Genomic DNA, 72,089 nt, shown 5'->3' on the forward strand with positions numbered 1-72,089 from the left:
ATTAACAAGGTAATGACAAAAAAATAAAACAATAGTAATGACAGTGATGATGGTAGTTGTAATTATATTTTAACTTAATATTTACTATGTGTCAGACTCTATTATCACAGACTATTATTACCTTGATACTAAAGCTAGATTAAGACACTACAAAAAAAGTAAAATTATAGGACAATATCACTGATGTACACAGATGTAAAAATCCTCAGCAAAATGTTAGTCAACTGAATCCAACAATACAGGGATCATAGACAATGATCAAGTAGGATTTATTCTAGGAATACAAGAATTATTCAATATCTGCAAAGCAATCCATGTGATACATCAACAAAATGAAGACTATAAACTTTATAATCATTTCAGTAGATGGAGAAAAAGCATCTGATCAAATACAACATCTCATGATAATAAGTTTTCTTTTCTTTTCTTTTTTTTTTTTTTAAGAGAGAGGGAGAGAGAGAAGAGAGAACACTGCGGGGTGGGAGGGGGGTCGGGTGGCAAGCAGAGAGAGAGGGAGAGGAAGTTTCCGGGAGGAGCAGGGAGCCCAATGTGAGGCTTGATCCCAGGACCCTGGGATCATGACCTGAGCTGAAGGCAGATGCCTAAGCGACTGAGTCATGATAAAAATTTTCAACAAAGAAGAAAATGAGAGCATGTACCTCAACACAAAAAGACCATATATGACAAGCCCACAGCTAACATACTCAATAGTAAAAAACTGACAGCTTTTACTCTAAGATCTGGAACAAGGCAAAGATGTCCATTTTGGACACTTTTATTCAACATATTCCTGGAAGCCCTAGCCACAGTAATTAGTCAAGGATAAGAAATAAAATGTGTTCCAATCAAAAAGGAAGAAGTGAAATTGGCTCTGTTTACAGATGACATGATCTTATACGTAAAAAATAAAAGCCCTAAAAACTACACACACAGAAACACAACTATTAGAACTAATACACTTAGCAAAGTTTAATAAAATTCAGCAAAGTTGCATGATACAAATTAAAATAGAAAAAAGTTACATTTGTACATTTGTATTGTACACTTATAGCAAACTATCTGAAAAGAAAATTAAGAAAATAACCCCACTTAACAGAGTTAAAAGAATGAAACATCCAGTAATAAACTAAAAACTGTACAGTAATCAAAATATGCCACTGACATAAAGCATACATATATTCCAATGAAATAGAACCAGAGCCCAGAAATTGAGCCACAGTATATGATAACTAAGTAGCAAAATTATACAATGAGAAAATGACAGTGTCTTCAATAAATGATGTTGTGAAGCTGGATATCTCAAAGCAAAAGAATGAAATTAGACTCATATCACACCACACACAAAAATAAATTCAAAATGGATTAAAGACTTCAAAATTATACCTGAAACCATAAAGCTCCAAGAAGAAAACAGAAAAAAAGCTTTTTGACATCAGCTTTGGTGTTATTTCATAAATATGAAAGCACAGGCAATAAAAGCAAAGAATAGACAGGCTTACCTCAAACTAAAAAGCAGAGCAAAACTAAACTTCAACAAGATAAAAGAGTAATCTATGCAATGGGAGAAAATATATGCATATATCTGAGAAAGGGGTGATTTCCAAAACATACAAGAAACTCTTATGACTTAATGCAGAAAATTTATATAAATAAATAAATAACCTTATCTTAAAATGGGTAAAGAAAATGAATAGGCATTACTTCAAGGAAAGCGTATAAATGGCCAATAGGTGTATGAAAAGGTACTCAATATCACTAATTACTAGGGGAACGCAAATCAAAATCACAATGATCCTAAAAGGTTAAAAGTATATGTATTTATAGATGCAAGGAAAGAAAAGTCTGGAAGAAAAAAGGTCAGAATGTTAATAATAGTTATTTCTGAGTTGTAGAGTTTGGATATGTTCTTTCTTTTTGTATAATTGTATGTTCTCTACAATAAATATGCAATGGTTTATAATTTTTCTTAAGATTTTATTTATTTATTCATGAGAGACAGAGAGAGAGAGAGAGGCAGAGACACAGGCAGAGGGAAAAGCAGACTCCATGCAGAGAGCCCGACGTGGGACTCGATCCCTGGTCTCCAGGATCAGGCCCTGGGCTGAAGGCAGCGCTAAACCACTGAGCCACCCGGGCTGCCCAGTGGTTTATAATTTTAAAAAGTCACAATGAGATATCACCTCATACCAGTTAGGATGCATATTATACACACACACATGCAAAGATAACAAGCATTGGCAATGATGTGGAGAAAAGGGAACGCTCCTACATAACTGCTGAGATTGTAAATTGGTGCAGCCACTGTGGGACAACAGTGTGGAGATTCCTCAAAAACTTAAAAATAGAGCTACTCTGTAATCCAACAATGCCGCTTCAGGGTATATACTGTATCCAAAGGAATTCAAATCAGCATCTCAAAGAGATATCTACATTCTCGTATTTACCACAGCAGTAATCCCAATAGCCATGATATAAAAGAAACTCAAATTCCATCAATGGAGGAATAAAGTGTGAGATCATACATGTATAAAATGAAATATTATTCAGCCTTAAAAAGACGAGATGAGGGGGACATTCTACCATTTGGAACAACACGAATGAACTTGGAGGGCATTATACTAAAGGATATAAACCAGGGACACAGGAGGATAAATACCACATGATACCACTTATATGAGAAATTTAAAATTCTCAAAGTCATAGAAGCAGCGAGTGGAAGGGTAGTTGCCGTGACCTAAGGGGAAAGGAACATTGGGAAACATTAGCCAAACGATGCAAAATTTCAGTTGTGCAAGATGAATACAACCTGGAGACATAGCAGTGCCTCTAGTTAACAGTACTGTATTGTTAACTTAAAACTTTGCTAAGATAAAAAAAAATGTGTTAAGATAATAGATATTAGATTGTATTCTTCATCATAACTAACTAACTAACTAAATAAATAAATAAATAAATAAATAAGGCAGGAGGAAGCTTTTGGTGGTAATGAATATGTTTATGGCATAGATTATGGGGACAGTTTCATGGCTTATACTTGCCTCCAAACTCATCAATTTGTAAACATTAAAAATGGATGGCTTGTACAATTGTACAATTGTATGTTAATCATACTTGAATAAAATGATTTTAAAATATATAAATTAAAAACAGTATCTAATTCAATGTCATGGGAAGCATAAATGGATAGATAGAGCACCATGGGGGATGCCACTTTAGAGAGAGTGAGTGGTGAGGAAAAGCCTCTCTGAAGGGCTGATTTTGAGCAGAGACCTCAATGAATTTAAGAAGCAAGTTGTGTGTAGATTTGAAGGAAGAACACCGCAGGCCAACTGAAAGGCCCTGACACGGAGACACACTTGTTCAGATATAGCAAAAAAATGTCAGTTGTGAAAAGGTCAGAATAATTGAAGGGGAGAGTGGTAGGAGGTAAGTTTGGAGAGATAGAAATAGTCAAGAGTCATATAATGTGAGCTGTGCAAGCCACTGTGTGGACTTGGAGTTTTATTCATGGTGGTATTAAGCCATATGACATTTTATCTCATCACTTTGCTTCTAAATTGTTTCCAATGTTTATCTATGTTGATACAAATCTAATAAATGCACTGTAATTTTCTACACCAGCCTCTTTTTGATGAACATTTATGTTCCTTTTACTTTCCTCATTGTTGGGTGCTTGTAATTCATTCTCTGCCTTAAATTAAGAATACATATTGGTTTATATATTATGATTGATATTGTGAAAGTTTCTGTGATTTAATTTTGTGGATTTTATTTTTTTTTAATTTTTTTAAATTTTTATTTATTTATGATAGTCACAGAGATACAGAGAGAGAGAGAGGCAGAGACATAGGCAGAGGGAGAAGCAGGCTCCATGCACCGGGAGCCCGATGTGGGATTCGATCCCGAGTCTCCAGGATCACGCCCTGGGCCAAAGGCAGACGCCAAACCGCTGCGCCACCCAGGGATCCCAATTTTGTGGATTTTAATTTGCCATATTTCTGTTTTGCTTTCATATGTCTCTTTTTTCTGCCCACTGTTGGATGGATTGCATTTTCATCATTTTCTTGTTGGCTTCCTATGGTTTGCAATTAAAAGTAGTATAGTTTTGGATTTACCTTTACATACTTAACATCCATTCTTATCTCTTAAAGGCAGAAGTGATCCTGGAATTAAAATAAAAACTTAAAAAAAGTGATTCACTATCTTGGTCAACTTCCCAAACAATGCAATTCCATACCCTTCTCATCCTCTGTATTTGAGATCTAGTATTTAATGATTATTATTTTTTTTTAAATTTCACCAAAATTGTCAATTAGGATTCTTTTCATTCCAATAAATACCTAGATGGATGTAAAAACTTTTTAGCAATTTATTTGTGTACAATTGCTCTGTATCTACTTCATCTGTTTTGTTTTGGTTTTTAATTGCTGAAGTATATATTTTGGGATAATTTTCAGTGAGTCTCTATGAACAGTAAACTCAGTCTTTCATGTTTTTATTTGTGTTACTTGGAGCTTAATATAAACCTTCAATCTAAGCACACATGTTCTTCAGTTCTGCAAATTTCAGCAAATTATCATAAAATTCTGCATCCTCACCAGTTTCTCAATTTCCTGCATCTGCAGGAAATTTTAAAAGACAAAGGCTGGAGTTTGCCTTTAAATTCCTCCAGTTATCAAATCCTCTTTCATTTTTTCTGCTTCTTTTCCTCACTGACCTACATTCAATGATTTCATCACATACATATTCCAATTAATTAAGCCCACTAATGCTTTATTCAGCTCTATATAATCTAATGTTTAAAATATCTGGTGATTTTTAAAGAAAATCTCTTTTTTAATACAATCTCATTTTTATTTAATGATATGTTTCCTGTCTTTTTGATCACTTCAAATGCATTTGATTTAATCTCTCAGAAGTTGAGTTCTTACAGTACCAACCTCCTGTTTTCGTATCAGCTAGGTCTCACCCACAGCAGTTTGCTTGCTGGTAATAGTTACCATTTTTTATTGTTATCTTAGGATGCATGTGGTTCTCCCTTTGAATCAGAAGTTTCCCAGTTTGTAGCGTTTGTTCTTGTTAGGGCTACAAACTTTTCAAAGAATCTGGGCTAATTTTATGTTTCTCAATGAGGAATATGTCGTGGGAAATTAGACTCCATATTATTACTTGGCACCTGCTTACTGTTCTGGTTTTGTGTTGGTGACAATGTCTTTCTGGGCTGATGGGCATTTTTTCTAGTCCTCATTTCACAGAGGAAGCAGTACTTTAGGATTCTTAGCTTTACGTAGGAGGCTTGGTTTTGGTTTCTACTGAAATAGACTTGGAATCTCACTTCCTATCTCCATGCTGGCAATAAAATCCTGTACCTCAAGCCAATATCTGGTTCTAATATTCATATGAACCATTTGGCTTATAGATCCCTCCCAGCAATAGTTACTTGGGTAATTTTCTGTTCTTACTTACAATGCTTGTTTTGTCTGTATTATATGTATTTTCTCATTGAACTAATTTTACGTAAAATCTCTCTCTAAAACTAGAATGCTGCTATAGACTCTTTATGTCTCACCAAAATTTATATGTAGAAATCCTAATCCCCAGTGCAACAGTATTAGGAAGTGGAACCTTTAGAAGGTATTTAGGTCATGAGGGTGGAGCCCTCCTGAATGGAATTAGTGTCCTTATAAATGAACCCCAGGAGACATCCTTGCTTCCTCCACTATGTGATGACACACAAGAAGACAGTTGCCTATGATTCAGGAAGAGAGCCCTCACCAGACAATAAACCTGCTGGCAACTCGATCTTGAATTTCCCCATCTCCAGAATTGGAAGCAAGAAATTTCTACGTTTATAAGCTATCCAGCCTACGGTATTTTGTTATAATAGCCTGAACAGACTATGATGAGTGTCAAAAATCTTTAGGTTACAGAATCCAGTTTCATGCCAATCATGCCAATCAGCCAGCATATTGTGATGAAAAATACCTGGTTCAAAGTTTTGCTCTTTCATTGCTAGCTGGGTGGTGGTTTTGGCAAAATGGCTTAAATTCTCTGAGTCTCATTTTTTTCCCCCTCTGCTTGACCACACCCTCCTTTGTAAATTTCTGTTTTTCTCTTATCTTGGCTTTTTTTTTTTAACCCAATAAGTCACTCAGAAGAGAGTTTGTTCTATTCATCCACATTTCTTTTCTACTCATCATTGCATTAACTCTCTGAAATCTACCTTCTGAATGTATCACTGTAATGAAATTATTCAGTTCTTTTTTTTTTTTATCAAATCTAGCAGCTGTAAGTAAAATAAGAGTTCTTTCATTAAAAATCTCAAAGTCAGGGAAACCACAATTTTGAGACTCATTTTCCCATATCACTCACATTGATATGTTTTCATCCGTCTTTCCTGGCTTCTGTGAACTGATGGGAATGGCATTTGGGACAGCATGGCAGCAAAATGTCTTTATGATTCCTTACTGGCCTCAGTGGATTTTCTATCAAACATCCTAGTAGAAAGTCTGAGTCAGAACAATTGAAGAGCAAACAGTCCAAAAGCCTGTCTTAAGCGAGGAACTGTGTTCTTGAGATGTCCTTAACATCCCCTACTTGGGGGCATTAGTTGGAGGAAGCATTGAAGATGACAGAGTTATTTCAATAGAAATGGAGACAAAATCTAATATGTCTTCTCCCTGGCTTATACCATATGTGGTGTGAAAAACAGATAATTTTAAAATCTAAGAAAAAAATTTTATCAATTTCCCTACCTAATTTCTAGATGTAAATAATAGAAAGTTCTTCATTCTTTAAATAAAATATCTGAATACTGAATGTATTCTATAGATGACTGGATTCACCATATATATTGTTATTTAAAAGTCCCCTACCAGGGGATGTCATAACTCTTAATTTGGCATATAACACCCTAAAATTTTTATATTCTACAAGACTAAAATGATTACCTGCAACAAATTTTCACATAACATTAAAAATCTTTTTTTCATTATTTAAAACTACTCTTTGCATAGAAACACAAAAATGATAAAATTAAATAATACTTCTTAAAAATGACTAAATAAAATCAATCTACGTTTATGTGTTTTTTGGGGTTTTTTTGTTTTTGTTTTTGTTTTTTTTTTAATCTGTGTTAAAATAAAGAAAGCCCATGTGGCTCTATTATTTTTACAAATGTTTTCTTTTAAATGGTCTGAAAAAAGTAAAAAAAAAAAAAGAAAGCATTATAAAACAAAGAAATAAATAACTTGAGTGGGATGTTGATGTTGTTGTATAGCAGGAGTCGGATGTAGGTAAATGGGGATAATTCGCAAACAGCTGTCCTATGTTACTAAGAGCCAGCAAAGCTGAGAGCCCAAAGGATTTCAAATGTCCCTACAAAGCTTCAAAATAACTTCAGGCTGATGAGCTAAATCCCTGTTGATTATTAGATCAAAGTATCAGTAAAGGTTTAATGTGTACATATAACTATGTGTTAAAGAGATCTATGAGAATAGGTGTGTTTTAAATGTATACTTAAATACACAGAGGTTTTTTAAAAATCTGTCCTATTATGTTACAACAGAAACAAAAAATTTTCTCAGGCAGCTAAATGTCAATAATGCGCATGTTCATTCCATGTTCATACTCCTTTCCAGGAATTGTGCAAGGGTGTTGCATATGCCAGACAATGTCATTTGAGGCCTTTTCTGACTTTCTTCTGGATCTACCATACAGTTTTAATTTTCACAGTTTAATATCTGCACTTGTTGGTAATGTACATAGCAAAATGATCTATGGCACTGCAAAGCAGAAAAAGCCAGGCATGATTACTCTGATTACAGGGAAGATGGATCTTTTGTGTGTGTTTGTCAACCTAAATGGAGACGCACTATGAAAAATTCAAGATGAAAGCATTGTCGTATTGGATAAATATGAGCTCAGAAACCTAACTCAGTAACAGAAGAATTCCCCCACAGGACTGAGAGCCTCTAATAATCTAGATTGGACCTTCTGAATTAATACTGTGAACCTTTTGCTCGCTACATAATTGCAGTTAGAGAACTGTTCCTGTAATTGACCAAAGTTATCAAGTTTCATACCTACTTTTACTTACCTTGACAGCTCACAATTGTGATACAAGGCAGCTGCCAGGATTCAGGACAGCCATTAAGTGGCAAGAGAAAATTGCAGAGTTCAGATGAGGCCGCCAACTGAAAATGAGCCTCAGTTTTTGGATTAAAATGCATTTCAGTTGCATTCGGCCTGGTTTGTCTATGAATTTTATTTTCCATTAATGCGAATTCAGACTAAAATTATTGTTGAATTTTTTTCCAAGAAAGTCTTATTGTTTTTCAGAATCCTAATGATATACTTTCTTGAGTTAATTTTATTTTCAAGAAAGGTGCTTTAAGTGCTTAAACTCCTTATAGGTGGCCTAATTTTCTGGTGGGAAAAAATAAGTCACTGAATTAAGATTTGTGTGCTAATGTGAACAGTCGTAATGATGTGATTTGTTTACATTAACCAGACCTAGTGGTTAAGATGGTCTCCACTCTAGTGATTTGAACTGAAAAAGATATCAGCAAAGTTTCTCAGGTGTGATGTGAAGGAAACCATAGGTATAGATGGACTGAGAAACATAAGCTGCCTTATAAATAGCCATACCAACTTTTCAGACACAAAGTAGAATGCTGATAACCCCCCAAAAATAAAAGTCCTACAACCAAAGGTAACTAGTTTCACTTTTTCTCTTTAACTTTAAAATGGATCTTTCTATAATTATTCTTCTCTCAAGGAATATAAAAGTATAATAGTACCATAAGGTACTAATTAATTTGTTCACAAAAACACATTTTATTGATATAATTACCATGGCGGTAGGGGGTTTTGTTATCTATATTGACCTTACTGGTCTCCAGTTAGCCAATTTGGGTCATCTGTTTAAATTTCACCTCATATTTAAAGTTTAAATATAGGGGCACCTGGGTGGCTGAGTTGGTTAAGCATCTGCCTTCGGCTCAGGTCATGATCTCAGGGTCCTGGGATGGAGCCCCACAACATGTTCTCTGCTCAGGGTGAAGTCTCCTTCTCCCACTCCCCCTGCTCCACTGTCTCTGTCTCTCGCTCTCTAAACAAACAAACAAACAAACAAACAAACAAACAAACAAGCAAACAAAGTAAGTAAGTCTAAATATAATGAGAGCAAGGTGGTAGATATGAGGGTTGCTTTGGGGAGTGTTTACACTGTCTACTCTCCACATTTTTCCAGAAATAATAATCCAGAACCTCCTTTTTTATTGTATTCAACAAAAAAGTAAGGGTTATTATGTAAGTTAATATTGGTCATTTATAAAACACACCATTGAAGTTCTATTTCTTTGCTATTAGGAGAGATTTTAGCCAATCCTGAAACTGCTGTCAAATGAATATTTTAAAGATCTAAAATTCATCTCCACAAAGTCCCAAATATGTCAAATTCAAGTATCTACTCAGATTATTTTGCTGTGAAATATAAAGGGAATCCATACATTTAAGAAGGCATGTTTATGAAAAATGTAAAATAATTAAAAACATACATTTTAAGATACTGATGTTGATCGTTAGCCACAGAAGAGAGATGAATTCTAAAAGATCAAACACCTGCCCATTTTCAGGGGATGGGGTAACTGGGTGATGGGCATTGAGGGGGGCACTTGACGGGATGAGCACTGGGTGTTATACTATACGTTGGCAAATCGAACTTCAATAAAACAATATACATACATACATACATACATACATACATAAATGACCCAACACCTAGAATAACTCTTCCAAAATAACATATAGTGAGATATGAAAAAGAGAAAATATATCTTCCATAATCACATTCTCATAAATTTATTATTTGCACATTTGTGAAAAAGAAAGCGACTGTGTAACAAATTTCAGAATATTATCAAACTTTGTGTTCTCTATTTAAAAGCAGTTATTCTGTTTTTAGAGGAATAAAAAACATTCCTTCCTTTTAGGAGGAAACAAGAACAATCTACCTTTTGATACACAAAAGGAAGGAAGGCACAGAGAATTTGGGGATTTTATTCACTAGTGAAAGATTAGTGCCTTTATGGATTAGAGTTCTTGAATTTATATTCTTACCTGCATAGAGCAAATGATTCAAGTTATTATTTGTCTCCTTTCAATACAAGGTGTATTAAATAGTATGTAAATAAACATGTCAAGCAAAACCTATTTATTGTCATAAGAAAGTCATTTGGTAGACAGCTTGTCAGAGACTGGAAAATTAACATCTTTTTCAGATACTTTTTCTTCCAAACAGGTTGATAAGTTTAAGACAAATATATAGCCTAGTGTTATTAAAGGTATAACCAACCATGCTCCCTGTGTCTGAAGCTTAACAGGAAGTAGTAAAACAAATGTTAAATTTTGTTATATCTTTGATACAAAGTAAGTTTAAGTTTTATTGAAGTTTAATCATTTCTTAAAAAAATTAAAAAAAAGAAGTTTAATCATTTCTTAAGGTAGATCTATGCTTGTGTGCTCATTACAATAGAGAAATTTATCATTGATCAAACTTTCCAAACCACAGAAAGAAAGACACTTGGAAGAGTTAATCACATTCACCATTATTTTTCATTAACTTGCTGCCCAAACCTCCTGCTCTGTTAGAAGAAGGTAACAGAAAGTAAGGATCATGTGAACGATTGCAAAACATCTCCTAGACCAGAGTTCTTGGGATTGTCTCCCAAGACTTGAGAAAAGAGCTACCAAGTTTGATGTATCCAATGCCCTCACCCTACAATTAAGTATACTAAAGCAAGCAAGACAGCTATAGTAAATACAGAGATGAATGAGGGATATTGTGGAAATAAACACATGTTTTGGTCATCACAACAGTTTGAAGAAAAAGGCTTTAAAATAACCTAAATATTAAAGCTCCAAACACAAACAAAAACTATTATTCAGTAATTAGTTGCATAATGTGCATGATAGAGTGACAAATGCATCAAAGGTGTAAAGAACCAGTGGTAACATTAAAGATATCTGTTCAGAGATTTATTATTGTTATGATGATTAGAAGTAGCAGTTGCAGTTAGAAGTAGCTATGGATTTGGAATAATCCATCAACAGCAATTTATAGAGTCTAGATTTATATCTTCATATTGAAAAGTTCACTAAGTTTAGCAAGAGTTGAAGCTAATTTTCCATCAGAGATCAATCATTTTTCGTGATTCAAAAGCATCACATACTAACCAATAAGGTAATTGGATAGCTCAAAATCTTCAGTGATTTCCCTTTTCCTAACAAATTAAATACACAGTCCTTAACCTAAGTTTTGGGCTGACCAAAGCCACTTTGGCTTTTCACATTTATTTTTTTTTTTGGGGGGGGGAAGGGGTAGATAGTCAATCTCTAGTAAATAGATACAGGTTGCTTCTCCCATCACTACAAACAAATGGAATGAAATCAAGTCTGCAGAGTAATTCTGCCCCCGACTCCCACACAATTTCCAGCAACCTAGGAATATGGTATCATGTAATCATTTGTTATCTGACCAGCAATATCTCAGGTCTTTCTTCCCTTTTGGCCCTTGCATATGAGATTCACTTGTGGCAAATGGAACAACATTCCAGTGGCAGAATTTGGCCATTTTTGTCATTAGAATCAGGTGACAAAATGGGCAGGGTGGAATGACAACAGAGCCAGGAAGTCACTCAAAGGATGATAGGCTACTGAGGTCTCTAAATTCTCATGCCTTGTCTGTGCAAGTGTGGTGGCACTACACATTTTATCAAGCCCATCTGTGCATTTTGAATGAGATACATTTTACCAATGAAAATATCTTTCTGGGGCAGCCTGGGTGGCTCAGCGGTTTAGCACCTGCCTTCAGCCCGGGGTATGATCCTGGAGACCCTGTGTGGAGCCTGCTTCTCCCTCTGCCTGTGTCTCTGCCTCTGTGTGTGTGTGTCTCATGAGTAAATAAATAAAATCTTTAATATATATATATATATATATATATATATATATATATATTTCTGGCATTCTTTAGGCTACTTAGAAAATGAGTAGCACTGATCAAGGTAACTATTTACAATAGTTTTCTTTGGAAAGTGAAGTACCCATTACGGTCTTTTAAATGTCAGATAACCACCCCTGGACTATGTATTCCTGTTTATCTGCGGATATTTCAAATATTACCTAATGCCTCTAAGGGTAGATTAAAACTAACACTTTTCTATAAACTTTCTTTAATACTGTCTGTGCTAAAGTTTTTTGTTTTCAAATCACAGAAAATATGACATATTCAAGGCTCTCTGTGATGTGGTTCTCTACAATCTTTTCTAAAAATTTCCTTGCATGTTCCTATCAAATAACTCACTAAACTTGAGCCTATCCAGTGCCACTAGCTGTACTATTCTATAGGGAAAAATTTATCTCTACCTATTTCTATTCAAAAAATGTAATCCACCTATAAAAGCTCATTTTTAAAACAAATTCTTATTGCCTTTATTGACTATTCTTTATTAGCACTCATAAACACACTTCTACATAGTTCCTTATGTAAATATAAGTTTTTTTTCTTAAAGATTTTATTTATTTATTCATGAGAGACACACACAGAGAGAGAGAGAGGCAGAGACATAGACAGAGGGAGAAGCAGGCTCCCTGCAAGGAACCTGATGCAGGACTCCATCCTGAACCCTAGGATCATGCCCTAAGCTAAAGGCAGACGCTCAATCACTGAGCCACCCAGGCGTCCCGTAAATATAAGTTTTATATATGTTATCTATATTTCTATACAACTAGGGAGTTAATAACTTACTATACTTTTAATAACAAATTTCATTAATCCCCTTATTTACTATACATTTATTGAATACGGACTATATTCCAAGAAATGGACCAAATGATCTATTTAGTCCCTGAACTCAGGTAGCTTACCAGCAGGCAAGCCAGAGAAAAACAGCATGCTGTGTGTTCTAGTGGACAAATTTATGACAAATTTGCTGCTAAGACAGCCTGAGGGAAGGGCCTTCTAAGTCAGCTTGAGAGAATCTTGAAGGTTTTTCCAAAAAAATACTGTTTGAGGTGAGATTAAAGATAAATAAAAGCTGTTTTATTTTTAAAAGGCAAAGGCAGAGAAGTGCTAGAGAACAAAATTTGATTTCACAAGAACCTATTGACTACTTTTGTACCTGACTGTTACTATGTTTGTGTGCCATGGTAAAAAATTTGAATCACATTATATAGACTGTGGCAGCCATTGAGATAGGAAGCATAGGGACTGATTTCAAATTACCATTTTAGAAAGATCAGATTGTCTCATGGCAGACAGATTGGGGAGGAGGGCAGGATAAAGAGAGTGAATCAGAATTGTTAATAGTTCACGCAAGTAATGAGGAAGGTTTGAAGTAAGCCAGGGACAATGGGGATCAAGATCGTGAAAATAGGACTAAAGTATATTTAATTAAAAAGCATTAACATTGCTGTTTTTTTGTGGTGCCATAGAGGCAGAAGGCTGCTCCAGGATGAAGCTGAACATCTCTTTCCCAGCTACTGGATGCCAGAAACTGACACTGAAGTAGGCAGCGAACATAAACTTCATACCTTTTATGAGAAGCTTATGGCCACAGAAGTTGTTGCTCATGCTCTGGGTGAAGAATCAAAGGGTTTAATGGTCCAAATCAGTAAGTGGCAATTATACAAGGCTTCCCTATGACACAAGGTGTCTTAACCCATGGCTATGTCTGCCTGCTGCTGAGTAAGGGGCATTTCTGCTACAGACCAAAGAGGATTGGAGAAAGAAAGTACAAATTTGTTCAGGGTTGCATTGTGGATGCTAATCTCAGTGTAAACAAAAAGGAAGAAGGATATTTCTGGACTCACTGATACTTCTGTGCCTCTTGCCTGAGGCCCAAAAGTGCCAGCAGAACACATAAAGTCTTTAATCCCTCTGAAGAATATCATGTCCACCAGTATGTTGTGAGAAAGCCCCTAAACAAAAAAATTAAGAAACCTAGAACCAAAGTGTCCCAGACTCAGAGTCTTGTTACTCCACATGTCCTCCAACACAAACGTTGGCATATTGCTTTGAAGAAACAGAGTACTAAGAAAAATAAGGAAGAAGTTGCAGAATATGTTAAATTTTGGGCAAAGAATGAAAGAAGCCAAGGAAAAAAAACTTCAGGGACAGACTGCTAAGAGATGGGGGCTGTCCTCTCTGAGAGCTTCTACCTCTAAATCTGAGTCTAGTTAAAAATAAGATTTTCTAAGAGTAATGAATAAATAGGATTTATTTACTAAATAAATAAATAGTATTAACATTATGGCTTATTCACACACACAAAAAAGTATGAGAGTGAAGAGAGAGTTGACAGCTGCCTGTTGGGTGGGTCCCTTGTGTCAGTGTGTGTGCCATAAATTGAGAGAAGAAACAGAATGAGAAGCACTCAGTGGAGAGAGAGGAAGTCAGCAGTTTCAGTTTTAGAAAAGATGAGTTTGAGGAATGCATAGGATGTCTAAAAGGTCTTTTTATATATGATTCTAGGGCACAGGAAAAAATACTAGATAGAAATATAAATTTGGGCTTATCATTGTAAACTAGTAAATCAAAGAAAATGGATATGGACAAGACTGCCTAAGTAAAGCAATAAAATAGAAGGGAAAAAAGTGTAGGCTTCAACCCTTGGAAATAGGATCATTTAAAATGTAGGTGGAGACAAATAAATTTATTGAGTAGACATAGGAGGGTATGGTCAGAGACTAAGGATGGAACTCAAAGGAATTGAGAGAATGAGAAGCAAGAGAGAAAAGAAGTTCAAGATAAAAGTGTCCACATTGTCAATTTTTCCAAGACAGTAAGTAAAAGAAGAAAAAAAAACTAATTCATTAGATATGATTCCTAGAAACTCAGAGGTAAACATAGTGAAAACAGATTCAGTAAAGCAATGGGGACAGAATATAAATAAAATAACTTATACAATTTTGTCCTTATTCTTCCTTTAAATAATAGTATGAAGTCATTTAGTTCTTTTCTAATCCCCCCTACTATTATGCTATAATGACTTATCTTGGTTTCCATTCTAGCAGCTTGGGCTATATCTCATTTAAAAACTTCTGAATTCTGTCATCCTGTACATGACATTAAACATAGTAAACTTGTACAAAAGCCCAAATTGGAAATTCATCTCTAAAAAGTATTTTCCTATATATGAAACCCATAAAGTTTACTTCCTAGGAAAAAATTAATAAAAGTTCCATATCTGATTCTATTGCTGCTCATGTATTTTTGAATATAAGTATAAGGAGAAGAGGAGCTTATCAAAGCTTGATATTTTGTGACTGAATATGAATCCCAGGTGCTTCCTGTGGAAGTGAATCAAAGGTTTTAAGCTCTTGTGTTGCAGGTTTCATAACCTCAGGGATATGCAGGAAGTCTAAGGAGTGAGCTCAGGTGGGAGAAAAGAAGGATGGCTCTGAGAGCAGCTTGGGCACAGAGAAGGTATCATGGGAGTCCATCCAATAACAGTTGTCTATTATAGACAATAACTGTGTTTGGCTTACCAATGGACTTTGGCTCTTCAAAACCAACAAACAAAATGCTTCTCATTGTCAAAACTGCAAAGTGTTAATTATCCCCTGGCACCCAGAGAGCTTAAAATTTAAGACCAGGCAACAATCAATTGTGTACGGTTTGCAGTGATTCTCCCAAGAGCCATTGTGAGCCTTTCTACCACTTTCTACACTGCGCTTGCTGCTTTTGTGATTTTATTCATCTGGGCCATGAGAATATATGACACAAGGTGACTCTGGGCCTGGACTAGATAAATAATTAATTCTCAACTCAGCCAGAAGCCACCACTGCTGGCTTCAGCAATCCCGACTCCAATGCTGAGTGTATAAACTTGGAAAAAGCCCCGAAGTGTCATGATATTTGCAATATGTGTGAATGACAATCTCTTTTTAATAGTTTCCTACCTCCTGTTTTCCCCAGTGATATTCTAGTAACCAGGAGCAGCCTGAGGGAATCTACAATTCTCTCTTTTTATTTCCCTTACTACACAATAGCATGATTCAGCCTGTTGATGTTATATTCTTTACCATTAAATTCAGTCTGCTTAAAACATTAAATGTTCAAGATTGGCAGAAATTTAGAACTGCCTTCTTCAAAACCAATTTAAATTGCAGATATCTGTACTTAGTTACAGAAATTCCACTCCATTCACTGATAAAACAAGCAAGTCAATGCAAAGGCCTATTCTAAGTGTACTAATGGTAATTTCTTTTTAAAAATTTCAAACCAGGTACCTTGGTTATCCATTTACTTTTTTTCCCCCTATTTCATGATAAACATGGGAATATTTATTAAAAAATAACTTTTAAAAACCCTCTTGGTTTAGATCAACTTATATCTCCTTACTAGATTCCTTTATCTCATATATTCTTTTCTTTCTCTTTATGCCCTAATTTTTCCAAAACAATGATTTTCTGTAGACACAAAAAAATCAGTACAACTGATTAGAATAAACCTAGAGGATTCAAATAATGTCTTGAGAAGAAAAACAAATGCATTTAACATCTGCTTAATATGTCACTGGTGATATCCTCATTGACCAAGGCCGTACTGGTCCCTGAAGCCCATTATCTATCCTTCACTTGACCATAGAGAGCTATAGAAAGCTGTGAATATCATGGCCATGGGTCCAGCGTCCTTAGTTTCACAGATGCTCACCCCCATTGAAGTCTTACTACTATCTCTGAGCACTGCTTTGATGGGGGAAGTAGACCTTAAAAAGTATGAGATTACCTTCATTCCTCACCAGTATTTGGGATTATCCTACTCTTTCATAATACTGAATGATAATCTCTTCTATGTCCCTTCTGTATAACCTATTTCTTACTACTTCTTAAGCTTTTATATACAGAAAAAAAGTCACAAAGAGCTGTTGGCTTCCTGAAATTCTGATTCAGCTATGCAAAGATCCCTGAAACAAGGTAACACTAGGGATCTTTCTATTGGAGATGGAGGGACAGGAAAGGGCCAGAGGTAAAAAACCCAAAGAGCAAAATCAATATCTCAAAAAAGTATCCTGCCACCATGGTGGTTAAAAGCCTAGAAAAGCCTAGGTTCAAATCCTGACCTTGCCATTTATAAAGTTGTATGACCTTGAGCAACACATTTGATCTCTTTTTTCCCTTAATATTTCATTGAAGAATATTGTATAATAATAATATGTATGCTAATATATACAGAGAAAAGTACACTTATCTGAAGTGTATAGCTCAACACATTCTCCCAACATGAACAAACCTACGTAACCAGTACCATATCCAAAAAAGAATGCCATGAGCACCCCAGAAACCCCTCTTCTTAATACTCTTTTTCACTTGCTAAAGTAATCACTGTTCTGACTTCTAATAGCACAAGTAGTTACTGCTGGCTTCCAGGGATACTGCCTATAAGCCTCTTTTTGCTTCACTTGTGAAACAGGGATTATAATTTCTTTACCCTTGGGTAAAATTAAATGAGTTCATATTTATGAAAGGCTTAGAAGAACCTACAGCATAGTAAAATAAAATAAATGCTTAGAAGATTAAATTGATATCTGATTATTTGTTTAGTATAAGTTGTATGAACCTAACCTATGAATTTTAATTAAAAATAGGTGAATTCACACATGAGGAAATAAATGAAGATCTACTCTGGTCGAACTAAAAATCAATTTCACGAATGTATCCTTCACTTTTACAAAGTAATCTCAGAAAAATATTGTAGTTTCCTTAGGAATAAAATTTAATTGTAGATCCATATCTCAATGGTAATTAAACATGGTTTCTTTCTGAAGCCCAACACTTTTTCCTACTGTGAAATAGTTATACATGAGTTCATGTGTCATTTCAAAGAACTTCTAGATATTGTTAAAATTTATTTGTTGTATTGAAAATTTTGCAAGCTGATCATATATACAAGCATTATTAACTTGAAAAAGTAGACAATAGGATTATAAATCTTTGAATCGAATATATGTGGTTCTCAAATTTTAAAAATACACATTTATTAAAGAAATTATATATAAAAAAGATGCACTTGCCATCATATTAAAGAGGTTCATTACACACTGAAAGGGCATGAGATCAACATTAAGAATGCTATTTCATTTGTCACCATTTCATGGTATTGATTTTTTTTGTCCTTAGAAATAAGGAAATTTTATACCTGAGCTATCAGAAAACAACAGGACTTGACTCTAAACACCTTTCTCTTAAAGGAAAAGAAGAAAAAAGGCAGAAAATAATTTTGAGAAAAATGCATAGATTAAAACACAATTTCAAATAAATTTTAATATATTTTTCTTCTTTTTTGGTTTATTAAATAACACTTATGTGATTGTATTAATTTTCTGAAAATCTTTGTACTACTTCATTCACAAATTATGTTTCTAGCTATTCAGTGATATTACACAACCAAACAATTGTATTTGAAGATACAATATCATGTTACATTTGGAAACACATGCTAAAATGATGATAATACTAAACTACAAAAGTGTGAATTTAAGAAAATATTTAATAAAGAAACTTAGAAACACATCAGGTCAAGTTTAGAAGTACTCATTAAAAAGGGTATTCTTTGAAGTTTCATTTCTACAAATGAAGTTCCAATATTTTTTAAGTATCTTGAAAACCCAAAAAAGCAAGAATATAAGTAACCCATATTTGACAGATAACCCTATTGTTTTAGACTTGCTATGTTGCTGCAGAAAATATTCAAATTTTTCCTGAGGATACAATACCTGTGACTTAACATTTAGGATTTAAAACACTTTAAAGTTACTAGGGGTAGTGCGGGTTCATGAATATGCAGCTGCTGCACCCACATTGGTGTCCTGCCCTTGGAAGGGTCTCACCTTATAATCTGATGACGCCATCTTGAAATTCTTAATTTTTGAACAAGGAGTCCCCATTTCCCTTTCGTTTAGACTGGGTACATTTCATAAACTGTTCTGACTAGAAACTTGCTCAATACCCCAGTTATCTGACATGTTCAGTGGACATTCAGCCTATTTATTTCCTCAAAGACCATCTGAAAAGAATGGGAGTAGTGCCACTTGTCTTACCACATCCTTGAATCATGTTATGTCTATGTTAATGGACTACATGCTTTGGTCCCATTTTTCTTGATGTCACCTGGGATTTTTTTTTTCTTTCTTTTTGGTCAGTGATACCCTCTTCTTCTATAACTTTAGACTCACCTTCCTCCAAAATAGTTTACTTTTGGCCAAAATATGCTCAGATAGACTCCATATTTAGAACAACAGCAACAGGAACAACAAATGGGTCTTTCACTAAACGTTTGTTTTCTATAAAGAAGCCTATCATTTTACAGTTAAGAATTCAAAGCATGATATTGTTTTCTTCTTGAAAGTAATATGAACTCATAGTAGAACATTGGAAAAATATATTAAACAAACTTTAAAGGCAAAATGTCACCCATAATTTTACCCCTAAGAGAAAATAATGTTTTAAAATATTATTGTTTCTTCCCTTTTTCTAAGTACTTAACATACTTAAAATCTTAAAATCATATCACTTTTTCTCAAAGTGTGATCCATGAGAGGCCCAGAGAAGTTCTTCAAGGTTCAGAGATCCATGAAGTCAAACTTATTTCCATAATAATGTTAATATTTTATTTTTATTTTTCAGCATGTTCACATTTGCAAATATGCTGTAATAGTAAGGATAAGTAAAACTGCTATCTCCTTGGCCTGAATGCAGACAATGGCCCTAATTCATACTATTATTCACCATATTCTTCACAGTCACACCCTTCACAGTCACACCCTTGTATTCTTCATAGTCACACCCTTCGGTGGGGGGAGAGGGGAAGCCTTCTGTAATTAAGAATGATCTTGATGAGTCAGTCATTTTTATTAATTTTGTTAAATCTCAAACTTTAAGTACTTTTTAAAAAATATTCTGTGATGAAATGAGAAAAATGCAGAAAGCTCTTCTGCTGCACAGCAAAGTAAGATAGCTGACTTAAGGAGAAGTATTTGTGCCATTGTTTGAGATGTGTTTAGAACCAACTACTCTTATTATAGAACACCATGACTGACAGGAAACTACATTTATTCAGACTTGAGTATTTAACAAAGATTTTTTTTTTTTTTTTCCAGAGATGAGCACTGTGAAGCTGACACTTCAGGGGAAACAATAGACATATTGGTTACCAATGATAAAATTCAAAACTCTAATTGAAAATTAAAATTTTGGATAGCATGGAGCTACCTGGGTGGCTCATTCGGTTAAGCAACTGCCTTTAGCTCAGGTCATGATCTGGGTCCTAGGATGGAGCCTCACACTTCAGGTTTCCTGCTCAGCAGGGAGTCTGCTTCTTCTTTTCCCCCTGTGTGTGCTCATACTCTCTCTCTTTCTCTCTCTCTCTCTCTCCCTCTCTCAAATAAATAAATAAAATCCTTTAAAAAATTTTGAATAGCACATAACCACCACTTGGGGATTTATAGCCTCTGAGTAGTTAAACATTTTCCTGAGAAGATTGGTGGTGACATTAACAAATGCAATTTTTGATACAGTATAATTATATTATTTGGAATATGTGCATAACTCAACAAACCAATATTTTCCAAGATCATGCATGGGTAAAAAAGCCATTCAAAGTACAAAATAGAACAATAGATTTTAATGTAAAAGTATAAAAAAAATCATATCAGTGATTTTAGATTCCATATTGCAACAGCATTTAATGAAATTGCTACTTGTCCAGTTAAAATGCATTATCAACAAGAAATAGCAAATTATCTTCAAAAGCTACTCTCTCATTTCTAAATACATATTTTTGTGAGGTCAGCTTTTCATATTTTTTAATTCAAAAAACTATGACAGATTGAATTAGGAAGCAAATAAGAGAATTCATATACATAAAAGATACTTGGGATCTTTAATAATGTTTTATGAGCATTAAGTATTCCTGAGATGAAAAATTTTGAAAACATTTGAAAGTTTGCTGCAATATATAATTTTTTTACCCTGGATTTTACACTTAATATTATTTATTACCTGCCTAACACTTACCATAACTTTTTTTTATTGAATTCTTTTCTAACTAGACTAGCAACTATGAGTCTGAATCTTATTCATAGTCATATTTCTAATTTCTAGCAGAGTACTTAGCATAGTACTTAGCATATGTTCTATAAATGTTTATAGAATGACTGAATTGCAATGGAACAAATCATACATGTCAACAGTATTGAGTTCCATTAAATCTTATTACCTGATTCACTGCTTGCTTTGGATTAGTCGCCCTGTTCAGAAATGGTTACTGAATCTTTCCAATACTTAACATGTGAATTATTCCCTGGAAACATCCAAGCAAATCACTTAACAATTAAGTTGTTTTATTGAGTGGGACACCTGGGTGGCTCAGCAGTTGAGCATCTGCCTTTGGCTCAGGATGTGATCCCGGAGTTGCAGAATCAAGTCCCGCATGGGGATCCCTGCATGGAGCCTGCTTCTCTCTCTGCCTATGTCTCTGCCTCTCTCTCTCTCTCTCTGTGTGTGTGTGTGCCTCTCATGAATAAATAAATAAAATCTTTAAAAACGAAGTTCTTTTATTGAGTGGAAAGAGCTCTGATCTAAGTACCTGATTTCTAATCACAATTCTAACAATATTGGTAAAAAGTATAATCTTGGTAAAATGAATTATCATATGCTTTCTGGAGTTATAAATTTTACTCATTGCATACCAAATGTAAGTATTTTAATTAAAACAAAACAATACTTAGAAATTTTAATGTATCCCTACTTTACTATAATATCATAAGAGAAAGAGCCACCTGTGAAAGATAGTGTACAATCTTTGTGCCATGCAAAGGCATAGGTGCTAAATTTGCCCATTGTGTAGAAGTTATAAGATCAGAACATTAAAGACAAAAATCTGGAAAAATACCAGAGAGGAATAAATAATCACTTGCTTAGTAATTATTTACAGTAATTTAGTAATTCAGCAATTACTTAAAGTAACAAAAAGCAGACTCTAAATAATGTTCTTGTCAACAACAGTAGGTACGCACTTGTTTTCAAAGTGCCAGAATCCAAAAAAAAAAAAAAGTGCCAGAATCCAATTTAAAACTCTTTTTCAGACATTCAAAGATCAAAATTTTTATTATCTATAGATCCTTATTAGAAATAATAAAATAAAGAGCTCTTGATTGGAATGGATAGAGTATAAATGTAAAAAGAAATTATGAAGAAAAAAAGAAATTGGAAAAAACAAGCTGATACACCTAAATCAGCACTGAGTATGAAAAAAACTAGAAAAATAAATTGATGAAATAAAATTGAAGTCAAAATAAAATATTGGACTATAAAAACACAGAGGTAAGGGGAAGGAATTATCATACTCTGAATCCCCTAAAGTGTGTGGAAAATTGATAGTGGATATTCACATTAAGAAAATTTAATGTTAAGTTTGTATTTTTTAAGATATAAGGGCAATAATAAAAATATAAATAGAATGCACACATTTTATGATAGTAGGGCGCAAAATGAGGTAAAGAACATTAGGTGATTGCAATGTAAGGAATTAAACGGAAAGAAGAAGCAAAGAAAAGTAGGGTTAGGTAACACAAAAATAAAAGTTCAAATAAACTAAAACCTTCCAATAATCATTGTATTAGCTTGGGTTTTCTACAGAAACAGAACCAACAGGAGATGGATATATAGTAGATAAGTTCTTAAAATTGCTGAAAACAATGTAAAAACAAATTGATACATAACAAGTATAAGAGAAAGCAGAAAGTGGAAGTTCCTCCTCAGTTCAGAAGATTTGCTTTAGAAAAACAGCTGTTAGACAACAGAATGCACCACGGAAACTACACAAATCTTGAGACTGGCAGCTTAGTATCTGAGAAAAAGGATGCTGAGACTAATCAGGGAGAGTATTGGAAAACGAGGAGAATCTATTCACCCTCTCAGTCAGCAAACATTTGGTGTCTGCAGACTTTTCCTTGTTCAAGGGAAAATAATCAGACAAAATAAATACCAACCTAAGGACTGGGTAAGAAGCATCTTCTAAATAACATTTCCCAAAGTCTGTGCCTCAGAATTTATAGGTAAGATAAGAGACATAACCCTATAATAAAATATATTTTTAATGTATTCTCAAATTCTGACTTAAATGTGAAAGTGGTTTCTGTATTTTAGGATCTTGTGGTACTTTGAATATGCTGCTATTCACTGTGTATCCCTAACTGATGAATAACTGCTGAGACTTCTTCATGAAACTGATACATGAAACTGATATTTTCAGACACGTTTTGAGAAATTACTATGGCAATATGTACAACATTCATTGTAAAGTTACAGGATCAAGCTACAAAATTGGCTATATAATAAATCTCCACACGTATTTCCATTGATAAGAGAACACGACGATATTATGTATATTCAATCTATATGGGAAACATATAGGCAAATGAACAGAGTATAGTATTATGAATGGTAAGGTAAGTGAATGCATACGACATATTGTAACTGTAAGGGGATATCTAATCCTACCTTGTAAAGAAAAAGCTTTTCAGAAAGAGTAGGGGTGTGAGCTAAGACATGATTATTTAATTAGAGATGTTTGCAAGATGAAATATGGAGGGGAGGTGGCTGGTAGTCTGAGGATGACTGAATTTTGCATTCCTACCTGAAAAAAGATATGACCATCACCCATAGCCATAAAAGAGGCATTTTAAAACTGAGAATATTTGAGTGTGGTTGAAGTTGAGAGTATGAGGTGGGAAGTGAGGAGATTGCCTGCTGGAAAGGTAAGAGGTTGTACTATCATGAAAGCCCATACAAGATATATAAAGCATATGAGCTTCATCCCAAGGGCAATAAGGAACAAAATACAAGTTTTACAAAGGTTAGGGGGAAACCCTACTTTTGTTTAAAAAGTTACACTACACTCTGGAAATGTGGTATAACAAGAATAGAAGAAAAAAGACCAGTTGAAATGCTGAATGAGATGATGATGGCCTAAAAGTAAGAGATAAAAGATTATACAGGACTGATAGATCTGAAAGATAGCTGAAGAGCAGACAGGGCATGATTTCCTAAGTTAAAAAGAGGAGTCAGCATGATACCCAGGTTTCTGTAAAGCTTGATGAAAACCTGATGAATTCATTCAATGGCATGAAAAACAGAGAGTGAGTGTTTGGGGGTAAAACACAGCATGGCTCAGGGATGTGCTGGATCTGGCTCTGATTATGTTAGATTTGAGAAGTTTTTGGAACTTCAAAATGGAGTGGGTCATGAATGCCTGGGTGGCTCAGTTGGTAGAGTAAGCTGACTATTGATCATGGGGCTGTGAGTTTGAGCCCTGTGTTGGGTGTAGGGTATACTTTAAAAAATAAATAAAACAAAGGGGTATATCAATAGTTAGTTAAGGGATCTGGGTTGAGATGAAAATTTGGTTATTCCATGAGTGTACTTAACATTCTTTCAAGCATTTAAGAAATAGATAATTTTCCTTCTACAGAATCATTCTAAGGTATACCAAAAGGTGGAATTTTAACCTAAATTTACTTTATGAAGCTAGCATAATGCTGATACTAACATCTTAGAAATATAACAAAATAAAATGTCTCAAATCAGTCTAGTTTATAAATATAGAAGCAAATATTTGAATTTAAATACCAGCTCTGACAACATAAAACTTTAAGAACTCTATGTTAGAAATATCCTAAATAAAATAAATAGTTAAAATAATATTTGGAATTACTTAAAAAGGTGTCAATATACTAAATATTTAAGATGAAAATACTATTTGAGTGATCAGGAAAATAATATCTCTCCAGAGTGTTGTCAATTCTTTGTGACCAGGAAGGAGAGAAAATGGCAAAGCTGTAATGACTCTAACAGCTTCTATCTGGATATGATACATGTCACTTCCACTCACATTTGTTGAGTCAGGTAGGTCATTCGATGATGCATAACTTCAAAGGGGAGGGGTGGTGGGACATGCAATCTGTCAGTGTGCCTGGAAGGAGAGAAGGAAGAGTATTTGAGGCCCTCCCTGACGCCAGAGTCACAGAGATAAAGCCAATTGTCCTCTTCCTGCTGTGGGCGGTTTGGGAGGAAGGAGGATTATAACACCAGGGGTCACTCTTTCCGGTCCTCCTGAATGCCCTGTCTAATTTAATCTAGCCAAATCCAGACGGATAATCCATCATCCACCTTCCTAATCAAGGAAGGTAATACTCTGGGTCTCGTTCTCCTTAAAATAGGTTGATAATAGCTCACACCTGGAAGACTTTTTAAAAAAAGATTTTTTTTCCTTTTTTAAAAAAGGAAAATAATAAGCAAAAAAATGTAAAAGAGTAAGAAATGCCACTGGTATAAGAACTAAAGGGTTCCAAAGTTCATCCAAATAGAAGATTTTTTCCCTTAGTATTAGAAAACTCTAGAGCAACCAGATTCTGAAGAATTGTACACAAGAGGAAATTAGGTAAGTTAGAATATTACTAAATGTGTTGTGGGACCTCAGAAGATTTCAGAAGTCTTCTTCACAGAGGACAATATTATATCAGTTCTAAGCAGGGAAGAAAGAGGGCAAAAAAATTTTTTTGACACCCCACTCTTGTCTAAAGCAAATAATGAAAATGTGGGAAATGTAATCACTAGTTCAAGAACTAAAATCTTGGAAGGAAAAAAAAAAAAAAGAGAAGAAAAAAATTTAAAAATCAACAAAACATAAAATGAACATGAGTGTAATTTTTTTCAGACAATCAAACAAAACCCTGAAATCATTATAAGTTTAAATCATAGGAACTGTAGCTCATCTTGAGAAGAAAAAAAAAATAAAAAGATGCAAAAGGAAATTCTTTCACATGTACAGAGAAGTCATGATATCCTGAAATCTGTGTATTACTTAAATGAATTTCAGTGCTAGAATCCAGAAACACACTCTCCTCACAAAACCCAGACAGCCAAAGGGCTGAACAAAACAAAAACATCAGTACCCAAGCTGCTATTTGCTATCTTACTCTCTACAAGAGTCAAGAACTGTATAGCTAAATAGGATGGACAGACATACAGGGAAAACGCTAGAACTCCCTGATGATTTGAGGAGGCAATAGAAAACTTAGAAAACATTTGGTTAAAAAATACATAAGGAAAAAAGATCAAGGCAAAATATCTAAAATAAATTGGATCCAAGTTTGTTTATGTTGGATGTCTGTATATACATAAAAGAGAAAGAAAAAACCCAAATATATCTAAAGGTTAAAAAAAAATATATGAAGAAAAATCCATTTGGGGGCAAAATAAAACAGTTTAAGAAACACAAGATGCTAATGGGAAAAACTTTTGCAATCTCAAAAAGAAACATTAACTCTTATGAGATAAAAAGTAATCAAAAATGTACTGATAAAACAATGAACCACATCAATCTGTACTCTTACAGAAAACATGGAGTTGTACGTAAGATTAAAAAAAAAAAGGAGTTTAGTTTTATTTTCTCTGTGTATTTGCAAAATACTTAGGACCAACACAGAAACAATAATAAAAGCTCCTGTGAAAAAAAATTACACTTAAAAAAAAAAAAAAGGAAAGAAAAAGACCTGAGAGGGATTAGTGCCTTAGCCCTAGGGAGCTACAGCAAATCTGATTAGTCCAAGGAATTGAAAAGATATTAGGAAGATAGAACAGGAGGTGAGAGAATTAGAAATTACTGAGGAAGAAGGCCTCGGAATGGACTATGATGGGAACTGGAGCCGGGGCTGGGCAGGGGGCGGGGGGGGGGGGGGGGGGGGGGGGGGGGGGGGGGTCTGGGTGGAGGCAGGGGTCCCCGCTGGTAGCCAGAGGGTGGGGATCATGGAGGCCCAGTGTATCCACAAGGAGGCACCAGTGGAGGAGGTCCAAGCATCCCATGTGGAGGCATGGGACCTGGGTGACCCATGGGAGATCCATACAGAGGCCCTCAAGGGGGCATGTCCATTGGAGGAGGCCCAGGATGAGGCATTCCAGGTGGTGGTTGGGGTGGCAGATGCCCCCCAGTGCCTGGGGGCCCAGCATGCGGGTGGCCTGGGCCATGAGGGCCATGGTGGGCCAGCTGCATCTGAGACATCTCTGGACGGGGCATCCCACTCGGTGGGAATGGGTGAGGATGCGAGTGTCCATGTCCAGGACGTCTGGCCCCTGGGATTCCTGCTGATGGTGGACTGTGTCCTCCAGCCCTCGGAGGCATAGGTGTCGGGGGGCATGGCTGGGGGTATCCCAGGTGGAAGGGCTCCAGGAGGCAGCACTAGGGGTGCGAAGGACCCAGGAGGAGGCATGCCTGGTGGAGGGAGCCCAGACCCCAAAGATGTAACGACAGGATTGGGGGCTGAAGGCAGAGGGGGTGCGTCTGCAAACAGCTGATGAGGGTGGTCAGCTTGGGAGAGTGGGTTCTGGGCTGCCAGAAGTCGTTCAACTGCTGAGCCGTGGCGCAACCCCTTGAAGTCCTTGAAGGCATAGGACGCAGTGATGGGGCGGTTACCAAGATACTGCCTGCTCATGGCCTCGGTAACTGCATCCGAAGCATCAAATGACGCAAAATTAATAAAGGCATAACCTTTGGAGTTGCCTGTATCAGGGTCCCACATAATCTTGGGGGGTTGTAAGATGACCCCGAAGGCGTTGAAGGAATCATGAAGCAGATTCCCATCAATCCCTGGGTCCAGATTGTCAATGAAAATGTTGGCCCCCACGTCCAGGTTGCTGTTGTGAGCCGATGTCTTGTTCACTCTTATTGGCTTCCCATAGAGTTTGATCATGTTCATGATCTTAATGGCACAGTCAGCATCTTCCCCACTCAGGAATTCCACAAAGCCATAGCCTTGGTGCTGACCTGTGACTCTATCCTTTGGCATGTGGGTGCTGACTACTGGCCCTGCCTGGAGAAAAAGCTCCCACAGCAGTGGTTTGCCAACCTTCTCATCCAGGCCCCCGATGTAGACAGTGGCATCCTGGTTCTGCTTCAGATCCACCCTGCTGCCATGGCGAAAGAGCTCCTGCCCTCTCCAGGCCTGTACATAAGATTCTTAACTAATGTTTTCTGGATGATAATACTACAATTTTTTTTTCATTTTCTTACATTATTTAACACCTCCTGAATTTTCTTCAATTAACCAAGATTTTAATTAAACAAATATTGATTTGTACCTTCCATAGTCTGAGCACTGAGCTAGGTAGATGCAATAGATACAATAGTAAACACTAAATATGGTGCCTGCCCTTCAAGCACTAATTGAATAGAAAGAGAATTAGCAATGCAGTGTAAACAAGTTCTATGACTGATAGATATTTGTAAAACTAAATATGTGTGTGTGTGTGTATATATATATATATATATATATATATATATATATAGGCTCAAAAGGGCTCAGTATATATATATTGAGCCCTTTGAGTTGTCCAGCAGGAAAGAACTCAGCAAAATATAGTTTATATAAAGAAATGGTTTATGATAGAGTGAGTAGGCATTTAAGTAATGTAGAAAACAAACATACATTTCTAAGTCTGCTGTATTAGGAGATGTGGGACTTTGGAACAGGGAAGTAGGATATTATCTGAAAGGCAAGCTAGAATTTCAAGAGAATATTCTATCTCATAGACTGTGTGAGAGCTGTATTGATGACAAGATAGGGGAGGGGGACAGAGACAGAGAGACAGGACAGAAAAAGAGAGAGAGAGAGAGAGAAGAGAGATAGGGGAAGGGGGAAGGAAGGAGAGAGGAAAGAAGATAGAGGTATTCCCACTAGCTTAAGAGCCCAGACATTCCAACTTCTCTGTACTCATCTGAGCTTCCTTACTTTCTGGTGTCTATCTCACTGAAACATACTGTTCCTTGTCCCAATTTCTTGGGTTAATTTTTAGAGTCATTTTAATTCTTCAGCAAGCCCTCCTCAGTGATTTGTCATTTGGATCATGGACCGTCTCTACAGTCTTTACTTTGTTAAATTTAAATGCTAATGCCCCTCATTATGGGACAACCTTTACCTGTGGCAATTACACCTGAACACAGGGGAACTATTTAGGTTCTAAATGAAATAGCTAATCTCCTGTTTAGTGACACTGTACTTAAAAAAAGGAAAAAAAATATTTTGAATCAGGTGTATGTTCTCAAATTACCTAATGGCAGAAAATAAAAAAGAAGACAGAGAAAAGAGAGGAAATTAACATGTGGATATTTTGCATCTTTTTTTTAAACAAATATGGTCAGGAAAAATGTTATTTGAAAACTAGTTGCAGATACTCCTAGCCTCTTACAAGGATATTAGTTTGAGAAGTGAAAGGATTTTCTAATGAATTCCCAAACATGAAATCCAAAACTCCAAAAGGAATTCTTGTCCTTTATGACTGTTATTTTAGAACCAAATTCTATGAGCGTGTTCATTGTCTGGTGACTCCTGATGATAGGGCTTTTAGCTTGATTCTTGACAATCTCAATAAACACATCTTCTATCAATCACACACTTCTCACTCCCCTGGAAAGTAGGATATAAACACAAATTGGTTAAACCCAGTCTCCTTATTCTCTGATAATGCCGAACTTATACCACAATTATGTGCACAATTGCAACACTATCCCATGGGAGTAGAGTTGTGGCATTGTGTCCAAACTCATTCTATGAAGCCAGCATCACCTTAATTCCAAAACCAGACAAAGACCCCACCAAAACAGAGAATTATAGACCAATATCCCTGATGAACACAGCTGCAAAAATTCTCAACAAGATATTAGCCAATAGGATCCAATAGTACATTCAGAAGATTATTCACCATGACCAAGTGGGATTTATCCCCAGGATGCAAGGCTGGTTCAACACTCGTAAAGCAATCAATGTGATAGATCATATCAACAAGAGAAAAAACAAGAACCATATGATCCTCTCAATAGATGCAGAGAAAGCATTTGACAAAATACAGCATCCATTCCTGATCAAAACTCTTCAGAGTGTAGGGATGGAGAGAACATTCCTCAGCATCTTAAGAGCCATCTATGAAAAGCTCATAGCATATATCAATCTCAATGGGGAAACACTGGGAGCCTTTCCCCTAAGATTAGAAACATGACACGGATGTCCACTTTCACCACTGCTATTCAACATAGTACTAGAAGTCCTAGCCTCAGCAATCAGGCAACAAATAGAAATAAAAGGCATTCAAATTGGCAAATTGGCATCCTCTTTGTGGATGACATAATACTGTACAAAGAAGACCCCAAAGACTCTACCCCAAGATTGCTGGAACTCATACAGCAATTCGGCAGTGTGGCAGGATATAAAATCAATGCCTAGAAATCAGTGGCATTTCTATACACTAACAATGAGACTGAAGAGAAATTAGGGAGTCAATCCCATTTAAAATTGCACACAAAAGCATAAGATATCTAGGAATAAACCTAACCAAAGAGGTAAAGGATCTATACCCTAAAAACTATAGAACACTTCTGAAAGAAATTGAGGAAGACACAAAGAGATGGAAAAATATTCCATGCTCATGGGTTGGAAGAATTAATATTGTGAAAACATATATGCTATCCAAGTCAATTTACACATTCAATGCAATCACATGTCGTTCAATGCAATCCCTATCAAAATACCATGGACTTTCTTCAGAGAGTTGGAACAAATTATCTTAAGATTTGTGCGGAATCAGAAAAGATCCCAAATAGCCAGGGGAATATTGAAAAAGAAAACCAGAGCCGGGGGCATCACAATGCTAGATTTCAAGTTGTACTGCAAGCTGTGATCATCAAGACAGGTGGTACTGGCACAAAAACAGATACATAGATCAATGGAACAGAATAGAGAATCCAGAAATGGGCCCTCAACTCTATGGTCAACTAATATTCAACAAAGCAGGAAAGACTATCCATTGGGAAAAGGACAGTCTCTTCAATAAATGGTGCTGGGAAAATTGGACAGCCACGTGCAGAAGAATGAAACTAGACCATTCTCTTACACCATACACAAAGATAAATTCAAAATGGAAGAAAGATCTAAATGTGAGACAAGAATCCATCAAAATCCTAGAGGAGAACACAGGCAACACCCTTTTTGAACTTGGCCACAGCAACTTCTTGCAAGATACATCTATGAAGGCAAGGGAAACAAAAGCAAAAATGAATTATTGGGACTTAATCAAGATAAAAAGCTGCTGCACAGCAAAAGAAACAGTAAAAAAAAACTAAAATACAACCTACAGAGTGGGAGAAGATATTTGCAAATGACCTATCAGATAAAGGGCTAGTATCCAAGACCTATAAAGAACTTATTAAACTCAACACCCAAGAAACAAACAATCCAGTCATGAAATGAGCAAAAGACATGAAGAGAAATCTCACAGAGGAAGACACAGACATGGCCAACATGCACATGAGAAAATGCTCCGCATCACTTGCCATCAGGGAAATACAAATCAAAACCATAATGAGATACCACCTCACACCAGTGAGAATGGCGAAAATTAACAAGACAGGCAACAACAAATGTTGGAGAGGATGTGGAGAAAGGGGAACCCTCTTGCACTGTTGGTGGGAATGTGAACTGGTGCAGCCACTCTGGAAAACTGTGTGGAGGTTCCTCAAAGAGTTAGAAATAGATCTGCCCTACGACCCAGCAATTGCACTGCTGGGGATTTGCCCTAAAGATACAGATGCAGTGAAAGACCGAGACACCTGCACCCCGATGTTTCTAGCAGCAATGTCCACAATAGCCAAACTGTGGAGGGAGCCTCGGTGTTCAATGAAAGATGAATGGATAAAGAAGATGTGGTCTATTTATACAATGGAATATTACTCAGCCATTAGAAACGACGAATACCCACCATTTGCTTCGACGTTGGATGGAACTGGAGGGTATTATGCTGAGTGAAGTAAGTCAATCGGAGAAGGACAAACATATGGCTTCACTCATATGAGGAATATAAGAAATAGTGAAAGGGAATAAAGGGGAAAGGAGGGAAAATGAGTGGGAAATACCGGTGAGGGTGACAGAACATGAGAGACACCTAACTCTTGGAAACGCACAAGGGGTGGTGGAAAGGGAGGTGAGCGGGGGGATGGGGTGACTGGGTGACAGGCACTGAGGGGGGCACTTGATGAGATGAGCACTGGGTGTTATACTATCTGTTGGCAAATCGAACTCCAATAAAAAATATACAAAAAAATTTGTGTTCAAACTGTTCATTATTTTTTTCTCTAAGTATAACCCTTAAAAAATCACAATTAAAAAACTCTAGAATAATCTGCATTTTTGTGGTTAAAGAAATCAGTGTGGATTCTTTAAATAATCCATGAGGGTCTTAAAGCTGAGATTCAAATGTATTCAAATGTCCAGGTTGTGCTTGATGATTAAACAGGGTTTCACCTGTGGTTTGCGGGCTATTGTAAACCAAACCTCATGGAAACAACCCATGTTTAAAACCTGTGATCCTTGGGGACAGAATGCATTGAATTGGCTTTACTCCTGCATGAAAACACTTTTCTTGCTTCTTCATTCATCTATGCCATACATTCATCCCATGTATGGTGAACATAAAGGCATTCAATACTTCTAATTCTCTGGGAGCTGCTTCTGCAGTCATAAACTCAGAGAAATGAGTGAAAATAGTTCATGGAAACTCTTGGCCTGAAATGCCTGGTCATTGAACTCTTCTACCTTTCATTCTGACCTTGGCCTCATTTCTGTTTACCTTCCTCTGCATGTAGCATCTCACATCACACCTGCCTTCAGTTCCCATCCCGTTGTATCGGCAAAACCTCTGAGCTTCCTGCTCCCTCTGCTTGAAGGGTGCCACCTGCGTAGCTCCTGTTCATCCATTGGATCTCAGCCTACATGTCAGCACAGTAAAGAGGCTGTCGTTACTGACCACGCAATAGAAATTAGTCCTCTATTTTATTTGCCTCAAATAACTCATAACAGGCAGACACAACTCTATTTACTTCCTTTTACCCTGCTTCCTTGTTTATTGTATATCTAAAATGTAACCTTGACCAATATCACTGTGGTTATATTAACTATCTTATTTAACATTTTATTTCCATCCTATAGCACCATGTTTGGAGGAGAAGGGTGCCTAATAAATATTTTGGATGAATGCTCCCATATAAACCCAACTAGACAAAGTGAGGATTTTCTGATAGGCTTACTAAACATTGATTATATCATTCTAGTATCATTCTGTTAAGAGACAATTAATGGTCTGTAAAGTCAGAAAAGAGGTAACTACTGAATTTATAGTATTTATTTGGTAAATTTGCTTGGATACTTATGAAAATATGTTAAAACTTGCTCTGGATTTCTCCACCATTGAAGGATAAATGAAGAAAAAGTACGAATGTTTCTTTTGCATATGGTAATCTCTCTCTCTCTCTCTCTATATATATATATATAGTGTATATATATATATTCTATATATATATAGAATCTTGTATACTACATATACTACATATACTATATGTAATTTTCTCATATACTACAGAATCTTGGTTCACTGGTCTTTTTAAAGATGAACTGGAGAAAATTAGGATGATTGAAGTTTTTGTTATAATTTTTTGGATATATATTTTGAATATATGGACAATTACAATGTGACCCAAAGAAATAAATATTTCTGAAACATTCAATTCCATCATACTTCTTTATTACATATTTTATGTCAATTTTAGTGCTTTTGTATGTTTCAGAAGTACTAAGATTTTCTCACTTAGTGATAAATTAGTTCCAATTAAGATTATTTACTTATGAAATCTGTTTAACTGTAACTATGACAGTCATAATGGAGAGGAAGTCTGCAAATTGGTAGGATAGAAAAAGTTTTCCCTGAAAGAATGAAAGTGAGACATTGTTTGCTAGAAAAAGAATAAATGAGAGACAGCTAATAAGAAAGAAAAAAATTACAACTGTAAAAGAAAGTGAATAGGGCATCCTCTTCCAAGGAACATCAATGGTCTTCAAAAAAAATAAAGGCTGACAGATTATAGATTATAGATAGATGATAGATAGATAGATAGATAGATAGATGATAGATAGATGATAGATAGATGACTTTGTAACATGAGAGGAATGTATTTACTTAAATTTTAATATTCTAACTATAAAAATTGAAAATCATTTAATTGTATTGGTATCCCAACTTTTGCTTTGAAATTTTACCGAACTGTGACATCCAAAAGTTTAAGAACTAGTTGATGCTAAAATAGATAGAACTAACACAAAAATGATAATGGAAGCAGAACTATCAGGGATTTATATCATGAGAATATATGACATAACATAGCATCAGAAGATTGGCCATCTACTTATTCACCTAAAGTTCTGTGACAGACTATGAAGGCTGAGTTTGTTGCTTGAGAGAGAGGAGCAATGTAGCCAAATTTGTTTGCCAACCATTAATTAATGTTGGGCTACAGTTACCCAGATTAATTTTCTCCAGCAAGAGAATAAGTTCTGTTTTCTATATATTCCAGGAATTTGGGGAACGGAAGAATGCCAAACCAGAAATACTATGTAAACTAATAGCTAACAGATTTCAGATAAAATTGAAATAACATGGACAGAACACTGCTTAGAAGGTGATGTTTCAAAGTTACTCAAACATTTTCGCGAGGTTGATTTGTAGGCTTGTGACTTTTATGGTAAAAATCATTAAATATTATTTATAATTCTGCTAATTGATACACACAGATCAGCCAAAAGAGAAAATAGAAAAATAGATTTATAATGTGGTCTTGAAAACTTAGAGTTTCATGTTCTTAAAGGACACATAGTTGTCAGAAGGGCGGAGGGTGGAAAGATGGGTAAAATGGGTGAAGAAGAGTGGAAACACAAGCTTTCAGTTGTGGATTGAATAATTAACAGGGATAAAAGGTAGAGTATAGGGAATATAGTCGATGATAATGTAATAGTGTGATATGGTGACACTTGTGGTGAGTATAGCATAACATAGAGACAACTCAAATCATTGTGTTATACACCTGAAATTAATGGAACATTGTGTCAAATACAGTCAATTTTAAAAACTGGATAGGTAAGCATACAGAGATCTAAGCAAACTTCTTAGACATATAAACCAAAGAAAGAAAAAGGGAAAGAAAGGCAGAAAGGAAAAAAATAAGAAAGGGAGGAAGGGACAAAGGAAGGAAAAGAGGAACTCCATCAGAACACTCAATCAGAAACTCATTTAGCAACACTAAATGAATTTTGGGAATAAAGTATTGTTTGCTTAGATGGGTATAGGTGTGTGTCTGCATCTATTTGCGTGAATAATACATGCTTAATAAAACTTGAAAATGTTTGACATCATGCTTAAAAATGAACATTTATCATTTTTGTTTAGTGAATTTAAATTTCATTAAAAATAATAATGGCAAAAAAAATAAATAAAAATGGCATTTAATCATAAAACTATTTATAGTTCACACACTAATAGAAACATGTTGTCTTTTTACTTGGTGCCGGCCGTTATGGAGCCATTGTTAATTCCTGAGCTACGAAGTAGTAATGTAAGTAAATGATAGTAGTAGTGATGTAAGTAAATGGGTACTTTTACCCATTAATGAATAGGTAAATAATGAATTTGCAAAGAAGTCCTACCATGGTATTCGGAATAGGAGGTGATGGCTCAAACTATTCTCCCCATGCATGTAGGACCCCAAATTTAGAGTTGATATCACATAACAGTGAGTTTGCTGTACCTGTGGCTATAAAAATAAAATAGTAGGAGCAGACAGATGATTTTCAGAATGAATGGCAAGTCCCAAATGTGGCAAAATATATAGAAGACAAGACTGGAATTTAGAAGAGAGATCAGGAAAGAAGATTTACAGGTAAGTTACACCTAAAGAAGTGACTGGAAACCAGGTAAGTTGACAGGGCTCTGAGATGAAGAGCAGAAAAAAACTCTTCATCTCAGGGCAACAATGGAATCCCAATGGGTGCATATGCTTAGCCCACAAAAAGAGATAAAACTGGGTTGTGAAATAAGAAAATTAATAGAGCAATACTTCACAGAAGCCAAGACCATACTATACTGTAAATACAATCACTTGCCTTTGGCTAGTAGAAAACAAACACTAGCCAGCTCAGTTCCATCTTGCAATTTTTTTACTAACTTCAGTTATTCTGTTTAGCCATTCAGAACAATAATCAAAATGAAATGGGTTATCACTGATTTATTCTCCAGTTTTTTATGAGAACCATTAATTGTTTCAGGTATTGGGGTCATCTTTCTGACTTCTCTGAGGAGAGAGGAGCCCCACACAGTTTAAAATGGTTTATGACTTGTTTTCTATTTTGCATCTAAATTGATATATTGGTATAGATCAAAACTCCAGGAGGAAAGGATAGCAACTGATGATTAGAAACTCAAAATAGAGCAATATGCATTGAAAACAAAGATGAGAAAATACAACTGGCCAGCAGAATGGGCCTCTGTAAGAGAGCTTTTTTTTTTCATTGAGTGCCTTATAACTTACTACTCCTTCCCACCATCTGTCTTGGCACAGACAGCTGTAAGGACAGCTTTCCATCTAACTCTTTTCCTCCATGACCAGAATCTTGAAAGTTAAATTGGTTCCTTTTATTGTCTGCTCCTTGAATGGAAGCCAAACTAGCCATTCACTGCAGGTGGTTATCAGTCAACACTTGCAATTATGGTCCAAACCGGTTTTCCAACAGAAATCCATCACATTATTAAAGGCAATGCATAAAGTGTTTCTTAAAAGATTCAGGGATGCCAGCAAACTCACATCTAAAAGGATCTCTAAAAAGTTTCCCATGATGGTTGAATCTTCATAGTCCTAATTTTCAAAAGTTAGCTAGAATCACTTTAATGATTTCCTTTTTTTTTTTCTTCTCAAGAAAAGCATTTACAAGAAGTAGGGTAGGGGTGTTTTGTTTTGTTTTGCACTTTCGTAATAAAATTTCTGGGTACTTACTCTGGGGACAGATCCTGTTTTTGACATTGGAGATGCAGCAATGCATATGATAGGCGTAGTCTCTGTTCTCAATTAACTTACATTCTGGTGCTTAAGAAAGATAGAAATTAGACACATACCTACAGATTAGTATGCATAATGTTAAATACTATGAAGAAACTAAGGCTAAAGAGATATAGAGTAACTAAAGGGGTGATTTAGGGGGCTATTTTGATGACTGAAGACCTATTTAAAGAGCGAGCTTTGAAATGAAACTTAAACAATGGCAATAAGTCAGCTATCTAAATATCTGGGAGCACAATTATGATCATGGAAAAGCAACTAAAAGCCCTAATACAGACATAGAACAACAAAAGCAGAGTCTGTCTAGGTAAGTAGGCAATAGGGGAATGGTAAAGGTGATGTTAGGGAAGAGGGGAAGGATAGAATTATTTACAGCCTTATGGTCCATTTAAAGAAATTTGGATTTTACCCTGCAGATAAAGGAAAATCCTTGAAGTATCCTCAACAAAGAAAGGACACAAATTGACTGCCATATTGAACCTTCCCAGTATCTACGTGGTGGATTCATTGCTGGAGAACAGAGCCCCTACTTTCCTTCCCCACATAACTGCAAGGTATAGTGGTGCTGCTCTCCATGAAAAAAAAAAAAAAAGCAGAGTGACAAATACCTCCACATTCGATAGGCCAAGTAGCTCCACCTAGGGAAAAGCTTTCACTAAAAAAGCAATCTGTGATTTCCAGTGGACTCCTGATGAGGTCTTTGTTAAGTGAAACATATTTTCTCAGTTCTTACACCTGAACACATCTCCTCTCCCTATTATTTTAGCTAGAAGCAATAACAGTGTCCAAAGATGTGCGATTTTAGCAGGAGTAATAGCGCACATGTTCTCAGGTAGAGGACCTTTTGGAATGATTCAGAAATTACAGCCACACTTCTGCAGCGAAGAGGAATGGATATGGCAGTCCTCTGTAAACAATAATGCATCATGAGAGTAAACATTATTACAGAAGTTGAACACCAAATATGCTTAAACTAGAACAAGCACTTGCACTAAACTTCTGCTTCTTATCACTTGGCCCATTGAGTCTCGATTTGTAAGCAAGTATTAGAAAAAGATATTTGGTGCTGCAGTGACAACAAATCTATCAGAGTTAGGGGCTTTGAACTCTCTGAATTATTTCCCAAAGTAAAAACCTTGAGCCAGAGAGAGTCATGCTCACTTAGGGCATTTCTGGCAGAATAAATATTATATAAAAGAACAATGGACATAATCAATACTGAGTTTGATGCACTCTTTTCTGGTGACTTTCAGAAGACACTTAATACGCACAAAATGAATTTTCTCCTTGTTTATATTCTTCACAATGATATTTATGGAACAAACTCTTTGATGCAGATACTGAATCGGCCATTTGCTCTTTAGCATAGTAGTACAAGCTCATTTCGCCAAAGGGGGGAAATTAAAACTACATGAAAGAGTAGCTCTGGAATGCCACGCTGATGTTAAGGTTACTATTAAGATTAAAATATCAGTTTCAATGACTATGGAAAAAGTGGAAAAGCATTTTTTCCATTTAAACTTATCAGACTGATAATGCCAATGGGGAGACACAATTTCCCCCCCTCAGCTGTGATTAGTCTGGTATGTAAAAAATGTATGGATGATTTTTCAAGGTCATAGGGACCCATAGACATACTGACTCCATTGTGTTGCAGAAAAAACAGATCCTGTTGGCTTGAAGAGATACTGTGGAGGCCTCTCAGGTAGATGAATGTACTGCTTCTGGTTTTGTTTGTTAGCTGAACACATAGATCAAAAAGCCAACATGTCTTTATGAAGCCAAGATTAGGCCCTATTTTTCATCCTGAGGGTCAGTCAGACTCTACGATGACAAGTATTTAATAATTTCTAATTTATAGCCTAATAATATTCATGGTACACCAGATCAAAAAGTTTTCATTCTTCCAGGTTTTGTCAAAGCTGGATATATCTTTGTTGTCACTCAAAACCAGAGCAGATCAAGCTTTGGAAAAGTATAGAAATTACTTGTTCTATATGATACTCAGGAATTCTAGCTTTTTGCATTCACACTATGAAATCTAAATGGGATATGGATTAAAAACTCATTGTGAGGTTGTTTTCCATACTGAAGTATACAAAATTATTAATTTACCTTGAAAGAAGAAGGTTAACAGGGAATCTAGTTAAAGTATCTATGTCCCAAATGTTAATAAAATGACAGGAATATCATTTACTAACTTATGAAATAGAAACGATTTCAAGGCATTCCTGAAAACTTGAATAAAATAGTTTTAAAGCAAAAGGCGAGGTTTATTTTTATTTCCTTAACCTATTTGGGAGAAATATTTATAATCATTTAACTATAAGCACTAGGTATTGAATTTTTAAATATGCATGTATATACAAGAATAAGAAAATTTTCATTCTGGTTCTCTTATTTTCTGGAATATCCATCAGTATAGGACATAGTGGGGCTTCCCCTCTCCAGATATTTCTTTCTGAGACATTTATCAACTTTGAGTTACAAGTAACCCATTTAAATGCTGAGTGAATTTGATGTTGCTAACCTTTAGTACAGCTTAATAGCCAAGATTAGGACTTCATAGTTGCATTGTCTGGAGAAAATCCAGGCTCTGCCTCTTAGTTACTGTCTGATCTTGAGCAAGTTTTTAAAAATTTGTTTTTATTTTCTCCACTTTAAAATGTGAATATTAATATTACTCACCTTGGAGGTTAGATAGTGAGAATTAAGGGATATCGTATGTGTAAAATGCTAGAAAGTGGCTGGTACACAACACTGCCAGAACTTGTTTGGTGGTGTTGGTAGTAGTCTTGTTTGGTGGTGGTGGTGGTAGTAGTAGTCAAGTCTTGCTTAACTCCACAACTTCCTTTCCTCCTTCAGTCATTTTATGTTAGAAGTGTTTCCTCCTAAGCAAGGATAATTTTTCCTCCTTTGCTCTGGACCCTGCCTCCTTCTGCCTTCTCAGATATATCACCTATATTCCCTCTATAACCTCTACTACATTTTCACACTCTCTCCATAAGACCCTTTCCCATTATCACTGACATTTTTTCAGATCTCCCTCAATTTAACAAAAAATAAAAAAATAATAATAATCTCTTTGATTAGCTCTTCCTTTGTAGTGATTACTCTGGCTGTATCCTTGCTTTTGAGCACAGATTTATTAATCCAAATTCTCTTCTTGGGCTGACTACAAGTTCTCACCTTTCATTATGAAGTTCTTACCTCATTGCAATTGAACTTTTGCCCCAATTGTTCTCTTCAGCTGACTTTGCAAAGGACAAATGACCTTTGCTTTGCTAAAGCCTCTTAACCTATTTGATACTGTACGGTGCTGGATTTTTCAGGGCCATTTTTGCTATTCACTAACCTTATCATACTGCGAATGCTCTCTTCTCATGATTCCACTTCTGTGGTTTTCCTCCTCTACTTCCTGCCAATACTTCTATATTTTGAGGTTTACTTCTCATCCATCAATCCATTAGGTGTTATTTTTTTCCTAAGCCAGCTCCTCTTCTTTCAATTTCTCTCTCTCTCTCTCTCTCTCTCTCTCGGTCTCTCTCTCACACCATATGTATTTCCTAAGGTTTGAATCTGTATATTCAGTAGCTTTCTAGACATCCTCACTTGGCAGTCTCACAGCACTTTGACCTCAGCATAGTCCAAACTGAACTGCTCATTCTCTCCCATCAGATTGAACCTCAACAAATCTTCCTTCTCTGAGTGCTCCCTACCTTAGTCAAAGGCATCACCATCTCCCCTATCCCCTAAACTCAGATCATGGGAAACATCAACACCTCTTAACACCAAAACAATGATCTCATCTTGAAAGTTTCAATTGAATCCCAATTTTTTCCTGTTTCTGGTGCTAAATTAATCCAGGCCTCCACTGTTTTTCTTCTGAAGCATGAACAAAATACTTCCTTTCTCCATCATATTCTGTACCCTTGCAATAGATTTCTCACAATGCATACAAAGTGACCTTCCTTAACCACAACCCTAAAACTTTAATGACTTTTTTAAAAGATTTTATTTATTTATTTATTCACAAGAGACACAGAGAGAGAAAGAGACAGAGACATAGGCAGAGGGAGAAGCAGGCTCCACACAGGTAGCCCGATGTGGGACTTGATCTCCAGGATCACGTCCTGGGCCGAAGGCAAGTGCTAAACTGCTGAGCCACCCAGGCATCCTGAAACGTAGTGACTTTCATGGCTTCTGACTTAAATATTGCTAAGTGCCTTGAAATGGTTTACACAGACCTCTGCAACCCAAATTCACCTTCTTCTTCACTCATCGTTTGTTAATGTCTTCCTTGTGCTATATTCTTCAATAATATTAGGTTTCTTTACATCCTTCAAATCCTGCGTGCCTCCAGGCCATTTCACCAGTACCTGTATACTGTCATTCAGTCCTTCCCTCTCTGACTAGAGAAGGGACTCTCATGTTGGTGAGATTAAGTGTGACTTCCTCAGAAGACCTTCTCTGAGCCTTCTGAAATTTTTTCCCCTTTTTTGTCTTCTGCAGTGCCCATATTATTATATTTGGTTGTTAGATTGAGGGTCTTCCCTGCAGTACTATAAATTCCAATGCTACTTATTTCGTAGGGACTGTGCCATTCTTATATGTTCAGCATACATGGAGAATTTAATCAATATCTGGAAAACCAGCAAGTTAATGAAATAATTATTAATTATAATTTTTTATTATTTATAATTATTAATTATAATTTATTAAAGAAGATTTCAATGACTATTTGGTCACTGGACAGGCCTTTAATAAATGCTTCTCTCTTGCTAAAAAAAATAAAAATAAAAAAATAAAAAAATAAATAATAAATAAATAAATGCTTCTCTCTGACTATAGATTCACCTGCAACTACAGTTAACTTTTAGAAGTTGTTTATATAAACAGAGGAATTGTTTCTTATGGTGAGTCAGAGATATTGAAGATTAAATACTTTCTAGTAACTTTATAGCTCTTGATAAATGATTTAAAATATATGCACCTCAATTTACTCATCTTGAGAAGAGGATTATTTATAGATTGTAATTGGGAATGCAAAGGAAGAAGCATGGAAACTGGTCCTCAATGGATCCTATCCACACATCTCACTCCTGAAACTGATGCTGAAATACAGCTTCCCAATCTACCATCAATTCTACCCCTATGCCTACCATGGATATGCCTCTGGTTATGTCCTTTATTCATTTATTTTTTATTTTAAAACATATTTATTAACGACCAGGCACTGAACTCATTCTTGTGGATACAGCAGTGAACAAAGTGGAAATGATATCTTCTCTTTCAGAATATTTGGTCTGGTGTGTCACTCATCGGTAAATAATTTCTTTACATTCTGATCACTCTGCTAGAGTGAGAGTTTCTGTAGGACAGGTACTATTAATACCTTCTGGCTTGTCACTTCATGGGTGCTCAGTGAAATGGTCTATCTAGGACACTGGATCAATCTACATAATTAGATTAAGAATATAAATTTGATTTTTCCCTTAAAATTCAATTATAATTTTATTCCTACTACAAGTCTTTTCCATAATCCCATCTTCCTAGCCCTGTGAAAATTAGTGTCTCTCCTCCCTTTTGTGCTCTTAAGGCATCTCTGACTATGCTTCATTAGGGTATATTCACATTGCTTTCTAATTAGGTCTTCATATATCTTTCCTTTCTGGTTGACTTAGTCTTTTCAAAGTAAAATTTGTGTCTTCTTCAGAGCCTTTTGAATATTAAATTGATGATAAAGGAATGCATAATAAGTGACAAAGTGGCTACCCTAGGAAGAAGTTTATGCATTCAAAGGTGACAAAGAAAAATCTCATCAGGAAAATATTCTAAAAGGTGTGGATTCACACTAAATATCATTTCATGTTTTCAAGGAATTAAAAGACAAGGGTAAAATTAGCTATTTTTATAGATAAGCATTACATGTATACCACAAAATGTTCTGATGCTTATTAGTCTAAGAAATATAAGAATATAGTATTGTGGAATTATGGAATTATGTAAACCAGTAATAGACCTTGCTATCCCTTTGTTTCAACTTTTCTCACACATTTTTAGCTACTAAAATCTGCCACTCCCATCCCACCTTCATATTGCTTAGAAATAAACATTTAGCCTTTAAAATAGTTTATGAATATAAGATGTTACTAGCAAGCCCAAGGAGTATCATTTGTTGAATACTTATCAAAACTCTGAAGTCCAAAGCCAGAGACTGTGAAAGAGGTTAAAAGATCAAGGAGACATTATTAATCTTGTACTCTTTCCAGGGTATAACCAAGATACATATTCAAAGAATTATTAAAGCACATAGAAAGTGATGGCTGCCACTTTAAAATTTAAAGGTAAAAATAAAAGGTAGGACATTGGTAGTGATAAGAAAGTTTCATAAAGCAGTGACATTATTTAAATGCAGCTTAAGTAATCATAAATTAAATTATGTATAGAAAAATCTAATTTGGATATAGCACAGATGTCCGAGGGGAAAATGGAGATCCAAACTTCAAAGTAAAAATACATTTAAAATTTTTCAGTTCAATTCTTGTTCAGTTAAAAGTATCTCAGAATTACTCTTCAGAACACTCACAAAATGATCCATCTCTTCATTTTTCTCTTTAAACAATTAACCTATTCTTATTTTTCAAGTACAATTATATTAGATTTTTAAATTTAGAGTTATTTTATTTTCTATGTCCTAAAACTTTATTAGTAACACAATCTTTGCCAATTAGAATATCTTATTTCATACTCAAATACCATATTGCTTGTGTTTTACACATTTACCAGATAGCGTATTTGGCTATCTTTCTTTTGTTGAAATTCTCTCTGTATACGTGTGTTTCCTCCACTAGTGGCTGGGCTGTTGGTGTCTAAAACTATATTTTTCAACTGGAATTTATATAACGATTGTACATAGTACACACATAATAAATATTTATGAATTGCACTGTTAAAACACACTAGTGAAAATACAAAGGTGAAAAAGATGCATTCAAACTTTTGTAGAAAAAATCACTTGTAAGTTAGAGGTTCCTCGACTACCAGAAGCACAAAACAGAGCTGTTGGTCCAAGCTGTAGGTACTATGAGAACAACAACTCCTTCTGATACTCATTTAAGTAATTTTTACATGGAGAGAATAAAAGCTTTTTAAAAATATTCGCGGGCAGCCCAGGTGGCTCAGTGGTTTAGCACCGCCTTCAGCCCAGGGCCTGATCCTGGAGACCGGGATCGAGTCCCATGTTGAGCTCCCTGCATGGAGCCTGCTTCTCCCTCTGCCTGTGTCTTGCATTTCTCTCTCTTTCTCTCTCTCTGTCTCTCATGAATAAATAAATAAAATCTTTAAAAAATATATTATCTAAACACACCCCAAACTCAAAATGTTGGTACCTCTTTTATAAAAGTTGGTTTCAGATTAATGAACATTTTATTGAGCATTTCACTGTTGCATGCCCCAGGGACAGATCAGTGAGCAGTATGTTGAACCTAACTTCATGATAGGTGAGGAGATCATATTTTGACTGTATTCATGTGTGAGCTGTTATTTCCACAACAGCATTTGGCCCTTGGAGCTGGAGAATGGAAGCAGACTAACTTTTTTTTGCCTTGGAGTAATTTAGTGTCTGAATTTCTATGCCATTCCACTAACACATATCTCTTCCCTTCCCTTGAAATTACTTCGCTAAAATGATTCATGAAGATTTGATAAATACTCTAGCAAGCTTACAAAAATAAATTATATGAGGACATTTGAAGATTGCTATTTGAAAAGTGATTTATCATTTTTACTTACGCTCATGTAATTCATATCTAGTCCTGCAACTATTCAGGCATGATTTTCTTATTCTGGACTTTTGTGGCTATTTAACATAAATAAATAGGTGAGTTCATTTCTTCTAATATTTCTATGTTCTTATTATTTCCATCAGTCATTTTTTTGTACTTTTCCCACCAAAAGAAACAATGGACAATATCTGAAATTCTTATATGGAACAGAATTTAAGAGAGGTATGTGACACTCAATTTCTCTTCTTGGTGAAAGGCATCTTCGGGCCTTTGTCAAAATAGTTATCATAGCTTTATGGCTGCCACACAGTGTATTTTAGATTCCCCTCGCACTCCTGATTCAGCCAAAACCACTATGTGATCTGCCAAACGCTTGAAAACATATAATACAATGTGGGCTCTCATAGCTTCCACCTGGCATCACAGATCAGTTTTCAATCAGATATGCCCAAATATGTTAGATGAGCAAAGTTGACCTGCTTAATATGATCAGTCTGTGGGCTACATTTTAAATAGGGCAGACGCATAAAAGTTTAACGTTGCCTTTTGCCTTCATAATCTGAATAAACATCTTGGCACGCCTGCACTACTTTTTGACTTGGGAATCTAACATTATGGATCCTTTCGTTTTAAATCCTCCTCTGAAGAGGACATTAAATGACACCTCCTGCTCCATCCCTATCATTTCTCCACATCCTTATGACTGTTCTTAGCAGAAGTAAAATGTTTTCCTTTTCAAACACTCCTTGTTTCCTTCCTGGGATGATACTCTACAAGTCTTGGTTATTTCATATTTCTTCAATGCCCTTACTGACTCTTGCCGTTTTCCCATCATGTCTTTCAACCCTTCTACCCCCAGAAAATGGTGACTCCTCTTTTTTTTTCATGCATTTATCTCAACACAATGAGCACTTGCTCTAAGTCAGGAAATGTGCAATTGTCCCTGGGACAGATTGATAAAGGAGACTTACACAGTTCTATCCCATGGAGTTTTCTCTTGAGTTGTATACTTCAGATTAGCCCTTCAAACAGCCACTGGGAAAGGGTTTTAGCAAAAGGGGGTTACCATCTGGGACTAGAGAAATTCAGCAATGTTTCTAACAAAAAGTATTATTTGATCCCAAAGACTTTAGAAGCAGTCTTCACATTTGAGTGTGCTTCAGGTAGGTTTTATCAAAAATACATAATCCTGGGCTGTGTCCTCAGGGATTCTGATTTTGAAAATCTGACAGGAGGCTTATAAATGTGCCATTTTTTCCAGCTGCCCAAATGATTTTGAGGCATAAATTTATGTGTCAGACTGTTAGCACCACTGCCCCATCAGTGACCCCAATATAAAAGGATGTAGAGGAGTAGATAATTCTTAAAACTAGCAAGCTAAGTGTCAGGTGACCAGCAGGAATAAGGATGAGAGAGCAAACAAGGTGGAATTTCTGCACAAAGAAGTATAGCCTGTAGAAAAGAGCCTGATTTTTCTTTCTCCAGTTGGAATTTTTTTTTCCTTTTGCTCCAGTGAAAATATACTTGGAAGAGTTTCAGGAAGTCATCCAATGACTTATTTTGAGAACCTACTCTACACCAGCTTTTTGTTACCTACAGAACAACACAGCATCCCTGCCCTCAAGGAATCAGTCTAGGGAGAAATGCTGGGGAATAAACAAATATCAAAGATCTATGAGAACTGCTATAATGGAGATGGGTGTAGATTTACCATGAAGCCAAAGTATCAAGGCCTCTTATTTTCATGGTCCCTTCTGAAGACCTGCACCTGATTTGTATGCTTTATATTAAAGTGAGGTTGCAACATTTTAGAAGCTTCTGACTTCATGAAACCTGGATCCACCCCTGAACAGTGATGTTTTTGAATAGACGTAAAGGTAATGAGGTGATAGAGATACCTTTCTAGGAAATCAGAAAAGAATCAATATACCAATGGTTGAGCTGGTAACAAACTAGGATTTGTTTGGAGAGAAAATTATCTGGAATGATAGTGAAAATATTGGTGGAGTGATTAACATGTGATAACTTTAGTAGCAAGGAGTGAGTGCCTGTGCGTAGAATATATGTGTAGCCAATAAAATAAAATAAAATAGAGGAGAAGCTGCATATGTAATTGAAGGACACATGGTAAAGAGCCTATGTATCAAGCCAGGGGCTTGGACTTGATTATACATTTAGGAATATTTTAAAAATATCACCTAAGACTCCTTTAATACTACCAAGGGCTAGGCCACATCTTCAGACAATCTGTCTTAATGGGTGTGGGGTAGAGCTTGAGATCTATGTGTGTGTGTGTGTGTGTGTGTATAATGCAAAAAATATATGTATATTTCTATACATATATGTATAACATATATATGTGTGCAAACACACACACACATACATATCTTTGGGGCTTGAACTCACAACTCTGAAATCAAGACCTGAGCTGAGATCAAGTCAGATGCTTAACTGACTAAGCCCCCCAGGTACCCCACGAAGTAGTATATTTTGTATTAAATTCTACTACTGAGAAGAGCATGAGAGCATGAGAAAGAATAATGGGAAGAAGAGTGACATCTTAGAGAAACTCTGTCTAAGGAAACTAATGTAAGACCAGAAGGAAGTGTAAGCAGAAGGTAGGCACAGAGTGACCAGAGAGTGCTTCAGGCAAAAGAAGAGAATTTGTAGTATGAGGAAGGAAGGGGCCAGGAAGTGAAGTAGACACTGTGGTAGAAGGTAACAATCAAAGAGGAAGGTGTGCCAGGCCACTTGGAGGAGGAAGCAGTGGCCTGATTATCAGAGTCTTGCGGACCATGAGTTTACATTTTATTCTAAACATAAGAGGAAGTTATTGAGTGTACTAATTAGGGAAATGGCATGGTCTAATTTTTATTTGCAAAAATGTCACTTTGGCTTTGATGCGAATAATGGATTAGAATGAACAAGGGAAGATTGGGCCATCTTCTTTAGAGACCATTACAGAGAGGGCTCAGATCAGGGTGGTACCAATGGAGACGGGATAGATTTAATCATGTGTACTTTATAGTATTTTCTCCCTCGATAGGTGAGTGATGGCGACGTCTTGTCTACCACAATATGCCTATACTACCTTAGCTTAGAAAATGTTTGATGCCCAGTAATATTCAATGGTTTTTACTGACTGACTTGAATATATTAATCTTGGAGGCAGGGAGAACAAATAAGAAGCTTTTCTAAAGGGGTTTATTGAAAATGGAGGGATTCTACAGATTATAAGGTGAAATCAGTAGGCATTAATGCCTGAATATGGGAGGAGGCAAAGAATAGAGTTCCATAATAGGCAGTTACAGTATAGAATAATGTCAATAAGCAATAGAATTAAGGGAAAAGGAATGTTTTACGAGAAATGAGAAAGAATGAGATCAATCAAAGACGTAATTAGATTGAAGGATTGGCTAGGAGCTGTTGGGGAATAATCAGGAAAATAGTGATCTTTTCAGAACAAAATTGACAAGAGATATGCATTTAATATTTACATGCACAAGTATTGTGAGTGTAGGTAGATGTATGTTATAGTATGTTCTAATAAGCAGATATAAACTTCTTTCTTTTTTAAATATGCATGCCCCCATTTTACAGACAGTTAACCTACTTTTCTCACATTCTAAAAAATCTCACAGGCACTTCACCTACCTGTAACCGTCATGGTCAATAACATGCAAAGAGATACTAAAAACACATTCAAATACAAGTTTAAAAAAAGCTAAAAAAATAAGGTCACAGATTAATTTTTAAAAATATAACCATGATCTACTAATATCCCACATACAGTATACAACAACTTTTTATTTTACATGTTGGTAGAATAATTGTATAAAAAATAGCATACAGTTGGTAGCTCTAACTACTTTTCGTAAACTATCACATCAATCTTTACAAAACCCTTTCTGGCAGATACTATTACTATTCTGGTTTACTGACTTAGTTATAAACTAAAACTAAGATAGTTTAAATAATTTGCCTAAAATTGTGGAGCTACTATATTAATCCAGGTACTCTTACTAGTATTTCTGTTCTTGATTGCTACTTTTAACTCCACTTGCTACCTGTAATTCTAATGTGTTCCAACACTGCATTAAAGACAAAACCAGTGATCTCTAAATATGAAGGTTGAAGAGAAGACAACAGTCCTGAGAAAATAAGGCAAATTGACTAAAAATTAGAAACATTAATCCTAAAAATCAAATAAGGTAGAAAAGATTGAGAACAAATAGATATCCTTTTCATGTCACAACAAACTTGCTCAGGATTCATTATACATTAACCATGAACTCATGTGAGGTTCAAAAAGGGGATGTATTCACATCTTATTTGGGGTATACATATATAGAATTACTTTAAGGGTAAATAATATTTATGTCATCAAGGAGAAAATAAGCAAGTGGACCTCGTTTCATGAAGAGAAATTTAGGATAGATGAAAGAATAACTTTCAAAAAATAAAGAGATGGCTATGATCTCTCTATCTCTCTCTACTAAGAGAGGATTGTTATCTTTATGAAGGACAATTAGATAATTTAAAAGAGATACGCCTCGTTAAGTCATCATGTCCAATTTTGAGGCAGGGAAATAAACTGAAAGACCTAGCTCTCCTAGGTTTCCAGACTCATCTAAACAGCAATAACAGTACTTAAACATTCACTTTAATCATCATGTAAAGTAAAATTAAAAGAAAAAATAAATGCAAGCTAACTTTATTCTTACATCCTTAATTTCAAGCTACCTTAAGTGCGATGCTCTTATCCTTCACTGTCCCTAACTCTTCATTGGTTTCATTCTCATTCAATATGACAGTAAATTCAGAAAACTGACTCACTCATGTATATGAATGACAGAATTTATATTTACATATATATTTATGACTAAATATTGACATATATATATAATGACTATATATACATGTCTATAAGCATATGTTATATATACACATAATGACAGAAAGGAGATGGACTAAAATCAAAGTTCTATTCACTCACCTTATTATATCATCTCCTATAGTACTTACATCTGTCTCTTTCCTTCTATCATCTCTTGGTTGCTGGAAAGCTGTAGCACTGACAATATGGTCTATAATAAAATCTAAAATTGTAATTGGGCACCAAAAATTCTAATTGCCATCTGAACTGACCACACTATGATTATATGCCATTGAATGAATTTATCTGTTAAGGATATTTCCAGTTGAAAGTGAGAAAAACCCCAAATCTGATTCTCTTAAACAGTAGGGAAGTACATTATCTCTCCTAAGAAGAAGTTAAATATGGGGCAAGACCCAGGCCTGAGTGATTCAACAGCTCTTTGTTGTCATCAAAGACACAATTCCTGGCACTATGCTCTGCCATCTTCAGAGGCTTTGCCCTCCACTTGAGCCCCTCATGGCTCCAGGATGACTGTAGAATCTATGTACCACCTGGCATTGTTACCAGGAAGAAGAGAGGAATTGTCTCTTTTTCAAGAAAGAAGAAACTATTTATAGATTTTCTATGATAAAATCCATCATGTTTTATTGGCCAGAATTAGGTCATAATGTCATCCCTTAAAAAGTCATTGGGAAGGAGGATGAGATTGCTTATATAATTTATCATAGAATGACTAGTTGAAAGTCAGTTTTACTAGCTGATTTAATAAATATCTCTCTGTAATGAAGAATAAGTTTCTATTTATTAAAAAGCTATTGAATAATTAAGGAATCAGGACATTAAGGAATAATTAGGAAAATGATCATGAAAAAGCATCCAACACTATCTCAGCTTCCACAGTCACATATAAATTATTTAATAACACAAAGTGACACTGTATTTCATCATCTTTAGCAAACAGAATTTAGAAAGTAACTTCTTATAGCTGATGCTGACAACCAAAATATAGATTAAACTTAATCTGTTCTTATTGTGTACTTTTCTGGAAAAAAAAAAAAGTAAATTAGCTAAAATGAAATGTATTATCATTTTGTATAGACTTAGGTAATTTCAAATGACACCTCATGAGCATATCATTAAATTAAACTAATATTCTATTTAATGTCATTTTTAGCATCTTCTTGTTGGATATCTGAATATTTACTGCTATGGATCATTTGTGTACATTATTTCATTACAGCCACAAAGTAATCATATGTTAATAGGAAGAAAAAGGCTTGCTATTACCTGTCACTGTAGCAAAATCATACTTCTGGTTCCTGTAATAAGTCATATTGTAACTTTTAAAAAACTCTCTAACCAAAGGTTGCCGGAAAAGATTTTCAACATTTATTATTAAAACATGGGATGCTCAATAATGGCTTAGATTTATGGGATGTTGCTTTTTAATAAATTCCTTCAAGTTGCTAGATTTTCATCTTCCAAATATTTCAAAAATTTAAATGTATTTTTAAAGAATAAAACATTAGAACATTTTCATTCCTTTATTTTTCAATACTTCCTTACTGACCTTACTTGACTATGCCTTGATTGTGGAATCTGTCAAGTCTGGATTCAAGAATTTCAACAAAAGTTAGCTGCTTGAAAGTCAGTAAAGATTTGATTCCCATAAGCCATGTTTTTCTTACATGGAAAATGGGGTATAGAATATTTATGATAATTAAAAACAACATATATAATTACCGCATAGTAGCTTAATAAGTCATAGTTATAATTATTGGCATATGTTGTATTTGCATTGCCTTACAGAATGTCTGGCACAGCTGAAACATTCAACAAGTACTTATCAAATGAATAAATACACCACCTCCATTGCTCACCAAACCAAATATATATGAGAGAGGGAACAGAGAGAGAGATCACTATTGAGATGGAGTGCTCACTTACCAATTAACTAACAATTTATAAAGTTTGTCCTCAGTATGACCTCTCCCTTGTCAGGGGCAGGGGGTGAGAGAGATGAACAGGCAAAGCACAGAGGAATTTTAGATCAGCGAAAATACTTGGTATGATATTATAATAATGGGCATTTGTCCTAACCCATGCAATATACAACACTGAGAGTGAACCCTACAGTAAATACAGGTAATTATTACGTGTCAAAGTAGGTTCATCTTTGTAATATGTACCAAACTGGTGTTTGAGGTTGATAATGTGGAGCCTATGCATGTCTGGGTACCAGGAGTATATGGAAAAATCTCTGTACCTTTCTCTCAACTTTGCTATAAACTTAAAAGTTCTCTAAAAAATAAGGTTCTTAAAATGTTAGAAGGGGCAATCAATCTTGTATGAGATATAGTAGCAGTCATACAAAGAAAGATTATAAATGGCCAATATTTACATGAAAATGTATTCTATATCATTAGCCATGAGGGAGATGTGAATTAAACCCACAAGGAGATATACAAGACGAGGGGAAAAAAAGTCAATGACACCTAACACAAGCAAGAATTTGTAGCTACTGACATTCTTATTCATTGTAGGTAAGAGTATAAATTGGTAGTATCACCCTGGAAACAGAGTTTTATTATAAAACTACCTAAAGACCCTGTGATTCCAATTCTAGTTGTTTAACTGAGGGACCTATCTACAAAAACTTACATAAAAATACTCATAATTGAAAGAATTTTCCATAGGTGTTCCACAGCAAATATTATTTTATAAGCCCATATCTATAATTTTTAATGAACAGAAGAAAAAAATCTTTATATCTACTTTTTTTAAGATTTTATTTATTTATTCATGAGAGACAAAGAGAGAGGCAGAGACATAGGCAGAGGGAGAAACAGGCTCCCTGCGGGAAGCCTGATGTGGGACTTGATCCCAGGACCTGGGATCATGCCCTGAGCTGAAGGGAGATACTCAATTACTGAGCCATCCAGGCATCCCCAAAGTCTTTATATGTAAATTAAAGAGTATTTTTTTTTTGTATGTTATTAGGAAGTACATCATAAGTGGGGTGTCGGGTGGCTCAGTCGGTGGAATGTCTGAGTCTTCATTTAGGCTCAGGGCATGATCTCAGGCTGGTGAGATCAAGCCCTTGGTGGTCTCTGTGCTCATCAGGGAGTCTATCTGAAGTTCCCCCTACCCCTTTCACTCTGTCCTTTCCCTCACTCACACACTCTCTCTCAAATAAATAAATAAATAAATAAATAAATAAATAAATAAATCTTTTGAAAAATACATCATAAGTAACTAAAACACAAAATATAAACTATCACCAATTCACATTATTACTAATTCATTTGTATACAAGATATATAAGGTCATTGTCTATCAGTTTTTCCTTGGTTTCATTAAAACTCCACAGAAAGATTTCTGCTTCTTTTTGAAATAAATATTTTATTTATTTGAGAAAGAGTATGAGTGGTGGGGAAAGTTATAAATGGCCAATATTTACATGAAAATGTATTCTATATTTTCATGGGAGAATGAAAATATAGAATATTTTCAGAGGAGGGGAGAGGCAGAATATTTTATAGAAATATAGAATATTTTCAGGGAGGGGCAGAGGGAAAGGAGGAGCAGACTCCCTACTGAGCAGAGAGCCAAATCCTAGGACCTGAGGTCATGACCTGAGCCAAAGGCAGATGCTTAACTGACTGAACCACCCAGGCATCCTTCTACTTTTCTTTTTTAAAATGAATCATGAACTACACTTTAGATTAGGATTTAAAGTTATTTTAAAGACCATTTAATCCAGCTCTTAATTCACAAAACAGAAAAATTATGTTCCAGAGTTAAGAGGCTTACTTGAAACATCTTGGGGGGGGGGGGGGGGCGGGGGGGAAGCAGAATACAGCATATAACAAAGAGTAGAAATCTACAGTATTTTTACCATTGACCTATTATATTTATTTCTAAAGAATATAATAGCACTATGACACGTATTTTCTCTTTTTAAAATATGTCTGTTGATCTTTATCACAAGTCAATTAGCATTCTTCAATGTATATTAACAAAGGCAGCACATATAGTCATAAAACTGTGGCACTAAGTTATTTCTTAACCATCTATCATACAACTTGCTTTTCAAAATTTTACTAGTCTTCCTTATGTTTCCATTGACAGTAAAATACATTATCAGCATCTTTATTTCCTCACATTTTCTCAGCTTTATTGAGGTATAATTGACAAATAAAAATCACATATATTTAAGGTGTACAACTTAGTGTGACATATGTAAACACTGTGAAATGATCATTACAATCATTACAATCAAGCTAATTAACATATCCATCACTTCACAGTTACCATATTCTGTGTGTTGTGCACGCATGAGTGGTAAGAACACTTAAGATCTACTCTATTTGCAAATGCCAAGTATATAATACAGTGTTAAACTATAGTCACCATGCTATCTATACACTATTTCCAGAACCTATTCATCTTGTTTTGCTCAAAGTTTGTAACCTATGACCAACATTCCCCATGATTTTTTTTTCATGAGATGTCAAACTGGTTTCTACTAATTAAATTAGATGTACTCTCATAGTGTCAGGATTGAAAAATTGATTTTTAAGTACAAAGAAGAGAACTGGTAAAACAAAAGGAGTTAGGTGCTTTTTTTTTTTTCCAGGTAGCATGTGTATTGATTATTGTCATCCACGTGTATTTAGCTTTTCCTGACCATGTATTGCTTTGTTGCAAAATATCTAGAGAATGCCACTAGCCACTAAGTGTAGCTGCAGTCAAAGGGCAATTTGGTTTGTAGTGACACAAAACAAGTGCTCAAAAGGCTGAAGTGCAGCCGTTGCAACAAAAGTACTTCAACTATCTTCATTCTACTTGTCAATTCGCAAACATTCTCTCTGCATACTGTGAATGTAGGCGAAACAATTTGTCTGCCATTCCATATCTGTGTACTTAAAAGTCAGCAACAAGGTGCTGCATGGTTTTTATTCTAGTGATCAGAGTAATATTTGAAGCACAGTTCTCTGGGTCTCTTTACTTATACCATATCCTAAAGATATATTTTCTTTATGTCAGACCCTTAGCAAATGTCTTGATCCCTTTGGGCTGCTATAACTAAATATCATAGGGTGGGTGGCTTAGAAACAACTGAGAAATTCATTAGAGTTCTGGAACCTGAGAAGTCCCAGAGTCTAGGTGGTGCCAGAAGATTTGGTGTCTGATGGAAGTCGGATTCTTAGTTCATGAACCTCCAGTTTGTAGCAGGGTCATCACATGGTGGAAAGAGCAAGGAAGCTCTCTGGGATCTCTTTTATAAGGGCACTAATCCTATTCAAGAGGGTTCTATCTTCATGACCTAGTCACCTCTCAAAGACCCACCATCTAATACCATGGTCTTGAGGATTAGGACTTCAAAATAGGAATTTGGGGGTGACACAAACATTATATAGCAACAACAATATGAATAATTTTGAACTTATCTTGGCATATGAGAGTTTTCTACTTTCTGTCCAATTTATCTTGAATGTGTACTTCCTCCTAGCCAATAAAATAATCACATATTCACTCTGACCCAGGAATTCCCTTCAGGGACTGAGCTTATTCACTTTAATTTTTCACTAATAAAGTTTTTCAAGCTCATGAATTGTGATCCCTGAATTGCCATTGCATTTGAACTACGTACGGTATATTCACTATCCAAATTTTAATGGAAAAAGAATTTGTTCAAAAGAATATGCTTCTAGGGCAGCCCCGGTGGCTTAACGGTTTAGCGCTGCCTTCAGCCCGGGGCCTGATCCTCGGGGCCCGGAATCGAGTCCCACGTCGGGCTCCCTGCATGGAGCCTGCTTCTCCTTCTGCCTGTGTCTCTGCCATTCTCTCTCTCTCTCTCTTTGTGTCTCTCATGGATAAATAAATAAAATCTTAAAAAAATATATGCTCCTAAATTTGAGTCTTAAACATCAGTAAGTCTTTCTCACATTAATTCAACAAGGAAATGAGAAAGAACAGGACTTCTTCAAACCTCCAAATTTGCAGTTTATAACAGACAACTTAGTTTACTGAAAGGAAACAAAACATTGCTTCAAATAAAATGAGAAAATTTCTTACAAATATTTAGAAAATATAATCTTAAATTTTTCTGTACTTTTTATTTTATAATTATAATTATTTATGATTTTATAATTTCTCTTGATAGTGGATAGATAGATATCAAAGTTTCCTCCACTTTGGGAAATTATATTTATTAAATGGTCTTTTATGTAATTGTTTCAATTTACTAGGGTTTTAAATCTAATTAATAGAGATATAAATAACATATTATATATTATTATGTTTTACTCTATTCTTGTGGTTCATAGAAGCCAATAACAACTAATTCCCCAAATTGTGGAATCTGCTGGAGAAGAGAAAGAGAGGAATTTGTAGAAGTTTTAGAATCCTTTTAGGAGATAACTTTTAAATGTGAATTACTTAAGGAATCTTCAAGATGTTCTAACATTATAAACCAAAGTGTATACCACAGAGGTTTAGATAATGAGACAAATAAATTGTTAGCAGCTCTTACAATGAAAGCAATAAAATGTAGTCTCATTAAGGTAGTAGAGAAGAAAGACTAGATTTTGAATGATGGGAAACAGAACAGAAGAGCATAGGAGAAACGGTGAGCATGTCGTGTAGGGAACAGAGTGTAGCATACTTGAGAACAGAATCATTTCAATGAGTTGGGGATGCAAGTGGGATAAGAACATCAAGAACCTGGGATGTCAGGGCTGATGGTTTTTGATTTGATGTTAAAGAAGTGTAGGTGTGAGGATGTACAAGAGACATGATGAAAGCATCCATAGGCTAGGGTATGTTCGGTGACCTGACCAATGCAAAGCTGGGAATGAGCCTGCTCAGGCCTGAATGGTAATGGCTAACCTGCCTACACAAGATGGATAAAATGATACTAACCACAGGACTGGGAAATTACAATGAGATTATGGTGTTTATTTGTACACCTGGTTTGGACTGTAATCAGGTTCTATTTATCTTCCCTTCGGTGACCTCTTTGGCAAGTTCTGTGCATTAGGAATAAAGCAATCAGAGCATAAATTTAGTTACTGATGCTCATTGCAGCTTATGCACACATCAGTGGGTACAGTGTAGTATTTTCATGGCCATCTCATAATGAAAACTAAACTGACCAAACTCTTTTCAAAGGACACACTAGAAAGGGTCATGCTGTAACTTGCCAGCTCAGTTCCTGGGAAAAGTACCGAGTGAAACTTTATGTGAAGACAGAGTGTCTATGGAGGGTTTCAATATCACGACGGTAAGGATATGTTCTAAATTATGGATGATGATTAGTAACCCTGCAAGCCCCTCTGTTGATTCTCCAGCTGTCATGCTAATTTAGTCTCTAAAAATAGTCTACTGTTTTGTTGTTAATGTTTTCAATTTTAGCAGTTGTTTTTGTTGCCTTTAATTTAATTTAGTCTAATTTAATTTGTGTATATATGAAATCATTTGCATGACTCAAAAGTCAAAACCATTGTTTATAACCATATTCAGGAGTCTTGAGTCTATTCCAAATCCATCTACCTTGTTCCTACCCATCATTTTCATTAGTTCCTTGTTTATCATATCCAGGTAATCTAGGGTTTGTATGCATTCTTCTCCTTTTTTTTAATGCAATATATACAACATCCTACACCCCCTGCCTTGATCACTTACAAATATGTTCTGGCAGTCATGGTACTATGATAGAAATATTTTCCATTAACAGAGAGAGAGAGTTTATAGCTGATAATTCTCTATTTAGTGGTGTACCCTAGGTAGATGGACATTATTTCTTAATCTTTTGTTTTTACAAAAAATGCCACACTAATGCATTTTTTTCATATTTTTGGAGGTGAGTCTTCTCGCTGTATTTATACAAAAGGGTATTTCTGGATAAGGAGTAATAAGAATGACTAATTTCTTAAATATTACCAAGGGACCCTCCCTGCTTTCTCAATTCACACCCCACCAACACTGTACCAGAGTGCTCGATTCTCTGCACCTTGCCAACAGTGTGTTTTCAAAGGTTTAATTTTTCCCATCCTGATATGTGAGAAGTAATGCTCACTTCTAAAAGTTTTCTAATGATAGTAAATTAACAAGCATTACTAAAGGAATAATAACTTGCTCTAAATTTTATAGTTTGGGAAATGCTCAATTATTTAGGAATTGCTCTTTAGTGTCCTCAATTTGCAGAACAACCTTTAAAATACCAATAACAGGCACCACAGTGTTGGTTCATTTGCCAGCCAGGGAGAGGGCTCAATCTTTCTTTGTGCTCTCCAAAGGGAAAAATGTATAAAACAAACTTTACATGTCATCTGGAGCTGAAGAGCAGTCAGTTGCGTCTCCTCTAACATTGCACAAAATATGGTAGCATATGCTGCTGCATAATAGTCATATTGTTCCAGCCGAAGCATGTAAATGCTTCCTTCATTTTCATAAATAAAGTAACTTTGATTCTCTTCCCAAAGAACTATCAATCTCCTAAGATCTGACATTGAGTACACCATTCATTATAATTAACCAGGAGCAAAAAATAATAATAATTTTTTTTCTTCTCATGGAATGATGGGATTCCATCTAGATTTTCTGATTAATTTGGTATTTTACTCTGTCATTATAATTCAATTTATGTGGCTTTTCAGTACATTCCTTGAAGGCACTTTTATCATCCATGAAAATCCCAAATAAAAAGGAAAAATACTTCGTGTTCATTTTTCCCCACAAGGGATACTTGTGCTACTCCAGTGCAAATAACTATTTAGAACTGATATTTTCAATGCTGTTGAACTGTCAGAAAGCAAGTTTCTACTTTTTATTAACACTATTTTTGTTACTCACAAGATAAATAGAAATTAATTCAAATGACTTATTACTATCACTAATATTATTTATTCAATTATCCAAACAGAATTAAAGTAGTTTTGTTATATTATGCCATGCTAGAAAATAAATCATTATTAATAAAATTCTTGTAAAGGATTATTATATTCTCAACTGTATTTAAAGCCACAGTACTTGGGTGTCAGATCATTTTATTTCTTAGTTGTACAGCTTCATTCACACTATTTTTACACCTTTTCCTAAAGAGAATCAGGACTATGTAAAAATGTACCTCATGTCCATCATTAACTTTTTAATGAAGAAATCACCTAATAGTAATAAATTCTTCATACTAATAGTAATAACTTCACTTATTTGACAAACATCATCTCTAACTTACAAATGAGGTATATTCCAGAGATGCTTTAACTTATAGATATACCCAATCTATTTGGATTATAATGTAACTAAACTCTTGTATTTCAGTCTAGAAGTAAAATATATTTTGAAAAAAAAAGTTAAAATAGGCATGTTGTTATTTAATAGGTTAAGAGTTCTTAATGGGTAATAGGTTCAAATTACTTATATGTTATTATATAGGTAATAGGTACAGACCAATTATTTGTAATTGGTAAAATGGGGAGAGAAAGGTTGTATGAGCCAGGTAAAAATGCTGATTATACATACGTGTGTATTTCCCAAATCTAGAAAGGGTCATAGTAATAATAAAGAAGCCAGGTTTAGCTTGGCACAGTCATGTCCTTTCCACATCTATTCTCCTAGCTAGGTGTTTTGATGCGGCACTTACCCTAGCTCTCAGACAAGGAGAACTAAAAATGCCTCCTGCCTCCTTCTACCACTTAAGAATTTTATGAGAGGTATTGTATGCTGTGTACTAGCTTTCCTTCTGAACCTACTGAGTTCCCTAAGTCATGCCCACATTCATAATTCCAATACTTCGCAGGGCAACAAATTAATAATGTCTTTTAAAATGCAGATCCAACATAAAATGAATGAATGAATGAGTGAATGAATGAATGAATGAATATAAAATGCAGAACCAAAACAATCCCTTCACTTCCTTTTCAAGAACCTCCACACTTTAGGTTCACCTCATCATTCAGCTCCAGAGACTATCCTACACTTTCTATCACATAATACTGAAGACACAGCAGACAACTCTTCTTTCTTTGAATACAGTAGGCACTTTGGTGCCTTGTTGGTTTTATTTCAATTTATTCTGCTTAAAATTCCCCCTCCACTTTTCGTCTCACATGCCATATTATGCATTCCAATCAATACAACTGGAAATTAGGAGTGTCCCTTTCAAACCTAGGCACTTAAAAAAGAGGTTGTGCTTCTCATACTCCCTAATCTACTAGGGAGATGCAGAGATTGATAAGGCCCCCAGGACACAGCAAAGCTACCATAAAGAAGGAACCTAGGTTCCAGAATCACGAGTAGGATAACTGCTCACTTTTAGGAACACCCACATTGGACTACTATGCGTGCAATAAGAAAGCATTTATAAGTAAAATATTGGCATTTTGAAGTTGATTTGTTACAACAATATTAAACCCTAAGTATTATAGATCCTATCCTAAGCAAAAGGGAATATTCTACAATTTAAACTGGGCAATTTCTTTTTTTTTTTTTAAAGAATTTTATTTATTTATTCATGAGAGACACAGAGAGAGAGAGAGAGGCAGAGACAGAGGGAGAAGCAGGCTCCATGCAGGGAGCCCGACGTGGGACTCGATCCCAGGTCTCCAGGATCACACCCCAGGCTTCAGGCTGCGCTAAACCGCTGCGCCACTGGGGCTGCCCTAAACTGGGCAATTTCTAATATTCTTTCTGTTTCTGTTAATTCAGGAAAAATTATTTACTCATTTATTTACTTATTTTTTAACATGAAGTTTTTAAGTGTTTGTATAGTTAGCATACAGTGTTATATTAGTTTCAGATGTACAATATGACTCAACAATTCTATTCATCACTCAGTGTTCATCATGATAAGTGTTCTATTAATCCCCATCCAATACCCACCTCCCCTTTGGTAACCATCAGTTTGTTCTCCATAGCCAAGAGTCTGTTTCTTGGTTTGTCTTTTTTTTTTTTTTTAGGAAAAAATATTCATTAAACGCCAATTCTGATTAGAATACCATGCTAAATTCTCTTGTGAATATGATTATGATAAAAGATCAAAGCATGATCTTTACTTTTAATAAAATTAAAATTATCATAGTTTTCACAAAGTTATAAAGAGATCTTCCTTGTTTTTTTTTTTAATTTTTAAAGATTTTTTAAAAATTTATTCATTTTTAAATGAATGAGAGAGAGAGAGCATGTGCACAAGTGAGGAGAGGGGTGTGGCAGAGGAAGAGGGAAAAGCAGACTCTCCACTGAGCAGGGAACCCAATGTGGGGCTTGATCCCAAGACCCTGAAATTATGACCTGAGCTGAAGGCAGCCACTTAACTGAGCCATTCAGGTGCCCCAAGATCTTCCTTGTTATCATTGTCTTTGAAAATATGCTGTGTGTATAAAGGAACAAGTGTGAGAGAGGTTTCTAACTCTTTATTTTCTGCCAATGAAAAAAATCCTGTCAAATGTTATTTATAAAGTATTTCTACAATTTTTATTAAGACTCTACTATGTAAAATGTACTGCATGTCACCATAGAAACTTTAAAAAGTATAAAGTCCCTGAATTAAATGAGTTTATAAGATATATAACAAACTAGTAAGTCAGAATATTTTCTTCTCCCATTTTGAAGGAAAAGCTTAGTTTTATAAATCTAATAGAGAAATCAAATAGATAAAGGCAAAAAAAGGCAATTGAAACTCCATAACAAGATCTTAACTGAATTTCTTTTTCTTTAATGAGAAAAAGTTTCTTAGCAACTAAAATAATTATTCCATAAAGAGACAAAAATAGGATCTAAAAACAAGAAATTCAATTTGAAAAAAACAAACATTCTCAGAGCCAGTGTTCTCATAGAGTAATATGGCATCAGTATAACATTCTCAAGACTCTACTTGAAATTTTAATTTATGTATAGTATTTGGGGCCAGCTGATTTACTTCATCCTGGCTCTGAAAAATATTACCATTTAAACATAATAGAGTAAAACTGCTTTAAACAAAGGGAGTACCATAATCACTAGATTGGCTCAGGAGAGTACCGTCTCATGCTGTGATAAAATAGCAGAGTCCCTTCTGATTCTCAAAGTAATTTTATGAAGCAAATCATGTATGTGGTGTTAATGGCAAGAACCTCTGGTTTTCATTTAGGAATACTATACCTTAACATAAAAATCCTGCTATAGTTGGAGTGCCTGGTTCAGTCAGTTAAGCATCTGACTCTTGATTTTGGCTCAGGTCATAATCTCAGGGTTGTGAGATTGAGCCGGAGGAAGGCTCTGTGCTAGGCAAGGAGCCTGCTTGGGATTCTCTCTCTCTCTCACTCAGCCCCTCCTTTCCCCCTCGCATACATGTGCTCTCTCTCTTAAAAAAAAAAAAAATTGCTACAGTTAATTACAATAATCAAATCTAAGAACAAGCACAGGTACAAATTTGTAAAGAATCAAATAACTCAATGCAGAGTTTCAACGATTTAATCACAACCCAAACTCTTTCCACTATATTTTTCCCCCTAAGTCACGTAATACATTATTTACCTTAAATAGTCAAGGACAACATCTACTGAGAGAAACATTTTTATGATGCATTAAAATGGAACAGATATTTCATCCAGAATGGTACTTTTTCAGTGAATGTTCAATTTTCCATTTGCTCTTGAATTAAAATTTATTTTTTATCTCAATAATATTCAAAAAATAATTCAGCTTAATTTCAGGTTGTTAAAGAGAACCTAACGTTTTTTGAAACAGTGGCATCTTTTAGAATAAGAAGTATTCTAGGTTTGGTTGTAGATAAAACTTGTCACATTCAAACATAATTTCCCTACCATTAGCATTCTCAGTGCTACAGGCAAATAAATAATGGTCTCTCATCAACAGAAAAAGTTACATTGCTAAACACCCCATATTACTTCCTTTTTTTTTCCATATTACTTCCATATAAAGTTTACCAAAGCAATAAAACCTCATCTTTTTTTGTTATTGTTTTACTATTATCATATGCATGTGTTCTTTTTCTGATTTTGTTTTACTTGTGCAAAGTTCTTCTAATTATTAACCTTAATGCCCTTTTGCATTTATAGTGAGATTGTTATTGCTGGCATCATGTAAACTTTAAAAATATATAAACATTTATGATATAGATGTATATTGACATATGTACATATGCACACATACACCTACACACACAAAAAGGTTAACTCTGGACAAAATCATTTTCTTTCACATTTTTAAAAAGTATTAATTAATTAATTTATTAATTTATTTATTTGAGAAAGGGAGAGAACACAGTAGGGGGAAGGTCAGAGGGAAAAGCAGACTTCCTGCTGAGCAGTAAGCCTAACTTGGGACTCAATTCTAGGACCATGGGATCATGACCTCAGTCAAAGGGAGACACTTAACCATCACTCAGGTACCTTTTCTCACATTTTTAGTAATAATTTTGAAATCATATAAAAATAAATATACCAATTTTAGCGTATATGGCAAAGATACCTGGTAAAGTAACTATACCTAGAAAAAAATTAATGAAAAATTGCCAAGGATTAAAGACTCCATTACTCTTCTAAGTACTAATATTTTTTTAAAATTTTGCTCTAATCAATCTGTTCTAAAATCTAATATTTGATATGAAGACACTATTAGAAATAATCCTTTGAATAATTTTAATTAAATCTTTTTGTATGTGTGAATACATACTAACCTTTTTTTTTTTAACATTCAAAAATCCAAGGCTATCACCAAAGTAGTACCTTGATCTAGTGATAAGGTATCCAGGAGATAACTCTAGAAAGAAATAGACACTCTGATTTACTCTATCAATTTATCAATTGTTTACTGAGCTGATTCATATAGCAATATGTATAATCACTTATTACTCATTATATTCAAATTTGTATTATTAGATATTAGTATGATTTAGCAGCATATTGTTCATTCTCTATAAAGTTACAATGGAGAATTTTAAAGATAATTATACTAGTTATATTTCTTTGTATTCAGAATATCTTCTCTTTTTTTTTTTAATTTTTATTTATTTATGATAGTCACACAGAGAGAGAGAGAGAGGCGGAGACATAGGCAGAGAGAGAAGCAGGCTCCATGCACCAGGAGCCCGATATGGGATTCGATCCCCGGTCTCCAGGATTGCGCCCTGGGCCAAAGGCAGGCGCTAAACCGCTGCGCCACCCAGGGATCCCAGAATATCTTCTCAATTATAAATCCTCTATGTTGTGGCTTGGTCTTACACATTTATGGTCACTGAGCCACCTGGGTACTATAGAGTCATCATACGATAAAAATAGAGACAACATTCTGTTTATTTTTTTGTTGGAAGGTATCTCCAAATTGATTCTATTGATCATTCTCTATTTCATTTATGATGTCTCTTCTCTTACTAATTTGATGACAGTGACTGTCAGAGACTGATGGCTGGCTGTTCAACAAAATTTATTGTCTTTCTTTGTGAGCACACATGTAGATAACATTTCCCAGCCTCTCTCACTGTTAGGTAGGCCATATGACCAGTTTAACCTGCTGAGTGTGAACAGAAGTGACATGTGCCACTTGGGGCTGGGGCCCTCAAGATAACAGCATGGCTCCCCCTTGTTTCTACCAACTGGGATTGTAATAAACAGAATGCCCTTAGAAGCCCTAAGGATTGCAGAGGTGCCAGGTCTGGGTACCTAAATAACAGTGTACAGCCAACATTCTGCTTACCTGAAATACCAATGCAGACCAGTCAATGACAGATGAATAAAAAAATAATGCTCATTTTGTTTGAGTCACTAAGTTACTGTTAGTTATTGTGTTACAGAAGCTTCACTACCCCAACAGATATAGAGCTCACAAGTCTGGTGCCATCATAACAAAAATATATGGCATTTGCTTAGCAGTTAGAAAATACATAGTAAGTAAATAAGTATAATGGTCTATAAAACCAATAACCCTTTTAATGCCATGATAAAACTTATGGTAAATGGTCAAGTGGGCTAAATTAGAAAGATCCTATTTGCTTCCAAGAGAGCTTATATCACTAGAATTTGTAGTTAGAAAGAGTCAGAACATTAGCATTTGGACTAACAATGCCTGCTTTCTTCTTTCTTTCTTCCCTCCTCTTTCTTTCTTTCTTTCTTTCTTTCTTTCTTTCTTTCTTTCTTTCTTTCTTTCTTTCTTCTTTCCTCTCTCTCTCTCTTTTTTAACGATATAAGAAGAATAGAATACAGACAAAATGTAACTGTTTCACAATCAGAAATGATGAGAAATAGAGGTCAGATTTAAAATTAAGAATTATAAAAAAATAAATAAATAAAATTAAGAATTATATATCTTAGGTTAGGTCCTCCAGAGGAGACTGTGAAATTTAAGAACAAAAGAGAAAAGAATTGAGTAGGATAAAGAGAAAAAGGAAGGAAATCAATAAAGGTGGGCATTATCAAGCAGATTGTAGCTGTGGACAGTAGACTCAGTCCCGCTCGGGAGCTCTGGGAGATGGTCTAAAACACACTTCAGATTTATCCCACTTGAGGGACAAGAACTGGGTTATAAAATCTTAGTCCTGGGGTGCCTGGGTGGCTCAGTGGTTGAGCATCTGCCTTTGGGTCAGGGGGTGATTCTGGAGTCCAGGGATCAAGTCCCACATCAGGCTCCCCATAGGGAGCCTGCTTCTCCCTCTGCCTATGTCGCTGTCCCTCTCTCTGTGTCTCTCATAAATAAATAAAAAATCTTTAAAAGAAAAAATTCTTAGTCCCATCTGCTCCTAGGATCATTACATCCCTGACATTTTTGACTTGTCCTATGTATATAGGCTAAGAGAAAGTCCTCAAGCAAAGGACTGCAGATGCTTGCAGGGGTGAGATACTGTGGGCACATACCTGAGCATGCTGGGACAATAGGACAGGTACCAACAGCAGCTGCTGTGGTTTGTGTCATTACTCACAGGTACAACAGACTAAGAATAAATATGTTATGATTCTAGTAAGTTTGAGAAGGAATTTTTTTTTTAAGATTTTATTTATTTAAGAAACTTGCCCCAATGTCAGAGCAGAAATTTTTGCCCTGCAAGACTGCAGGATTGCTTAAGGCTTTAAGGTTGTACAGAAACCTTCACAATTTCTGCCCTGCAAGACTGCAGGATTGCTTAAGGCTTTAAGGTTCTACCATGTGTCTGCCATTCTTTCATCTTTTAAATGGGAGTTTTAGGGTCATCTGCGTGTCTCAGTTGGTTAAATATCTGCCTTTGGTTCAGGTCATGATCCTAGGAGTCCTGGGATCGAGTCCTGCATTGGGCTCCCTGCCTGCTGGGAGTCTGCTTCTCTCTCTCTCTCTCTCTCTGCCCTTCCTCATGCTTCTGCTCTCTTTCTCACTTGCTCTCTTATTCAAATAAATAAAATCAATCTAAAAAAAAATAAATGGGAGTTGAACTACACTTTCTGCTCTCCCATTATATATTAGCTATGATTGGATCAATATTTTGTCCTTTAGTTTATAGGTCACAAAATTCTAAATCTGGAATGCTATAGAGGCATTGCCCAGAAAACACAAATGTAGCAAGTGAATACTTGTTTTCATTGGGGTACAGTATGATTGTATTTTAATCTAAAGAGAATAGTTGCTTTTTTAAAACAAAAGTGTGATTAAGCTTTTATTTTTATTGTGTATAAATTTAAATATGGATTTTAAAAATGTGAGTGAATACTGAGTAGTAAAGGGATGGATTGGGTAGTTAATGGTCTATTGATTCCTGGTACCTATCTCTATCCATGCTGTGCTAGAGCCTTTATTGTTGGGGCTAGAAGTAACACGTTTTTCAGATCCTTTTGCCATCGGGGTTTCAGATATGGTTTGGTTTCTAACATTCAGATACACTAGGCCATACTTTCTATCACAGAAGTGACAGCAATTCCATTTTTTCTTCCAGGAGCAGTAATACCTGTGGACATGCTTCAGGAGACGTGAATATTTTGTGCTGGTTGCTCAAGAATTCTTCGGCCACTCAGCTGCCAACAGTAATCTGGATCAGCTGGGAAGCTGGCCATGGTTTTCCCCAGTTTCTTGACGTTCAGTGGCAACAGCTTCCTGTTGAGCAAAGCTTCAGAGGCATAACTGAAAAGTTAAAATGTCTCCTATATTCCTTAAAATTATTCAGATTTTTCAATTAACGTATTATGTGTTAGAAGAGGATATGCCTATACCTTGCTGGGCAATGGAGCAGAGTATGGAAGGTTACTTGTTGGGGCCAAATCTATTTTCTCCTCACTACGTAGGACTGCCTAGACTACACTGCCCATGTGTCCTGGAGTTAATGTGGCCATGTGACTAATGAACTTGAGCAAAAATGATGATGCATGCCACTGTTTTTGAGGGCCCTTAGACAAGCAGCTTACCTCCTCCAAATTCTCTTGTCAATGAACTGAGCAATCTTGGAAGCCACATGTGAAAGATGGCAGAGATGTGACTGCTCAGCTCCATGAACACAGGTTAGTCTGGTACATTCCTTTGAATTGTTACATGAGAGAAATAAACTAATCTTTTGTTTGAGTAGTCATCAATGCTTTGTCTCTACAAATTATGAGGATGAACTTTCTTTTACTTTTTTGTTTGCTTTTTATTTTAAAATATAGATTCATAGGAAGTTGCAAAGATAGTACAGAGGTAATACATACTCCCCACTCAATTTCCCTAATAATTACTTCTTGCATAATGATAGTAAGACATTGGCTATTAGTATAATGTGTGTATATATATTTTTGTCATTTTGTCACATATATAGATTTATGTGACCACCACTACATCAAAATGCAGAATTACTCCAATACTATAAAGATTTCCTCATGTTCTTAGCATCACATTTCCATTTTCACCCAAACCTCTAAACCCTGGTAATCACAATTATCTTTTCCATTTCATTAATTCTTTCATTTCAAAATTGTTATATCAATGGAATCATACAGGATGTGATGTTCTAAGAATGACTCTTTTCACTCATCCCGATGCCCCTGATACCCATCACAGTTGCTGTGATTGCCAAGTAGTAGTCCAGGGCTCTGTGGATGTGCCATACTCTAACCTTTCACCCATTAAGAAATATTTTGGTTGCTAAAATTTTTTACTGTTACAAATAAACCAATTATAAGCCACTGTATACAGATTTTGAGAGAACATTCCTTTCCATTTCTCTGGGATAAATGCCCAGGAGTGCAACTATTGAGTCATATGGTAGGAAACTTACCATATTTTAAAAAGAAGTTTCCAAACTAATTTCCAGAATGATACATTATTTTACTTCCTCCCCAGCATTATATGACAGATCTAATGTCTCTGTACTCTTACCAGCATTTGGTATCATTGCTATTTTTATCTGTTCTAATAGATATATACAAAGATCTTAACACAGTTTTAATTTATATATCCCTCATGGCTAGTGATGTTGTACATTGATTGCCATGTGCATATTAGCCACCCATATATTTTTATTGACATGTCCGTTAGTCCAATTGGATTGTTTGAGTGTTGAATTTTGCAAGTCTTCTATATAACTCCATATAGGAGTTCTTTGTCAGGTACGAGTCTCATAAATATTTTCTCCCAGTTTGTAGCTTGTCTCTTGACAGAGCCTCTCACAAAAGTTTTATTTTTTATTTTTTAATTTTGATGAACTCTAATTACTTTTTTTTCTCATCTTGTCTGTGAATTTTTCACCAAATCTTAGTTTCCAAAGATTTTCTCTTAGTTTATCTCCTAAAAGTTTTATAGTTTTACATTTAATTCTACAGTCAATTTTGAGTCAATTTTCATGTAAGGGTTTTGTGTAAGGTTCATTTTTGTCTGTGCACATGCAATTGCCTTAACAACATTTATTGAAAAACTGTATTTTCTCCATTGAATTCCTTTGTACTTTTGTCAAAAGTTGGCAAGGCTGATTTGTATGGGTCTGTCAATGCTCTCTCTCCTGTCCTCTTGATCTATGTGTCTGTCCTTTCTCCATCATGCAGTCGTGATTCCTGTAGCTATATAATAAGTCTTGAAATTGGATAGATTGATTCCTACCACTTTATCCTTTGGGTTTTTTTGTTTTTGTTTTGTTTTTGCAGAATTGTTACCCTAGGTCTTTTGTTTTCCCATACAAATCTTGGAATAATATTGTCTACATCTACAATCCTCAAGGATTTTATAGGGATTGCATTACAACTTTATATCAATTTCGTATCTTTACTTTGCTGAGGTTTCTAATTATTTAACATGGAATATCTCTCATTATTAATATTTTCTTTGATTAGTTACAGCAGAATTTTTACTTTTGGGGATGTGTATTTTCTTAGATTTACTCTGTTTCATTTCATTTTTTGAGCAGTTGTATGTAGTATTGTAATTTAAGTTTGGTGTTCATGTGTTCACTGGCAGTATATAGAAATAAAGTTGGTTTTTGTATATTGATCTTTTAACCTAAAACTGTGCTAAACTCCTATATTAGTTGTAGATAGGACTTTTTCCCTTAAATTCCTGATGATTTCTAACATAAAACATTATATCAATCTGCAGATGGGGTTTTATTTCTACCTTCCCCAATCTATATGCTTTTTATTCCCTTTCCTTTCCTCACCGTACTGGCTAGAACTTCCACTAGTGTGTTGAAGAGCAGAGATGAAAGGGGAGAGTCTTTCTTTGTTCCCAACATTAGGGGAACTTCATTCAGTTTTATATCATTGAAATATTGATAGTTTTTACATCAGTGAAATATCGATAGTTATAGGCTTTTGAATCGATAGTTATAGGCTTTATCATCAAGTTGAAGATACTCTTCTTTATTCCTAGTTTTCTAAGAGTTTTTCTTTTCTTTCTCAAGAAATTAGGCTGAATTATGTCAAGCACTTTTTTTCTGAATCAATGAATGCAATCCTGTGACTTTTTCTTTTTAGCCCATTAATATGATGATGATATTAAGTGATTTTTGAATATTGATGAAGTCATGAATCTCTGGAAAAAAAAACTCTTATAATTCCTTGTTATATAACTCTTTCTTATATATTACTAAATTATGTTTGCTAATATGTTATCAATAATTTTTTCATGTATATTGATGATCTGTATTTTCCTTTTTTCTTATTTTAGAATCATGGTAATAGTTTCCTCATAGAATGATATTAGAACTGTTCTTTATCTATTTTCTGGTGTAGATTCTGAAGAATTGGTGTAAATTCTTTAAATGTTTAGTAGATTTTTGGTTTTATTGATTTCTCCCTAATTTTATTGTTTTTAATTTCTTATATTTAAGTTCTTGTCTTCATTATTTTTCTTTCTGCTTGTTTTGAGTATATTTTGCTCTCCTTGTTATTTTTCAGTTTGTTGCATTGGGAGCTGAGATTATTGATTTGAAACTTCTCCTTTTTCTAATGTATGCACTTAATGCTATAAATTTCCCTCTCATCACTGCTTTAGCTGTGTCCCACAAATTTTAATGTGTTGTACTTTCATTTTCAATTAGTTCAATGCATTTTTCCTTAATGATATTCTCTTTGATATATGAATTATTTAGAAGTATGTATTTAGTTTTCAAATGCTTGATGATTTCCTTGTTGTATTTCTTTTAATTTATTCTATTTTTATTCACTTGTTGTCAGAGAACATACTATTATAATGTTAATTTTTCAAAAATTTATTAAGGTCTGCCTTAAGGCCAAATACATGGTTTATGTGGATATATATTCTATGGACGCTTGAAAAGAAGGAGTAGTGTGATATCAGGGTTGATTAGATCCTATTTGTTGATGGAGTTCTTCTATAACCTTGCTGATTATCTGTTGAGGTTCTCTATCAATTGCTGTGCAAGGAGTGTTAAATTATCCAATTATGATTTTTTAAAAAGACTTATTTGTTTGAGAGAGAGAGAAAGAATGCATCTTTTTTTACAGTGTATACAGTTCAAGATTTATATAAGTTTAAGTTACTTTCTTATGTTGCAAAATGCTGGTGCAAGTCAAAAAAAGAAATCACACCACATTAAGGTAATTCAAATGAGTTGATTTTTTTTTAAAGATTTTATTTATTTATTTATTTATTTATTTATTTATTTATTTATTTATTCAGTAAAGATACACAGAGAGAGAGAGGCAGAGATATAGGCAGAGGGAGAAGCAGGCTCCTGCAGGGAGCCCGATGCGGGGCTTGATCCTGGAACTCTGGTATCACACCCTGAGCCAAAGGCAGACCCTCAACCACTAAACCACTCAGGCATCCGATGTTTTTGCTTTTTTTTTTTTTTTAAACAGATTTGTACAGGGAAAAAAAAAATCCTCACTCACAATCTATACCTTACAGTCACCCTGTCCAGTATGCAGTAAACCAGAGGAGGAGCTGTGCTCTGCAGAAGTAACTCCTGCTCACAGATGATGTGGGGTGTAGAAAAATCTTGAGTAGGGAGAGGGGCAGAGGGTGAGAATCCTCAAGCAGACTTCCCACTGAGCTCAGCACTGAGCCTCACACAGGGCTCTATCCCACGATCCATGAAATCATGACCTGAGCTGAAACTAAGAGTTGGTCACTCAACCAACCAACTGATCTACTTTGGGTGACCCCAATTATAATTCTTTTTAGAATATGTTCTAACACAACCACTTTGATACATCTATAAGGGAATATTTTATAACTTAAAAACCATCACTCTTTTAGAATCTGCCTTTATTCACTAAGAATGTAATACAATATGCTAAACATCTATTTCCCTCTAAATTTATTTTTTATTCTTTATACCTTTACCTTTAGGAAGTGCCCACTAACTACCTCTGAGAAAGGTGGTTACAGCAAGACTAGTCTGGGCTTTTTTTTTTTTTAACTTAATTTCAAAACTCACTATAAATACATTATATATGGGAGGCAAGGTTTTGAAACATTTTTGAGAACCTAATACTAATACCATGAGGGGCTCAAAAAATAAAGTTCATTTTATAAATAAGAGAACATGAAAACTATATGAAAAAAAATGAAAGTCACTTTTCTACCCTGAAGGAAATGAAGATCCTAGGTACTGAGGATTGAGGAAAAGCCATAAATACATAGGGTTAGACGAAATTCTTATATCTCTAGTGTGGGTTGTATTGTGATATTGAATCTGATAGAATATACAGATAGGTTAGTGAAAGAAAGTAAGGATCAGACAAGGAAAATGTGTATCTTATCCTAAGCCAATGCAGAGAGCTGACACCTGAACCAAGCAGAACTTCACTTCTCTAAATATTGACATTTCTAATAAATCTCTCCAAAACTCAACTGTAATCCCAAGGAGAAAGTGCTATTGTCTGGGTTTTCCCAGAATTACATGATTATTAATTTTTTAACCATCAGATTAGAGTAGCAGTTCATATTATAAATTAAATTCAGTTATAGAGGGACACCTGGGTTG

General features: G+C 35.2%; 1 pseudogene; it reads right to left on the reverse strand.

Moving 5' to 3' along the window:
* Positions 1-26,725: 26,725 nt before the first annotated feature.
* Positions 26,726-36,662, reverse strand: LOC140604495 (splicing factor 3B subunit 4 pseudogene; annotated as a pseudogene).
* Between the last annotated feature and the right edge of the window lie 35,427 nt (positions 36,663-72,089).

Source organism: Canis lupus, chromosome 15 (genome assembly GCF_048164855.1).
Source record: "Canis lupus baileyi chromosome 15, mCanLup2.hap1, whole genome shotgun sequence".
NCBI lineage: Eukaryota > Metazoa > Chordata > Mammalia > Carnivora > Canidae > Canis > Canis lupus.